Source organism: Mauremys reevesii, linkage group 22 (assembly GCF_016161935.1).
Source record: "Mauremys reevesii isolate NIE-2019 linkage group 22, ASM1616193v1, whole genome shotgun sequence".
Classification (NCBI taxonomy): domain Eukaryota; kingdom Metazoa; phylum Chordata; order Testudines; family Geoemydidae; genus Mauremys; species Mauremys reevesii.
This window is the reverse complement of record NC_052644.1, coordinates 17965364-18035811: the sequence shown is the minus strand read 5'-3', so window position 1 is coordinate 18035811 and position 70448 is coordinate 17965364. Positions and strand designations below refer to the sequence as shown.

Sequence of the window (70448 nt, the reverse complement as noted above, 5' to 3'; positions counted from 1 at the left end):
GAGGGAATAATTTGGGATTCAAAAATAAGGAAAAAGGAACTTGGATTGAAGCTTGCTGGAAGTTCACCCCAATCACCATGGAATTCTTTGGACCTTTGGACTCTGGGTATTGTCGCTCTCTGTTCACATGAGAAGCACCAGGGAAGTGGGAGGGTGAAGAAATAAGCCCTCTAAGAAAGGTCACCAGAGGCTGGTCCCTCGGGGGCTAGAGGCTGCCGGCCCCGCGGTTCTTGTGCCACCAGCACGGCCAGTGATGAGCTGCCAAAATCTTAACAACCGGTTCCCTATAAAAAGTTCTGATTTAAGAGGGGGGAGTGGGGGAGGGGCTGGGGCAGGGGGAGACATATTCGTGGGGCTGGGGGCCCCTGCAGGGCCTGGGGCAAATTACCCCACTTGCCCCCCCCGGCAGCCCTCTCCCCTTACCTACCCTAAGCTCAAAGCAGCAGGATGACTCAGCTGGCCCCGCTGCAGCTGGGGGGATGTGGGGGAAGGGCTGGTGGAGACTCAGCCTCCCAACTGGGAATCCTGGGAGCAACAGGATGGTCCGGCCTGCAGACCGGAGTTCTTTGAACACACCCTGTCCCTTTAACAACCGATTCTCCACGGAGGTCTAATTTTAGCAACCGGTTCTTGGGAACCTGTGGGAACCGGCTCCAGCTCACCACTGAGCACGGCCACAAGGGCCGTTTCTTTCTCAAACCAAGGTTAGGCCACAGGGGAAGCTCGGCCAGGGCTGAGGCGAGGGGTTGGCATAAGGCTCAGTTGCGAGGCCTCCCAGCCACACAGCTCTTGCACCACATTCACCACCGCAAGGGCCATTTATTTCCCAAGCTGCATTTGCGACAGCGGGGGAGCTCGGCCAATGGGGGCGCCCTGTGCCTGGCACGGTGCGGTGCGGGGGGGCAGGTGTCTCACCCAGCCAGGTTAGGCCTTGAACCTCTTTGTCAGGGTGAGCACCCCCCCAGGACAGGCCCCAGCCCTACCCCCAAGTGCCATGAACCACCCTGCCCCATAGTCCCCAGCTGGGGGCCTGACTCCCACCCAGTCTCCCTGGGGTGGGGGCACCGGTTGGGTGCAGATGGGGCACACAGCCCGATGGCTTTCCTGACGAAGCCATCATTGGCAGGGACGGCACCGGGAGCTCCTGGAGAGTGGGGGGCTGGCGGGGAGCCCAGCCAGTATCTTGCTCTCAGCGCGGGGTGCACAGCCAGGACAGGGCTGGGACCAGCCAGCCGGACTCCTGCGTCCCAGGCCTGCACCACCTGCATCCAGCCCAAGCCTTGGACACAGCCAGAGTGAGAGCAACATGGAGCAACAGCCGGGGTGCAATCGCCCCATTCCTCTGGGGAGCCGTCCCAGCCCTGATTCCTCCCGCTGGCCTCTGGGCACCTGGCTCCACAGTAGCTCGAGCACCCTGGGGCCCTGCTGCGGCTGGCCGGGGGAAGGGATTCTCAGGGGTCACAGCTCCCCTCCCGGACCACAGTGGCCCCCATGAGAGTTTATCTGGGCCCATGGAGTGGGGTCCTTCACTAGCTGCGGGGCCCCCAGAAAACTCTTGTGGGGCTCGGGCCCCCAGTGCTTCTTCCACTCTGTGTCTTCAGTGGCAATTCGGTGGCGGGGGGGGGGGTCCTTCCGCCCCGGGATCTATCGCCAAAGTCCCGTGTCTTCGGCAGCAATTTGGCAGTGGGGACACCCCGCCGCCGAAGACCCCAGGCCCCCTGAATCCTCTGGGCGGCCCTGCTCCCCTCCTGGGAAGGGGCGTCCAGGCTGGGAGCCAGGGACCAAGCTGAGGGACTGCGGGGCAGACTGAGCAACACATACACTGCTTGCTCTCCTCCATGCCCCCTACTCTGCCCTCAGCCCCTTGCTCTCCCCCAAACGGCCAGAAATATCTGCCTACCACTCCCGGAGACCCCCTCACCGCGCTGCTCTACCCCCCTTGCCCAGCCCACTGGGGATCCTCGCTCTGCCCTGGTCCCTCCCTCTCACCCGGATCCCAGGTTCTCATTCTCCTGGGGATCCCTTTCCCCCAGAGGAAGGGTGAGGGGCTCAGGAGGGAGGCCCTCACCTGCTCCCCACTCCCTGCCACAGACAAGGCCACCAGCGGCTGGTCCCTCGGGGGTGGAGCCTGCTGGCCCAACGGCTCCTTTTCCAACACCCTGGCCACGAGGGTCGTTTATTTCTCAAGCCACAGTTGCACCAGCAGGGGAAGCTTGGGCTGGGGCCGTTGGCAGCTCGCGGAACTGGACCCAGAGGGGAGCCTCCCACTAACCCAGGCTGGACTATGAGCCCCCTTCCCAGGGCGCCCGCCCGCAGTGCCCAGGCACCAGCACAGCCACCAAGGGGCATGAACTGCCCTGCCCCATAGTCCCCGGGGGCACCACTTGGACACAGAATGGTGGGGGGCAAACAGACGGTCTCCTCAGGAGTATCAGACATTCAGTGGGTCCCTCCCAAGACCGGATGGCTGTGTGACCCCAAACACCCACCCCCAAGCTGTGCCTTCAGTCCGATTGCTATGGAGCCGTCGCTCGCTGGACAGCACTGGGAGCTGCCGAAGGACGGGGAGTGTCTGGGAGCCTGGCCCCAAATGTGATCCAAACTGGTCCTTCCTGTTCTCTTACTCCTCCTGGCATCTACAGCCTGCCCCCATTAACCCTGCGTTAGAACAACAGTGTGCCCCCTTGCGGCCCCATCTCTGTGTGCCGAGCCCCCTTGGCCGGCCCGGTGCTGGAGAGAAGCAGCTCGGTCTTAGCGCAGGCCGTTTCATCGTGCCCCTTAGGGCCAGGTGTGGCACCGTGGGTGAGCCCTGCCTCAGTTTCCCCTCACCTGGGAAGAAGACTTTCCAGTTCCAAACAGCAAAACCCATTTGGATGGGACCATCACAAGCCAAACCTCCATCCCAATGTCCCCAGGAGGCTGAAGGGGGCAGAGAAGCTGCTAGCGTGGGGCTCTCAGGTACATTTCTCTGTCCTGGACCCACCCGAAACCTCCATCAGTCCTGGATCCTAGTGAAACACCAGCTGGTTTGGCAATGGTGGTGCTGAGTTTCTGCCAGTCCCTGAGGGATGCAGGGTGCTTTCCAGAGGGAAAATCTTCCCCTGTTGAGCCCCAGTATTTAACCTACATGTATGTGCCAGGCTCCAATCTAGAACGCCACCCCCGAGTGTGTAACGGCTGCCAGTCTAGAACCCCTGCCCCTCCTGAGTGTGGGCCGGGCCCCTATCTAGATCCCTCAACCTCTGTGCACATGTGGCTCCTATCTAGAACATCTGCCCCACCCAGAGCATGCGCCAGGATCAATTCTAGAACCCACACCCCATCCTGACTCTGCTCTACACTCCAATCTAGCACCCCCTCACTTCTTAGTGACCTCTGTGCTTCAGTCTAGAACCTCTTCCCCGTCCCCGAGCAAGCGTTGAACTCCAGTCTAGAACCCCCACTCCACCCAAGCACACTCTAAGCTCCCCACTAGAACCTCTCCCCACCCTGGATTGACCTTGGAGTGAGGATTCCCAGCTGGAGCAGGTCCACTGACATCAGGGCCTATTGGCACCCTGTTGGCACAGACAGCGGCAACCTGATCTCGCTGAGTGACAGATCGACATGTTCAGCCTCCTGTCCCATCCCCAGCTGTCTGTGTCTGTCCTGACAGGGTGGAAGAGAGCCAGACACATGGACAGAGATGGGGGAGATTTAGGTTGGATATTAGGAAAAACTTTTTCACTAGGAGGGTGGTGAAGCATTGGAATGGGTTACCTAGGGAGATGGTGGAATCTCTTTCTTTAGAGGTTTTTAAGGTGAGGCTTGGCAAAGCCCTGGCTGGGATGATTTAGTTGGGGATTGGTCCTGCTTTGAGCAGGGGTTTGGACTAGATACCTCCTGAGGTCCCTTCCAACTCTGATATTCTATGATTCTATGATCCATAGGCAGGGACGCACCCAGCCAAGTTACATGAATTCTTCCCCCACCCACTCATGAACTAACAACAGAGAGGATCCAGCCAATTCCCCGCAGCTCTCCGTCCTTGGATCCCATGTCTGTACCAACCTGCCCTAGTGAGAAGCCTGGCCAGTTTAAATTGATAACTCAGTCCATTCAGCCCTCGATGTGGAGAGGACATGCACCAGCTTGTGTACACTGAGCAGATTCCCCAAGGTCTTCAACCAAAACGCACTATTTTAGGTAAACTATAAAACAAATTTATTACCTACAGAAAGACAGATGATAAGTGATTGTAAATAGTGGGTGTAGAGATCAAAGTTGGTCACCTAAGAAATAAAACTAATTTGCAGTCTTAGTTCTAAAAACTAAACAGGATTTGAATCTGGCCAAGGAATCTCACCCACCCACTCCTGTAACAAACCCCTAACCTATGTCTCAGCTATTGAAGTCCTCAAATCGTGGCTTAAAGACTTAAAGATGCAGAGAATCCTCCAGCAAGTGACCCTACCCCACACTGCAGAGGAAGGCAAAAAACCCTTTACCACATGTGTTTCCTATTCTGTTACCTCTGTGGTCAACTGTTACAACACCCGCAACAACCAAAAAGAATATATAAAAAAGAATACAAGAACATTAATACTTATAAGGTAATGCAAAGCATAAGTCCACAACAAGTTCCAAAAGCAGATTATAACTATGTACCATTTCCTAACTGTCCGAACTATGTACCACTTCCTAACTGTCAGGGTGGTTAGGCACTGGAATACATTGCCAAGGGAGCTTGTGGAATCTCCATCACTGGAAATTTTTAAGAGCAGGTTAGACATTCCCATACCAGGGATGGTCTAGATGGGGCTGGTCCTGCCATGAGTGCAGGGGACTGGACTAGATGATCTCTCGAGGTCCCTTCCAGTCCTAGGATTCTATGATTCTATTAAATGTGAATGTTCTATCAAGTATATATGTGTCTTATTGCATTAATCATTGTCACATCCTGTCATATGTATGTGACAGGGCACTTATAATCTAGTCATCCCTTGATAATGAGATAACACTGACTCTGTCAAGGGGGGAAATGTAGCCAAGGGTTTTAGTTTGGTTTTCATTTATTGTGTGATGTTATGATTACATTCTATATACTCCTTATATGTTAATCAGAATTTGATTTCTAGAATTAGAAAAGACTAAAATGAAGCAATATTTAAAGGAACTAGGTAATAAGTCAGACAAGCTGAAATGCAAGAAGCCTGTGGGCTAAGGCCTGCCAGATTTTAGCTTAGCTATTTTAGGCTTTGAATACAAAACGTGGTTTATGTTGGTAACCTAAAAAGAACCCGATGCCCTAAAATTCTAAGAAAAGAGGCAGAAACGGGTAATATTGAGAAAGTCAAAGTGGGAAAGTTAAATTTAAAAATGCTGTAACAACAAAATATGCTTATAACCCGTGCCTTAAACCGCAAGACAAAGGCGGGACATCAACCTACCCAGCCTACAGAATTCGGGGTCCCTCATGTCTCCAGGGAACATAGACCGATAAAAAAGAGAGGGACGATGCTGTCATGTACATGTGCCGAATGTAGGTATAGACAGCGTCACAGTATCAAAAAGGGTGCCCAAAGTAGGCAAACTGAGCTTCCTACAGGAAACTCCAGCAGAAACCACTCCCATAGTAACAATCAATCCATGCGAGGGCCGACGGAGTTTGAGAGGGCTGACAGATTCTAATGCCGCCTAGGAGGATGTAATTCTGTCTATAGTTATAATTAGTGCATGGCACATATCTTGATTTTTAATCAGATGTGCTGTAACTTTTATGATTTTATTGCCAACTTTAATAAAACCGCTAAAAGAGAGAGGCTCTTGTAATTGTATGTGTTACTTGCTGATGGTTTCCTGTGTTCCTATGGGCTCCAGATCTAGAACAGAGACAACTCGCTTGAACTTGAGACTGTAGCCACCAGTGCTGAACCCAGGGAAATGTGATTGACGTTAAATAGAATGAAAGGCTCCAGATTTGGTGCTGAAACCCAGGACCATAGAAAACGCAAGAAACCATAAAGAACACGTGGAACCATAGTAAACACAGAAACCCAATAAGAAACCAAGGTTTTAAGAAAAAAAAATATTTATCTAGGTCAAAAGTCATACTGGGAGATGTCCTGCTTTTGCTTATGCCTGCTTGCATTCTATGTTTGTCTGTCTGGTTAATGTTGTAAACATTGAGGTCAGGGGAAGAAAGTAGGAATTGCAATTGTGTAATGGACCCTTGAATTCACGTATGGGTAAAAGCCCCCTACCAGGCGTGGCAGAGTGGGTCGGACACTTCTCCGTCATTTGTCAATAATAAGCAACAAGCACCCCCGCCCCACACACACATCATATTAATTAATAAGCTCCCCAAACTTTAAACTCCTCTGGACTACGCCACTGATGGAGGATCAAGGAAATCTTTGTGGGGTTGCCTTGGTCACTGCCTCTTCCTCTCGGTGTGCTACAGGTGTAAAACACCTGAAGGAGAAGTATCCGACCGAGTGGGTATTCACCCATGAAAGCTCATGCTCCATACGTCTGTTAGTCTATAAGGTGCCAGAGGACTCTTTGCTGCTTTTGAAGGAGAAGTGAGCACCACAAACCCTTCTCAATTTAAAAAATCAAATCAAATCCCTGTAACCATTTTGGGAGCAAGGAAGGGACGCCGGCCACTTTTCCAAAAGAAATAGGGAACAAAATAAGTTACGCACTCAGGCATTTATTGCAACAATTCCAACTCCACAAACGTCCTGGGAGGCCTTTGTGCGAGACGACATTAAAGCCCGTGGGGGAGGGTTAGTTAAAAACTACTGGAGTGCTTGGGGCCCCTAGAGATCCCTGAAATTGATGGTATTTCCTCTTTGAAAAGGAAAAGGCGGGGGGCGGGGAAAGGCTTAAGAGGTGAAAGAAATAGCCCTGGATTGTGTATCTATAGCATGTAATATCCTATGGAAAAGGATTTAAAAGAAAGGTAAAACAACTGAGGAAGGTAAAACAAGCCTTATGCAAAGAGCAGAAGTCTAGTTAGACATTGAAAAAAACAACTCAGTAGGGTAAGGGAGGTCAATCCTGTACTCCTTAATCAAAGGAAGTGTTTGGCAAGAGACTTAAGCTCCAGTAAGCAACACCTGCAAGAGGCTGGTTATAAAATTATGGTGTGAAAAAGAAGCCACGGGGCAGGAACATTTGTTTGGGCAAGAGTAAAAACAGCAGCGCAATTAAAAAAAATATCTTGCAAGCGCATCCACAACGGGGTCGTTTCTTGCAAGAAACTCAGGGAACTGTAGAAGTTGCTGTAAAAGCCTGTAAGGGTGAAATTCTGGATATCAGTATCTCTTAAGAAAGACAAAAGTCTTTGCAATCTAAAAGTCACTTTAATCTCTCTAAGCCAATCAAGTCAGGAGCCATAATAAAAAGAACAAGTGGCATCATTCATTTGAAATCTAACATGCCCATTATAGGCCAAGACACTTTAGAGCCCAAACCAGAGCCTCCACATGCACCCAAGCCAGGCAGGAGTGAGTTTGGTAGCTAACATGAAGCAATGGGAAGGCAAGTCACCGCATACATTTCACAATAGACTTTCAGCCGCTTGGCTCTCTAATGAAATGCCTGGTAAGGAAACAAACCCACAATGTATTAATTTGTTTGTTAACAATTCTTCACCAGCACTTTGGGGTAAAGTAATAATGCATGTTAACCCTGGAAGCACTCTGCCGGGAGAGCTGGACTAATTGTCTAAAGCTTAGAGTTATATTCAAACCCAACCAAGAAATCCCAAGAGAAATCCTCCTCCTATTGCAATTGTTCAAGGAGCCTCTGATAAAGCAGTAGTTAAAGGAAAGGTCCAGACAATAATAGTTAAAAAGAACCATAAGCCCCAAAACTCAGTAAAATGTCCAAAATTACAAGAAGGCCCTGGTAGTGGTCTCACTGCCAAACCTGTGCCAGGGGTATTAATTAATCAGGTACAATTCGCACATATCCCTGCCCTGTTAGATTTGTCTAATTGGCAAATGAGAAAATTCAGTTATTGCGGACACCAAAGTGGGATTTTTCTTCTCAGTAATCCTTGGGTTTTCCACAGGTGCAGGATATAGCTAATTTGGGTTTAAAACTAGACAATAATAATTGAATGAATTGGTTTTGCTTAGTCTGGAAAAGAGAAGACTGAGAGGAGCCATGACAACAGTAAAAGGTTGTTACAAGGAGGAGGGAGAAAAATGATTCCTTAACCTCTGAGGATAGGACAAGAAGCAATGGGCTTAAATTGCAGCAAGGGCGGTTTAGGTTGGACATTAGGAAAACTTTCCTAACTGTCAGGGTGATTAAGCACTGGAATAAATCGCCTCGGGAGGTTGTGGAATCTCCATCACAGGAGGTTTTTAAGAGCAGGTTAAACAAACACCTGTCAGAGATGGTCTAAAGATGGTACTTGGTCCTGCCATGAGTGCAGGGGACTGGATTTGATGACCTCTCGAGGTTCCTTCTAGTTCTATAATTCTATGATTCTGTGTTCTCTATGCTCCTCAAAAAAACCCAAAACCCCAAAAAACAAGTCCACTGGAAATTCTATGGAGGATTACAGAATTGTTTGGTACAGAAATGTCAATTAAAAATAAGGTGAATGTTAAAAAAATCAGAAAGCACATCAATAACGTACTCCAGAAAATAAACCGGTCTCCTGGTGGGGTGTCCGCGCCTGTCCCCCCTCTTTCCCCTCTCTCACTGGACGCCAGGCAGCGCCCGTGCAGTGCCAATGGCGGACACTGCTGCCGGCAGCCCCTGGGAAGAAGCCAGGGAAGGGAGCGGCAGGCCAGGGGGATCTCTCACGTCCACTGCCAACCATTTCCCTGCAGCAGATGGGCCCCTCCCCAACCAGCCCACAGCTCCCTTGCCAGCAAACAGGAGCAGCAGGGCAGGGACCCGTCCACCAGCCAGATAAGGTAACCCAGCCATGAGCGGGACTGCCCCAGCTCCGAGTCTCCCCCCACGCACTCCCCCCTACACACACACCCCAATCCCCTTCCCTGAGCCCTCCGCACCCACAGCCCCCTTCCCTGACTCCTGCACCCCCCACACTCAACCAGCCCCCTGCCCTGAGCCTCCCAGAGCCCCAACCCCCCTGCTCTGACTCCTACACCCCCCCACACACACACCTAGCCCCCTTCCTGGACTGAGCCCTCACCCCCAGCCTCCTCCCCTGACTCTTGCACCCACACCCAGCCCTCTGCCCTGAGCCCCCCAAAGCCCCCAATCCTCTGCTCTGAGCCTCCCCACATCCCCTCCCCCTTCCCTAAGCCCCCACAACCCTCAACCCCCTGCCCTGAGCTCCCCCACACCCACACACAGCCCAGCCCCCTGCACCCCACACTTAGATTTCTAACAGGTACTGTCGTATTGCAACACCCCCACACCGATCCTCTACCCTGAGCCCCCAACTGTGACAGGACAGTACCTGTAAGAAATTTCAGTTATTTTCACCCCTGCCCACAAATAACTTGTAGCTCTCAAAAGGGGCATCAATGAATCTGTAGGTGAAACATGTTGAAGGTAATAACCCCACTATGTGGTCAGCTGGAAAGCTACCAACAAAACTTACTGGCAGTAAATGTAACACAAGGATCATGTCCAGTACAACTAATTGCATGGAAAGCTCCTATGAAGCAAATAGCCTTTGCAGGAAAGAAACAGTATTGTGCAGTACCCAATCAGAAAGAATTCTGTCATGGTCAATGCTGATTTATGGTCACAAATCCAATTTTTTGTTTTAAAAAACAAATCATAGATTATCAGTGTTGGAAGGGACTGCAAGAGGTCATCTAGTCCAAATCCTGCTCAAAGTGGGACTAACCCCCACAGGGCCCCATCAAAGATGGAACTCACAAGCCTGGATTTAGCAGGCCAATGCTCAGACCACTGAGCTATCCCTCATTTTTAGGCCATCAACTGCTATCCAAGGCCTAAAATAGCTCAGCTAAAGCCTTTCAGCAGGCCTCAGCCCACAGTCTTCTCCTGTTTCAGTTTGCCTGACTTATTAGTTTCTCGAAATATTGCTTCATCTTATACTATTATAATCCTATAAATCAATTCTGACGAACATATAAGGAGTCTATAGAATGGAATCATGACATCACACAATAACTAAATACCAAACTAAAGCCATTGGCTACACTCCATAGATGGTCGAGTTCCTCACTGCATAGGCTGGGATTCTCCTTTGCAGCCTGGAACCACCTCCCCTGTTCACCCTCTTTGTTCTCCAGACAGTGCTCCCAGGTGTTGAGTTTTGGGAGGGGCGAGAGGCCAAAAGTCACTTCCCTTCCTTTATAGGCTCTCCCACTTGCTGGAAAGATCTATATAACATGAGTCAAGCCCTGTCCATTGTCTATGGGCTCCCTGTGAGAAGCCTTCATTGGACACACATGATAGCCCTTGGGAGTGTGCATTCCCCTTAATGGACCATCAACACTATCTGGCTTCTCCACTGTTGTACCCGAAAGACTGGTTGTGGGTGTTTCCAACCTCCCAACATCTTCCAGTGACACACACCAACCACAACTTCATAAGTGCCCATACAATGACAGCACATACAATCCACCAGGACATTAATGTTCAACAGATCGAGCCCTTTCGAATGATGCCTCACAAGGCTCACTGTGTACACAACAGAGCCAAATTCTATCACCATGGTAAATATGGGAGTGCCAGTGAACTGCCTTGGAGCACAGAGGGTCACAGCGCCAGACACAGGGACAGAGATGTAAGGCCCCAGGCCTTGCTCATGAGCAGGAGAATAAGGAACTTACCCCCGTCAACCCCCAGCATGAGACAAACCAACCCACCTGGACAGGGCCAATGCTCCAGCCTGGAGTCTGCGCTGGCCGGTGTTCACCACCTCCCATCCCCCACTGCTGTGTACCCTGGCCCTCACCATACCCCATCCCTCACCCCCATCTGCCCTGGTCCTCCCCAGCTCCCATCCCCCACCATGTCTGCTCTGGCCCTTGCCACCTCCCATCCTGGTCCCCCGTCTGCCCCACCCCTCCTGGCTCAGCCCCACAATATTTCCTTTCAAGGCAATATTGAATGAATGAGCTGAGTCCCACCTCCCCTGCCACTGGCCTGGCCACGGGGACAGCAGGAGTGGGCACCGTCCCTCTGCAGCATGGGGCGGGGGGTGGTGGAAAGAATGGGGCTATAAGAAGAGGGGCTGGGAGCTGAGAGCCCATCACTGGGGATCCGGTATGAGCATCTGTCAGTGAGTGACGGCACCTCCTACTCCTGCCCCATGGAAAACATGGTGAGTACCCACTGCCCCTCACCTCCTGCCCCATGGAAACCCTTGTGAGTCCCTCCCACCTCCTCTTGCCCCACGGAAACCCTGGTGAATCCCCACCGCTTCCTCCTGCCCTATGGAATCCCAGGTGAGTCCCCTTTGTTCCCCCGCCCCAGCCCATAAAGCCCCATGGAAGACCTGTCTGCCATTCACACCCCACCCCATCAATCTCCAGGGGGTTATCCCCTGCCCCCTCTCCTGTCGGTAGCACACCAGGGGCTAGCGGATGTGGGTTGCTGGCTCTGGGATGTGCCCAGGCTCAGGGGTGCTGACACTGTGGGGTCCTGTGCAGGTGTCGGGACGGATGCCCAGGGCTGGACTCCTGCTGCTGCCACTTCTCCTCTGCTTCGGGCCAGAGACTGTCGGGACCATCAACCCGGCCGCGCACAAAGAGACTGTGGATCATGTAGATAAGTGAGTGAGACGCCAGTTGGGCATTTCCCATCTGGCTGGGACCCGTCTACCCTCCTCGGGTGGTAAATGAAGGAAAACGGGGGGAAGATGCTTCACTTTTGCCCTGTGTGATTTTCTATGGCATAGGTGGCTCAGTGCATGGCAGAGCTGGGAGGGGTGATTTTGGAGTGCAGGGGGAGCTGGGGTTCGGAGCTGTGAGGGGTGATTCTGGGATGCAGGGAGAGAACTGGAAGAGGGGTACTTCTAGGGGTGCACCGGGCTGGGGTTGTGGGTCTCATTACTATTGTGAAAAACTGGTTTGGAAACTGGAATTCCAATTCCCTCAGAAATTTCTATTTTCTTTTCAGTCCAAATTAGTTACTAAAATTGGAAAACTTCCATGGAATGGGATTTCCAAATTTTGTTTTAGAATTATGTTTTGTTAGATAGAAACATTTGGTTATGGCTTTATTTTATATTTTTACTTATATTATATTACTGTTTATAATATACAGGTGAAATATTATATTACATTATATTATACAGCAGGAAAGTCAAGTTGCTAAAGCTGAAATGGAAATATTTTGATCTTGCTGAAATGAAATATTCAGATATGGTCCAACTGAAATCTGGTTTTAATTTTTCCAAAACAAAATTTGGAAATCCCCAAGAATTACCCCTCTTCCAGTTCCAGGCTCCATCTCCCCCTGAATCCCACAATCACCCTTCCCAGATGCGAGCCCCAGCTCCTTCTACACCCATACACAGGGGAAGCAGACAATGCTCACCACTCCCAATAAGGCAGATGGACTTTTCCTGGGGGCCAGTCAGGGCCAGGTCATCTGGGGCTTTAGCTGCTGTATTGAGGGCTGGCAGCTCTGATCTTCGGCTGTTCCCTGCAGTTAGTCTCCAAAGAACTGTGTTCCTTTTGGACCCCAGTTTATATAGTGAAACTTGAGTTGGGCTTAGCTGTACCTGAACCAATCGTTAACTGAAATGCTACAGAATTGTGTTTTTCTCCAATCCTAGCCCATTACAAAACAATTCTTTACCCAATCATAACCCACCACCTTACTTGATTTAAATCTTGTAAAATTAGTTCTGCAACTGACAGAAACAATCAAAGAACCAGACAGAGACCATCTAGATAAAGAGTCAAGAAGTGGGGGACTATAAAGGCAGGGGTGGCTCTAGTTTTTTTGCCGCCCCAAGCACGGCAGTTAGGCAGCCTTCGGCGGCGTGCCTGTGGGAGGTCCGGTGGTAACGTGGATTTGGCGGCATGCCTGCGGGAGGTACGACAATAAGAGGGTTTCTTGCCAGACTGTTGAATGCTGTCAAATAAAGTTTTCTTTAATGATCTTAAGAACTGGTGATGGTGAGGACTGTTAGCACAGGAATGCTGCCTTAACAGCCCAATCTTACATTTTTTTTTTAAATTTAGAGGGAATATGACTCTTTGCTTCCTGGGCTGCTGCTTATTCCTGAAAAAGGCCTCAGACCTTACAGATTACTGCCCTGTCCTCAGTCAGTTATGAGCCCCCAACCTTCCCCAATTCAGCTGCACAAGGCCACTTCAGGCAGAGGTGGGATGAGAACCCAGCTCTCTAACGTGGTGGAGATAAAGCCTTTCACACTGAATGGGCCATATATAGGTGCCATTGTCAGCCTCCCTTTAATCACAATCACAGTCCCCTCCCAGAACTGGGGGGAGAAATGAGGAGCCCTGATCTCCAGTGTTCTTCAGCTCTCCAGAAAATCGCTGTGTATGCTGGGGCGAACTGTGTGACACGTCCCTCTCTTGGGGTGGCTCCGCATAAAAGCTCCGGCTTGTTCCTGGAGCTCAAGCGGTAACGCTCAGCCCTGTGGGGCTGACGGACCAAAGCTCACACCAGGCTGATGATCCCTGGGGGCACCTGTTGCAGTTTCTTCTAAAAACCGCCCTCCAAGTTTATTTCATTCTCCCAGGGAGCAAACATTCCCTAATCCAGGCTGGAGCCCTGAAAGCCTAGAACCGGCCAGTGAAAGCGCCATGTGTGACCCACCCCAAGTTTGCTGCTCGGGGCTGGGGCAGAGCTGTTCAGAGCCCCCTGTCTTCTCACTGCCCTTTGCTTTGCCTTCGCTCAGGGATGGGTTGGCTGTTGAATACGCCTTCGCCGTCAGCCTGCAGAAAGCCAGTTGTGAGAACCCATCTGGTCTGGAACAGGTGCTGCGCAGGAACAAGCTGCGGGACATGCAGGCGGCCATCAACCCAGAGGGTGTCCTGTACGACCCAGACGAAGGGCCCATTGTGGCTGCCCGGATGCAGCGCCTGGGCAGGGCGGGGGAACACGCCGAGTGGCGCCTGCTCCAGGGCGACCGGAACAGCCCCGTGCAGAAGCTCCTGGCCCGGACCTACAACGAGAGAAGCTGCCTGATCTTCTTCACCGTCCGCTCGCCCTGTGCGGGGACGTGCCTGCTGGTGAAGAGGCCCCACAACATCCTACGGATGGTGAGCGACACCTTCCGCCCCATCGACCACAACTACAAGGCCTTCATCTTCCGGCAGATCTACCATCAGGACCGGGACCTGGATCCTCAAAGCCTGCTGGAGGCCTGGCACCAGCTGCCCAACGTGCCCCTGCTGCGCTGTGACACCAACGGCTGCAGGGACTGCAGAGGGAACGACCCCAGCCCCGACCCCAGCGCCTGCCTGGATGAGATTCGAGCCATGAGGCAGCCACTGCACCCATCTGGCAGGGGGCAGAAGGAAGAGCAGGGGGCAGAGGGGAGAGCAGAGGATGTAGGGGAGAGCAGGAGGCACCTTTGGAGGTTTGGGGAGATGGTGGGTCAGGGGGCACCATTGGAGGGCTGGGGGGACAGCAGGGCAGAGGACGACATTGTAACATTGGGGGGATGGCAGGACATTGCGCATCTTCAGAGGTGTTGGCCCCCTCAGCGACCTAAGTGGCCCCCTCAGAGGCCTTGGCCCCCTCAGCGGCCTAAGTGGCCCCCTCAGCAGCCTTGGCCCCCTCAGCGGCCTAAGTGGCCCCCTCAGAGGCGGGGGTAACGGCGGGGCTGAGGGTGCTGCAGGAGGGTTGGGGGCATGGCAGGCCAGGGGGTGCCATCGGGGGAAAGGGGGATGGAGGGTTAGGACGCTCCATCGGAGGGTTGGGGGGGTTACAGGGCAGGGGACACTGTTGGAGGGTTCGGGGACATGGGAGGATACAGGGGGTGGAGGGGGTGGGATATTTCTTTTTTCAAGGCCTGTGATTTTGCAGAGTCCCCCCATCCTGAATGATTAACACCAATAAAGTGTTGAAGGCTCCTGGGGCCTCGTGTCTCTGTCCCTGTGTCTGTCTCCCTCCTCTCTGTCCGTGCGCCTGGACTTTACACAGCGTGGGAGGCCTCGCAGCCTCCCTGGCAGTGCCCCCTTCATCGGGCCAGGCCTGGCCCCCACGTTTTGCCTGGGGCTCCCCCTGAGCCCAGACCCCTGGCAGAGTCACCCCCTTGGGAGCGAGGCCGGGCAGCCTTTGCCAGACACCCAGCTCGCTATGGATGAACCTGGCCATCGGCTGCCATCTGCTGGGGAGGTGGAGGTAGACTCTTGAAAAACACTCTGGGCAGGCCCCAGTTTGCATGTTTCCTGCCAGCGCCGCACTGGCTGGATCAGACGGGGGGAAGCTCAGCGGGTCCATGAGATTGGCCGGCACGCGCCGCACCACGGGAACTGCTGGGCAACACGCCCTGGCTCCAGCGCTGGGCACACGTCCACCTGCAGTGGGACGTGTAGGTGCCCCGTCACTCCACGGGGACCTGCAGCTCCCCAGCCTGACGGGACGAGGTTCCAGTCAGTGGCTGGAGGCTCTGAGGTGCTGCACTGGAGATGGGGGATGAGAACAGGGGATAGGAGAGCCGGTTAGACAGAAACCTGGGCCTGCCCTGGTTTGGTGAGTCGTACATGCCTGTTCGTTTCATCCGCTTCTTCCCTTGAGCCAGATTCACCTGCTTGTAAACAAGGCCGGGATCCGCTGACAGGGACAGGTGGGTGGTAAAGGCCACGGCTAGGGTCAGGTGCCTGTCGCTAAAGCCCAGTGGTCATGGTACATGTGGTATATGTAGGTACCAATGACATAGGGAAGGACAGGAGAGAGACTCTGGAGGCCAAATTTAGGCTGCTAGGTAAGAGATTGAAGTCCAGGACCTCCATGGGACATTGAGGATCCCACAGCTGTCAAAGTGACCATTTTTTTGGTCTGCCGTGGACTCATGCTAGGCAGAGTGGGTGTGCCTATGCAAACAAGATCCGCCCCCTAAGTTCATTTGAGAACCACTGATGTAATTGAATGGGACTCTTTCATTTGTCTGTTTCTGATCAGACCCTGCCTGTATTTTATCATTTTCCATCCTCTTCTCCTCACAAGGACATAGAGATGCTGTAATAATAGATCCTCCCCTAAGAGATGTTCCAACCACGTGCTCCTCCACACCTGCTGGCTTTCCCCCAGCCCTTACTTTAAAAACTGTCCTAAAGGCATCACAGAAACTGGGTGGAATGAGGATAATCAATGGGACACAGTAAAACCAGGCTACAAAAAAAAAAAATATCGGCAGCACAGAGCAGGTTGTGCTGATGGGGGAGTGGCACTAGATGTGAAAGAATGCATAGAATCAAATGAAGTAAAAGTCAAAAATGAATTAAGATTGGGGTATCCTGGGGAAGGGACTGCAGTTGAGGAGCGGGTCCCAGACAGGGGTCAGAGTCTGCATGGGGATAGAGTTGCTGGGGTAGGGGGCACACACCCTGAGGTGAGTGGGAGGTCTCCAGGCAGGGGACTGAAATTGGGGGGGGGGGTGTCTGAGTGCAAGCCTCTGAGTGCCACTCCCCCTAATCAATTAAAAATATGTTTTTATATTTATCCCCATTATAAATGCTGGCAGCAAAGCGGGGTTTGGAATGGAGGCTGACAGCTCGCAACCCCCCATTTAATAACCTCGTGACCCCCTGAGGGGTCCAGATCCCCAGTTTGAGAACCCCTGAATTACATCATGTAATAGCAGACAGCTAAAAGGAGACACTTTTTTTAAAGTGCTCATATACCAATGCTAGAAGTCTAAATAATAAGATGGGTGAACTAGAAGCAGAGTCAGGATGAGCTCTACCCTGACATCTGGTGGTGAATTATGGCGAGTGTGGAAAAGAACTTAGGGGGCGGATCTTGTTTGCATAGGCACACCCACTCTGCCTAGCATGAGTCCACGGCAGATCAAAAAATGGTCACTTTGACAGCTGTGGGATCCTCAATGTCTCGGTTATGGGGTAGGAGGAATAAAGTGTTGTTACCCTGATTATGTGAATGAAGGACTATGAGCCTGTTTTATGACAGAGGGACTCACAATCAACTAAGTAGCACTCGCCAGACAAGGGGCATGGGTTCCAAAACCCAGTGAATTGAGAATGGCTGGGGGTAAGTGAGTGTGAGAGTTCTTCCTTTCTTCCAGTGTGGAGTAGCAGAGCTAATTTTGATTCTCTTAGAAGTTTAGCTAAGAACTACTACGCTGATTTCCTTTTGTACTAATAGTGCACCAGCCCTGAGGCTCCCCTTACTGTTATGAATCACAAATCACTCAAAGAGCTAAAATTACTGAGCTGAGGTCCCTGAGTGCTGTGTTAACTAGTGGGGGTTCCTGAAGATATATTGTTAAGCAACTAACAGAGTAGTTTGCAGGATGGTTGGAGGGGTTCAGGGGATGGCTGGTGGAGTAGAGTAGCTTGTGGGACGGTTGGAACAGCCCACGGAACAGCAAGTGGAGCAGAGAGGAGCAGTTTGTGGGGATGACTGGAGGAGTGGAGCAGCTAGTGGAGAAGAGCTGTTTGTGGTGAAGGCTGCAGCAGACCTCCACGGAGTGGCGGGGCAGTTGGCCTCGGCCCACGTAAGGTGCCCCTTAACACCCCGTGTGTCCCCCTCCCCCAATTCTGCCCAGGCTGGGGGTGTGTGTGTGTAAAACTCTGCAGATGAACTTTTGAACTCTGGGGCAGCACTGACCAGGGACAGAGACTTTTGGGTTGTTGGACTTTGGGGTGACTTAAGACCCTAAGGGAAAAGGACATTGCCCAACTTACTTGGAGGTGGGTCTTTTGCTCATGGTTTGTGTTATGAATCCTGTTTGTGGTATGTCCCCAATGTAATGCCGCATTGTTTCCCTCCGTCATTAAAAGGATTTTGCTACACTCAGACTCCGTGCTTGCGAGAGGGGAAGTATTGCTTCCTAGAGGCGCCCGGGAGATTGGGGGGGTGTAATTGTTCCAGGTCACTGGGGGGGGGCTCGAGCTGGTTTTGCAAACGGAACCCCTGGATACTGAACCCGGCCCTTATTGCTGCCAACTCAGAGGGGCTGAAGGGTTACAGATATAATAGGCATCACAGAAACTTGGTGGAATGAGGATAATCAATGGGACACAGTAAAACCAGGGTACAAAATATATCGGAAGGACAGAACAGGTCGTGCTGGTGGGGAGTGGCACTAGATGTGAAAGAAAGCGTAGAATCAAATGAAGTAAAAGTCGGAAATGAATCAAACTGTACCATAGACTCTCTATGGATAGAAATTCCATGCTCTAATAATAAGTGTATAGGAGTAGGGCTATATTACCGCCCTCCTGACCAGGACGGTGATAGTGACTGTGAAATGCTCAGGGAGATTAGAGAGGCTGTTAAAATAAAAAACTCAATAATAATAATGGGGGATTTCAATTATCCCCATATTGCCTGGGTACGTGTCACCTCAGGACGGGATGCAGAGAGAAAGTTTCTTGACATCTTAAATGACTGCTTCTTGGAGATGTATTGTCTGGAAAATAGAAAGGCGCATAAACACTGGCAAACGAAGTGTAAAAATACAATTAGGAAGGCCAAAAAAGAATTTGAGTAACAGTTAGCCAAAGACTCAAAAAGTAATAGCAATTTTCTTTTAAGTACATCAGAAGCAGGAAGCTGTCAAATAACCAGTGGGGCCACTGGACGATGGAGGTGCTACAGGAGCACTCAAGGACGATAAGGCCACTGCGGAGAAGCTAAATGAATTCTTTGCATCGATCTTCACGGCTGAGGATGTGAAGGAGAGTCCCAAAACTGAGCCATTCTTTTTGGGTGAGAGATCTGAGGAACTGTCCCAAATTGAGGTTTTGGAACCAATTGATAAATTAAACAGCAATAAGTCACCAGGACCAGGTGGTATTCACCCAAGAGTTCTGAAGGAACTCAACTGTGAAATTTGAGACTGACCAACTATAGTGTGTAACCTATCATTTAAATCAGCTCCTGTATCAGATGACTGAAGGGTAGGTAATGTGACACCAATTTTTGAAAAGGGCTCCAGAGGTGATCCCAGGAATTACAGGCCGGTAAGCCTGACTTCAGTACTGGGCCAACTGGTTGAAACTATAATAAAGAACAATATTGTCAGACATACAGATGAAACTAATTTGTTGAGAAAGAGTCAACATGGTTTTTGTAAAAGCGTAGAATGAAATGAAGTAAATTGAATGGGACGCTTTCATTTGTCTGTTTCTGATCAGACCCTCCCTGTATTTTATCATTTTCCATCCTCTTCACCAATGCTTCACCAATCTACTAGAATTCTTTGTGGGGGGTCAAGAAGCATGTGGACCAAGGGGATCCAGTGGATATAGTGAACTTAGATTTTCAGAAAGCCTTTGACAAGGTCCCTTACCAAAGGCTCTTACACAAAGTAAGCTGCCATGCGATAAGAAGGGAGGTGCTCTCCTGGATTGGTAACTGGTTAAAAGATAGGAAACAAAGGGTAGGTCTAAATGGTCAATTTTCAGAATGGAGAGAGGTAAATAGTGGTGTCCCCCAGAGGTCTGTTCTGGGACCAGTCCTATTCAACATATTCCTAAACAATCTGGAAAAGGGGGTAAAGAGTGAGATGGCAAAATTTGCAGATGATGCAAAATTACGATGATAGTTAAGACCCAGACAAACTTCGAAGGGCTACAAAAGTCTCTCTCAAAGGTGGGATAAAAAATAGGACAGAAAATATCATGTTGCCTCTATATAAATCCATGGTACGCCCACATCTTGAATACTGTTTGCATATGTGGTTGCCCCATCTCAAAAAAGCTATATTGGAATTGGAAAAGGTTCAGAAAATGGCAGCAAAAAGATATGGAACGGCTTCCGTATGAGGAAAGACTAAGAAGACTGGGGCTTTTCAGGTTGGAAGAGAGACGGCTAAGGGGAGATATGATTGAGGTCTATAAAATCATGACTGGTGTGGAGAAAGTAGATAAGGAAGTGTTGTTTACTCCTTCTCATAACACAAGAACTAGGGATCACCAAATGAAATGAATAGGCAGCAGGTTTAAAATAAATCAAAGGAAATATTTCTTCACACAATGCCCAGTGAACCTGTAGAACTCCTTGCCAGAGGATGTTGTGAAGGCCAAGACTATAACAGGCATAAAAACAACCCCCTATATAAATTCATGGAGGACAGGTCCATCAATAGCTATTAGCCAGGATTAGCAGGAATGGTGTCCCTAGTCTCTGTTTGCCAGAAGCTGGGAATGGGCGACGGGGGATGGATCACTTGATGATTCCCTGTTCTGTTCATTCCCTCTGGGGCACCTGGCTCTGGCCACTGTCGGAAGACAGGACACTGGGCTAGATGGACCTTTGGTCTGACCCAGTAGGGCCGTTCTTATGTGCTTATGTCATTTACCTTCCCTACATAAATGTCTGAAAGCTGCAGAGGAGAGCTCTACGTACACAGAAGCAAGGTGGGTGAGGTAACATTTGTATTGACTCAGCTCCTGCTGGTGAGAGAGAAAAGCTATCAAACTGCACAGGTCAGACCTGAAGACGAGCACTGGGTAAACTCCAAAGCGTGTCTCTCTCACCAGCAGAAGCTGATCCAATAAAAGCTGTTCCTGCCCCCACCTCGTCTCTCAGTATCCCGGGATTGACATGGCTACAACATCACTGTATAATACAAGGAGCCGCTGTTACTCTCTGCTTCCCCTGTTCTCCGTTTTGAGGTCTGTGTGTGCACAGGCATCTGCCTCAACCCATTGAGCTGCCCTCAGGTGCCTGAGCTGCACACCCATTAGCTATTGCCCGTGCTCTGTGCGTCACTCCCCCAGCCCTGCGCAGGGACCCTGTATGTGCCCCCCGGATGCTCTCTGCAGCTGTGTTTGTGACAGGCTCAGCCACTTGCAGCAGATCAATAAGTCAGAGCAGAAGTTAGTCCAGAAGAAGGAAAAGCTTCTGAGCGATTCCCCTGTGTGTTCAGTTCTCTTCCCACCCTCCTCCCAGGGGAGAAGTGAGATATGGGTCCTGTGGGGCACAGCCTGGGGCTACCTGGGGGGAAGGCGTTACCTGGGGCTGCCACGCACAGGGCCAGGGTGACTGAGCCCCAGGCCAGGAGCTTCCTGCTGGATGGCATCTCCCTGGCTTGCGCTCTGCCCTTAGGGAGTTGCCAGGTGCGCCACCCCCCAGAGCCACTGGCTAACAAGGGGGTTTCACAGCTACCCGGCTGCACATTGTTTTTCTTCCACGCACCCAGATGCTCGGGGAGAGGCAAATCCTCCTGAGGCTGACATCTGGCCCGGGCCCCTGCCTTTGATCAACTGCCCCGCTCCAGCTGTGCAGCCCAGACTCAGCTGCATGCTCTGATTCTTGTAACTTTGTAGAAGCCGAGCTGGGGAATGTGAGGGGGGGAATGAAGTGGGATGTGCGGGGCGGGGGCTCTGGAGCAGCGCTCAGGTGTGGAGGTTGGTGCAGGGTGGGATCTGTCCCCCTTGGTCAAATTTCACCCCATGGGGCCGTGCTCTGGCACCAGGACCCTTATTCAGCGGAAGGGACCATGCCAGCAGCTCGGTTCTGAAACACCCAGTTCAACGGCTGCAGCTTTGCCCAGGAACAGGGTTTCCAAAACTGCCATTTTTCTACGATCCCTCAGTGAACAAGGGCCCGTCCTCAAAGGGCCCTTTCCTCCGTGTGCTCCAACGTGCTGATGGAGCAGAACCAAAAGGGGGTAGTTGGGCCCTTTCCCCTCCAGTGAAGTGATGGAATTGGGAGAAGGGACATGGAGCCAGCTCAGACCCCCACCCACCTCCCTCCCCTCGCCCCACAATTCCTCTCCATTGCTGCTGCCCCAGACTCCCCCCGGATGGAAAGGGGGGTCAGAGCAGTGCAGGTGTGTGTGAGTCGGGGCCAGGAGGCCAAAGCAGAGCAGTTGGAGATAAGGTGGAGGCTTTAGCTGGACTCCCCCTACCCCCACATCCATGCCCCCCATTTGTGAGACCCCCCAAAAGAGTGCCCCCCCTAACCCCACATCAGTCCCAGCCCTGCTCCTGCATCCTCCCCCAGCTCCTGGACCTGTGGGGCCCAAGGGGACCTCCACCCCTGGGTGGGGCACAGGCTGGGGAGGGCAGAGTGGGCTGGGCAGGCAGAGATGTGACACAAGGAGATGGTGTCAGGGGAGCAAAGGGACTCGCGTGCAGCCAGGGCCTGCTGAGCCCAGGGTGACCCTCCCCAAGGAGGCAGAGGCCGGGGCAGGCGAGAGCTGGGCTGTGGGACCTGGGGGAGCCGAGGGGAGATTTGAAAGAAACCCAAGGAAATGAACTGCCCATAAACTTCGTTAGCCCAGAGTGAAGGGTGCCCGGAGTGGCCTCGTGCCCGTGCAGACTGTTCAGCGCAGAGACACTCAGAGCTCTGCAGGGAATATGGCGCTGAGGGCCACCCGCCCCCACAACACCAGCGCCCCCCACACCAGCGCCCGGCTCTCACAGGGGCTACAGAGCACGCAGGGGAGGGAGCACACATCTCCGTCTAGCACCTTTGCTTTGCCAAGGCAGGGCTTGGGTTTGGAGCAGGCTCAGCGACCAGGAGCTACCTCCAGCTGCCAATACACCCGAGGCTGCCCCATGCAGCCTGGCCCCAACTGGCCCAGCATCCCCCGGGACCTGAGTTAGTTCACGCTGCCCTGGAGGGGGCACGGCCATGCACTGCCAGCCTGTGGACGGTCCTCCTGGCCAGGGGACCTTGCCAGAGACACAAGCGGCACAAGGCAGCATTGGCATGAGTCTTCCAAGGGCTCCCGAGAGGCACAACTCCTCTCTGGCCACCTGCTGAAGCTAACACCCCCCATCCCCGGCCATGTGGCATTGTCCCCACCCGAGCTCAGCAAGGGCAGCTGGAGAGTCGGCTGCTGAGCACTGCAATTCACAGCTGTGCCAGCTTGACCGATAGCACATTTGGAATTCCTCTTCCCTCCATTCACCCTGGTGTTCTGCCCCCACGGCTGAACCGTTCCTGCTGCTGCCTTCTCTGGGCAACATGCCCTTCCCTGCCTCCCACCCCCTTGTGTCTGCCCCCTCGTGCTGGAGGGTGTTGCATTAATGCCAGTGGCGGGAGCAGGCCATGGCTCAGAGCTGGCTCCATGCCTGGGCGCTGGCTGGAATGGAGGCCGCGGGTGGAGATTGAGAGCACGCCAAGCTGGGTTACTTTTCTGGGCTGCCAGGATCAGAGCACAGGCCCAGGAAGGCCAGTGACGTTCTCCCCCAAGTCGCTCTGACACCGTTCAGAGAGTAACCCAGCGCTAGGAGCCAGAGCAGGCTCCCTTTGAAGCCCGAGGCCTCCACTGGGCTAGTGCAGTGCCACTGGGATGCAGCAATTCCATTCTGGCTTTGCAGTGGGCACTGTCACACCCGGGCACTCAGACCCGGGGTCCGATCACCGGGTCAAATCAGCAGTGAAGAGAAACCCAGAGATTCATAGGTCCTAAGGCCAGAAGGGTCCACTGAGATCATCCACTCGGACCTCCTGGATCACACAGGCTGGAGAACGGCCCTGCAGCGATTCCAGAGCAGGGACAGCTGGGATAAGACCCCTGGACCTCTTGTTTAGTAGGGAGAAACCACAACCAACAACGTTGTGCCCACCCCCTTTGAAAGAGCATTCTTGGATCTACATCGCGACACAAGAGACTCAAGAGAAAAAGGGGTCAATGGGCCAGGTCGCCAGCTGGTGTGAATGGATGCGGCTCAGCTGAATCATATACGGTAAATTCCCACACAACGACGCCAACACTAAACAGGGAGATCTTCGCTGCCGTCCTCTACAAACTGGCCCCGAGCTGGTTTGTTTTTGCAGATTATTAACCCCAGAAATGCTAAGGCCTTTAAGTGCAGCAGAGCCCAGTGGGCCAGGTTCTGACCCCAGATTCTGGGCCTTGTTAGGGGTGAATGAGGGAGGCAACCTAGTGACAGAGGATGTGGAAAAAGCTAATGTACTCAATGCTTTTTTTGCCTCTGTCTTCACCAACAAGGTCAGTTCCCAGACTGCTGCACTGGGCAGCACAGTACGGGGAGGAGGTGAACAGTCTTCTGTGGAGAAAGAAGTGGTTCGGGACTATTTAGAGAGACTGGAAGAGCACAAGTTCATGGGTCTGGATGTGCTGCATCCGGGGGTGCTAAAGGAGTTGGCGGATGTGATTGCAGAGCCATTGGCCATTATCTTTGAAAAATCATGGCAATCGGGAGAGGTGACTGGAAAAAAGCGATTGTAGTGGCCAACTTTAAAAAAGGGAAGAAGGAGGATCCGGGGAACTACAGGCCAGTCAGCCTCACCTCAGTCACTGGAAAAATTATGGAGCAGGTCCTCAAGGAATCAATTCTGAAGCACTTAGAGGAGAGGAAAGTGATAGAGGAGAGGAAAGTGTTCAGGAACAGTCAGCATGGATTCACCAAAGGCAAGTCATTCCTGATTAACCTAATTGAGTTCTATGAGAAGATAACTGGGTCTGTGGATGAGGGGAAAGCAGTGGATGTGTTATTCCTTGACGTTAGCAAAGCTTTTGATATGGTCTCCCACAATATTCTTGCCGGCAAGTTAAAGAAGTATGGGCTGGATGAATGGACTATAAGGTGGATAGAAAGCTGGCTAGATCGTCGGGCTCAATGGGTAGTGATCAATGGCTCCATGTCTAGTTGGCAGCTGGTTTCAAGCGGAGTGCCCCAAGGGTCAGTCCTGGGGCTGATTTTGTTGAATATCTTCATTAATGATCTAGAGGATGGCGTGAACTGCACTCTCATCAAGTTTGCAGATGACACTAAACTGGGAAGAGTGGTAGATACACTGGAGGGTAGGGATAGGATACTGAGGGACTTAGACAAATTAGAGGATTGGGCCAAAAGAAACCTGATGAGGTTCAACAGGGAGAAGTGCAGAGTCCTGCACTTAGGACGGAAGAATCCCATTCACTGTTACAGACTAGGGACCGAATGGCTAGGCAGCAGTTCTGCAGACAAGGACCTAAGGGTTACAATGGACGAGAAGCTGGATCTGGATCAACAGTGTGCCCTTGTTGCCAAGAAGGCTAACGGCATTTTGGGCTGTATAAGTAGGGGCATTGCAAGCAGATCCAGGGATGTGATCATTCCCTTCTATTCGACATTGATGAGGCCTCATCTGGAGTACTGTGTCCAGTTTTGGGCCCCGCACTACAAGAAAGAGGTGGAAAAATTGGAAAGAGTGCAGAGGAGGGCAACAAAAATGATTAGGGGGCTAGAGCATATGACTTATGAGGAGAGGCTGAGGGAACTGGGATTGTTTAGTCTGCAGAAGAGAAGAATGAGGGGGGATTTCATAGCTGCTTCTATGAATCCGAAGTCAACCCCAACAGCGGCAGGGTGAGGCTCCGAGCTGCTATGAATTAACCTGGCCTCCTGCTGCCATCTGCTGGTGAACAGGAGGAAGACATGTGACTAATGCAAGCAGCAGACCCTGCTTTGCAGTTGCCCTGCTTGGGGGCCCAAGGGGTCAGGGATGGGGGTTCGGGCCTAGGCCAATGTGGGGGCTCTGTCACCCTGGGCTTCAAGCCATTATTACAGCCTATCCCACTTGCCCCCCGTCAAGCTGTGTGGGGCTGATCCTGCGGCATCTGGGGGTTGACAGAGCCCCCTGGGTGGGCTCCACACAGTCTGTCCCCACCAGAGGGAGGAGGCAGCCATCTTTGTCACCACGGCTCACAAGACCCAGTGCCCCCTCACTGGCACAAAGGGAGGTGATAAAACCCTGAGGAGCTGGGGTAGGGGAGAGGGTTATGGGTCCAGATGTGGGGCTGCTCCCTGAGCCTGGTAGATGCCACCTGAGGGTGTGGCCCTGTTGAGGATGCGGGTCCAGGGTCAGGGCACAGTGAGGTTGGGGTATCCTGGGGAAGAGACTGCAGTTGAGGAGGGGGTCCCAGGCAGGGGTCAGAGTCTGCATGTGGATAGAGTTCCTGGGGCAGGGGGCACACACCCTGAGGTGGGTGGGGGGTCTCCAGGCAGGGGAGTGAAATTGGGGGTGGTCCTGGGGAAGGAAATGCACCTGAGGCAGACTCACAGTTGGGTGGGTGTTCGGGGGCAGGGGACAGCATCGTTTTGGGTGTCTCCAGGCAGTGGGTGCAATGGGGTTGATGCTTTCAGGGCATAGTATGCAGTTGGGGGTCCCTAGGGCAGGAGGGGTGCAGTTGGGTTGGGGGTCCCTGGGGCAGGAGGGGTGCAGCTTGGTTGGGGGTTCTAGGGCAGGGGGTGCCATCGGGGTAGTATCATGAGAAGTTTCCATCCCACTGTGTTCATTACACACATGTGATGAAGTTGCTGATTCTCTGCTGGGCGACCGAGGGCAATAAAGCTCCCAAGGTCCCGGCACCTGGCATCTCTGCCCCGATGCTGGATGCCAGGACATCTTCATCCAGCTCTGCCCAGAAAACCTCTTCCTGGGCTGGCTCCCAAACGGCATCAGTTTGTGCCTGTAAGATAGGAGACCCCGACTCAGCCCCTGGCACGGCAGCTGGGACAGCAGCCGGCCAATCAGCACCTGGCCCAATAGAACAGCTCCTGTTTATGATCCTGAGGTTGAGTGAGACGGGTACGTGCTGTGCGAGACGCCTGTCACTTGTTCCCTGGTTCTGACCCAGGCCAAAGACCGTTCCAGCTGGATTCCTCTGGAGAGGGTACGGTGAGCAGATGTCCTGATTTTATAGATCCAGTTCCGATTTGGGGGTTATTTTCTTATATAGGCATCTATTACCCCCCCTCCCCTGTCCCGATTTTTCATGCTTGCTGTCTGGTCACCCTTGGAGGGGGCCAGGGGCAGGGAGGTCCCTTTGCCCCCACAGAAACGATGAGGGACTTGGGAGGGAGGCCCTCCCGCTCCCCACACCCTGCCACAGACAAGGTCGCTAGGATATAGATATGCAGGCCTGCCTGTAAAGGTCTAGACTTTAGGAACGCAGGTGTATTTTTACCACTTAGCTAGTTACTGAGGTTTAAAAAATAAAATTAAGATCACAGTCTGCCTGTGTCTGGGCCTTCTCTCACTAGGACAGTCTGAGGCTTGGTTCTTAGGCTAAGGTCTTTGGCCAAGCAGCAAAGGCAGCCATAAGCTGGGAAGCGAAGGTCACATCCTCACATCCCAACCCGTCACACTGAAATAAGGTGCTATTGGGCTGTTAGGAATAAATCCTGTCCTGATAGTGCCCATCACCACCAGAGAAAGATGATTCAAGAAACTTTCTTTGATAACATCCTGTCTGGCAAGATATCACTTATCAGTGGTTGTGGTAGTGAAACCCTCATGTCTGTATCTTTTATCTTTATGGCCCCCACTTTTCAATTGTTAATCTGTCTGGTTCTCTAATTGTCTCTGTCTGCTGTATAACTAATTTTGCCAGGTGTAAGTTAATTAAGGTGGTGGGATATAATTGGTTAGAGAATTATGTTACACTATGTTAGGATTGGTTAGATAGATTTCAGTAAAAAGATTGGTTTAGGTATAACTGAGAATATTACTAAATAAACTAGGGGCAAAGAGGGAATAATTTGGGATTCAAAAATAAGGAAAAAGGAACTTGGATTGAAGCTTGCTGGAAGTTCACCCCAATCACCATGGAATTCTTTGCACCTTTGGACTCTGGGTATTGTCGCTCTCTGTTCACATGAGAAGCACCAGGGAAATGGGAGGGTGAAGAAATAAGCCCTCTAAGAAAGGTCACCAGAGGCTGGTCCCTCAGGGGCTGGAGGCTGCCGGCCCCACGGCTCTTGTGCCACCAGCACAGGGCACGGCCACAAGGGCCGTTTCTTTCTCAAACCAAGGTTAGGCAACAGGGGAAGCTCGGCCAGGGCTGAGGCGAGGGGTTGGCGTAAGGCTCAGGAGCGAGGCCCCCCGGCCACACAGCTCTTGCACCACCATCATCACCGCAAGAGCAGTTTATTTCCCAACCTGCATTTGCGACAGCGGGGGAAGGGGGGGAGCTCGGCCAATGGGGGCGCCCTGTGCCTGGCACCGTGCGGTTCGGGGGCGCAGGTGTCTCACCCAGCCAGGTTAGGCCTTGAACCTCTTTGTCAGGGTGAGCACCCCACCAGGACAGGCCCCAGCCCTACCCCCAAGTGCCATGAACCACCCTGCCCCATAGTCCCCAGCTGGGGGCCTGACTCCCACCCAGTCTCCCTGGGGTGGGGGCACCGGTTGGGTACAGATGGGACACACAGCCCGATGGCTTTCCTGATGAAGCCGTCATTGGCAGGGACAGCACCGGGAGCTCCTGGAGAGTGGGGGGCTGGCAGGGAGCCCAGCCAGTATCTTGCTCTCAGTGCGGGGTGAACAGCCAGGACAGGGCTGGGACCGTCCAGCCGGACTCCTGCGTCCCAGGCCTGCACCACCTGCATCCAGCCCAAGCCTTGGGCACAGCCTGAGGGAGAGCAACATGGAGCAACAGCCGGGGGGGAATTGTCCCATCCCTCTGGGGAGCCGTCCCAGCCCTGATTCCTCCCGCTGGCCTCTGGGCACCTGGCTCCACAGCAGCTCGAGCACCCTGGGGCCCTGCTGCGGCTGGCCGGGGGAAGGGATCCTCAGGGATCACAGCTCCCCTCCAGGACCACCTGGGGGGGGGGGTGAGGGGAGGTCAAGTGGGGCAATTTGCCCCAGGCCCCGCAGGGGCACAAACGAGAGTTTTTCAGGGCCCACGGAGTGGGGTCCTTCACTTGCTCCGGGGGCCCCGGAAAACTCTCGTGGGGCTCGGGCCCCCATTGCTTCTTCCACTCTGTGTCTTCAGTGGCAATTTGGTGGCGGGGGGTCTTTCCGCCCCGGGACCCACCGCCAAAGTGCCGGGTCTTCGGCAGCAATTTGGCGGTGGGAGCTGGAGAGAAGCAGCTCGGTCTTAGCGCAGGCCGTTTCATCGTGCCCCTTAGGGCCAGGTGTGGCACTGTGGGTGAGCCCTGCCTCAGTTTCCCCTCACCGGGGAAGAAGACTTTCCAGTTCAAAACAGCAAAACCCGTTTGGATGGGACCATCACAAGCCAAACCTCCATCCCAATGTCCCCAGGAGGCTGAAGGGGGCAGAGAAGCTGCTGGCGTGGGGCTCTCAGGTACATTTCTCTGTCCTGGACCCACCCGAAACCTCCATCAGTCCTGGATCCTAGTGAAACACCAGCTGGTTTGGCATTGGTGGTGCTGCGTTTCTGCCAGTCCCTGAGGGATGCAGGGTGCTTTCCAGAGGGAAAATCTTCCCCTGTTGAGTCCCAGTATGAAACCTACATGTATGTGCCAGGCTCCAATCTAGAACACCACCCCCGAGTGTGTAACGGCTGACAGTCTAGAACCCCTGCCCCTCCTGAGTGTGGGCCGGGCCCCTATCTAGATCCCTCAACCTCTGTGCGCATGTGGCTCCTATCTAGAACATCTGCCCCACCCAGAGCATGCGCCAGGCTCAATTCTAGAACCCACACCCCATCCTGACTCTGCTCTACACTCCAATCTAGCACCCCCTCACTTCTTAGCGACCTCTGTGCTTCAGTCTAGAACCTCTTCCCCGTCCCCGAGCAAGCATTGAACTCCAGTCTAGAACCCCCACTCCACCCAAGCACACTCTAAGCTCCCCACTAGAACCTCTCCCCACCCTGGGGTGACCTTGGCATGAGGATTCCCAGCTGGAGCAGGTCCACTGACATCAGGGCCTATTGGCACCCACTGGGTTCTGCCCGATGTCCCATTTCATTGCACAGTGCGGTTGGCACAGACAGCAGCACCCTGATCTCGCTGAGTGACAGATGGACATGTTCAGCCTCCTGCCCCATCCCCAGCTGTCTGTGTCTGGCCTGACAGGGTGGAAGAGAGCCAGACACATGGACAGAGATGATGGTGCTTGTGAAAGGTTTTCCTGGGGTGTAACCTGGAAGTGAGGTACCGTTGAGCCCTCTGTGCTCCCTCTCACACTGTGCTGCTGTGACAAGCTGCAAATCCCTCCAGGTGCTGCAGTTATACAGCCAAAAATCAGATCAAAATGATTAGAGGGCTGGAGACTTCTGAGGAGAGGCTGAGGGAAGTGGGATTGTTTAGTCTGCAGAAGAGAAGAATGAGGGGGGATTCGATAGCTGCTTTCACCTACCTGAAATTGGGTTCCAAAGAGGATGGATCTAGACTGTTCTCAGTGGTAGTAGATGACAGAACAAGGAATAATGGTCTCAAGTTGCAGTGGGGGAGATTTAGGTTGGATATTAGGAAAAACTTTTTCACTAGGAGGGTGGTGAAGCATTGGAATGAGTTACCTAGGAAGATGGTGGAATCTCTTTCTTTAGAGGTTTTTAAGGTCAGCCTTGGCAAAGCCCTGGCTGGGATGATTTAGTTGGGGATTGGTCCTGCTTTGAGCAGGCGTTTGGACTAGATACCTCCTGAGGTCCCTTCCAACCCTGAGATTCTATGATTCTATGATCCATAGGCAGGGACGCACCCAGCCAAGTTACATGAATTCTTCCCCCACCCACTCATGAACTAATAACAGAGAGGATCCAGCCAATTCCCCGCAGCTCTCCGTCTTTGGATCCCATGTCTGTACCATCCTGCCCTAGTCAGAGGCCTGGCCAGTTTAAATTGATAACCCAGTCCATTCAGCCCTCGATGTGGAGAGGACATGCACCAGCTTGTGCACACTGAGCAGATTCCCCAAGGTCTTCAACCAAAACGCACTATTTTAGGTAAAATATAAAACAGATTTATTAACTACAGAAAGACAGATGATAAGTGATTTTAAATAGTGGGTGTAGAGATCAAAGTTGGTCACCTAAGAAATAAAACTAATTTGCAATCTTAGTTCTAAAAACTAAACAGGATTTGAATCAGGCAGTGTCTCACCCTGCGCAGCCTTTTATTTCTATTTTACATTAATCATGTTTCCCTGAGCTTAGCCATGGTGGCTACAGTATTAAATTCAACAGAGTATTCTCTGTTTGTTCTACATCAGGAGCCCATAGGAAAAACACAGGCCACAGAATCTCACCCACCCACTCCTGTAACAAACCCCTAACCTATGTCTCAGCTATTGAAGTCCTCAAATCGTGGCTTAAAGACTTAAAGATGCAGAGAATCCTCCAGCAAGTGACCCTACCCCACACTGCAGAGGAAGGCAAAAAACCCTTTACCGCATGTGTTTCCTATTCTGTTACCTCTGTGGTCAACTGTTACAACACCCGCAACAACCAAAAAGAATGTAAAAAAAAGAATACAAGAACGTTAATACTTATAAGGTAATGCAAAGCATAAGTCCACAACAAGTTCCAAAAGCTGCTTATAACTATGTACCATTTCCTAACTGTCCGAACTATGTACCACTTCCTAACTGTCAGGGTGGTTAGGCACTGGAATACATTGCCAAGGGAGCTTGTGGAATCTCCATCACTGGAGATTTTTAAGAGCAGGTTAGACATTCCCATACCAGGGATGGTCTAGATGGGGCTGGTCCTGCCATGAGTGCAGGGGACTGGACTAGATGATCTCTCGAGGTCCCTTCCAGTCCTAGGATTCTATGATTCTATTAAATGTGAATGTTCTATCAAGTATATATGTGTCTTATTGCATTAATGTCATATGTATGTGACAGGGCACTTATAATCTAGTCATCCCTTGATAATGAGATAACACTGACTCTGTCAAGGGGGGGAAATGTAGCCAAGGGTTTTACTTTGGTTTTCATTTATTGTGTGATGTTATGATTACATTCTATATACTCCTTATATGTTAATCAGAATTTGATTTCTAGAATTAGAAAAGACTAAAATGAAGCAATATTTAAAGGAACTAGGTAATAAGTCAGACAAGCTGAAATGCAAGAAGCCTGTGGGCTAAGGCCTGCAAGATTTTCGCTTAGCTATTTTAGGCTTTGAATACAAAACGTGGTGTATGTTGATAACCTAAAAAGAACCCGATGCCCTAAAATTCTAAGAAAAGAGGCAGAAACGGGTAATATTGAGACAGTCAAAGTGGGAAAGTTAAATTTAAATCATAAAAATGCTGTAACAACAAAATATGCTTATAACCCGTGCCTTAAACCGCAAGACAAAGGCGGGACATCAGCATACCCAGCCTACAGAATTCGGGGTCCCTCATGTCTCCAGGGAACATAGACTGATAAAAAAGAGAGGGACGATGCTGTCATGTACATGTGCCGAATGTAGGTATAGACAGCGTCACAGTATCAAAAAGGGTGCCCAAAGTAGGCAAACTGAGCTTCCTACAGGAAACTCCAGCAGGAACCACTCCCATAGTAACAATCAATCCATGCGAGGGCCGACGGAGTTTGAGAGGGCTGACAGAATCTAATGCCGCCTAGGAGGATGTAATTCTGTCTATAGTTATAATTAGTGCATGGCACTTATCTTGATTTTTAATTAGATGTGCTGTAACTTTTATGATTTTATTGCCAACTTTAATAAAACCGCTAAAAGAGAGAGGCTTTTGTAATTGTATGTGTTACTTGCTGATGGTTTCCTGTGTTCCTATGGGCTCCAGATCTAGAACAGAGACAACTCGCTTGAACTTGAGACTGTAGCCACCAGAGCTGAACCCAGGGAAATGTGATTGAGGTTAAATAGAATGAAAGGCTCCAGATTTGGTGCTGAAACCCAGGACCATAGAAAACGCAAGAAACCATAAAGAACAGGTGGAACCATAGTAAACACAGAAACCCAATATGAAACCAAGGTTTTAAGAAAAAAAATATATCTAGGTCAAAAGTCATACTGGGAGATGTCCTGCTTTTGCTTATGCCTGCTTGCACTCTATGTTTGTCTGTCTGGTTAATGTTGTAAACATTGAGGTCAGGGGAAGAAAATAGGAATTGCAATTGTGTAATGGACCCTTGAATTCACGTATGGGTACAAGCCCCCTACCAGGCGTGGCAGAGTGGGTCGGACACTTCTCCGTCATTTGTCAATAATAAGCAACAAGCACCCCCGCCCCACACATCATATTAATTAATAAGCTCCCCAAACTTTAAACTCCTCTGGACTATGCCACTGATGGAGGATCAAGGAAATCTTTGTGGGGTTGCCTTGGTCACTGCCCCTTCCTCTCGGTGTGCTCCAGCTGTAAAACACCTGAAGGAGAAGCATCCGACCAAGTGGGTATTCACCCATGAAAGCTCATGCTCCATATGTCTGTTAGTCTATAAGGTGCCAGAGGACTCTTTGCTGCTTTTGAAGGAGAAGTAAGCACCACAAACCCTTCTCAATTTAAAAAATCAAATCAAATCCCTGTAAACATTTTGGGAGCAAGGAAGGGATGCCGGCCAGTTTTCCAAAAGAAATAGGGAACAAAATAAGTTACGCAGTCAGGCATTTATTTAACAATTCCAACTCCACAAATGTCCTGGGAGGCCTTTGTGCGAGACGACATTAAAGCCCGTGGGGGAGGGTTAGTTAAAAACTACTGGAGTGCTTGGGGCCCCTAGAGATCCCTGAAATTGATGGTATTTCCTCTTTGAAAAGGAAAAGGCGGGGGCGGGGAAAGGCTTAAGAGGTGAAAGAAATAGCCCTGGATTGTGTATCTATAGCATGTAATATCCTATGGAAAAGGATTTAAAAGAAAGGTAAAACAACTGCAGAAGGTAAAACAAGCCTTATGCAAAGAGCAGAAGTCTAGTTAGACATTGAAAAAAACAACTCAGTAGGGTAAGGGAGGTCAATCCTGTACTCCTTAATCAAAGGAAGAGTTTGGCAAGAGACTTAAGCTCCAGTAAGTAACACCTGCAAGAGGCTGGTTATAAAATTATGGTGTGAAAAAGAAGCTACGGGGCCATGGGTGGCAAGTTTGTAAAAATTTTGGTGGGGCCCAGAACCTGCCCCAACTCCGCCCCCAACTCCGCCCCCACCTGCCTAAGGCTCTGGGAGGGGGCTCGGTGGGGGAGGTCTGGGGTGCAGATCCTGGGCTGGGGATTAGGGTGCAGGAAGGGTGCTGGGTGCAGGCTCTGGTCTGGGGCAGGGGGTGGGTGTGCAGGAGGAGGTGAAGGGTGCAGGCTTTGGGATGGAGTTTGGGGTTGGGAAGGGGTGTGTGGGAAGGGGGAGGGAGTTTGGGGATAGGAGGGAGTGCAGGGTGAGGACTGTGGGGCTGAGGATGAGGGGTACATGATGCAGGAGGGGGCTCAGGGCTAGGGAAGAGGGTTGGGCTGTGGGTGAGGGCTGTGGATGAGGGGTTCATGATGTGGGGGCGCTCAGGGCTGGGGCAGAGGATTAGGGTGCGGGGGGATGAGGGGTTCATGATGTGGGGGCACTCAGGGCTGGGGCAGAGGATTAGGGTGTGGGGGGATGAGGGCTCTGGCTGGGGCTGAGGATTAGGGTGCAGGGGGATGAGGGCTCTGGCTGGGGCTGAGGATTAGGGTGCAGGGGATGAGGGGTTCATGATGTGGGGGTGCTCAGGGCTGGGGCTGAGGATTAGGGTGCGGGGGGAATGAGGGCTCTGGCTGGGGCTGAGGGTTTGGGGTTGGAGAGGCTCAGGGTAAGGGCAGTCTGCCTTGCCAGTACAGGCGGAGAGCAGGCACTAGGACCCTGCGGCAGCAGACAGCAAATCTGCTGGGAGCCCTCCGGGCAGCAGCGCGCTGCGTTCTGTCAGGCAGGGACGCAACACAACGCGGCGGAGGGGGGGGAACACGCGGAGGGGGGGTGGCAGGCGGGGGCTGGGACCTGCTCCAGGCAGGGTCGCGGCGGCGGGGGGAGACCTGCGGTGGCTGGGGCCGATCCAGGCAGGACCGGGGGGCGGGGGGTGGGCGGGAAGAGACCCAGCTCCAACTATTGCTGGAGCAGGGCGTCCAGCCCTGAATATTGGTGGGGCCCGAGCCCCACACAAATATATAACCTGCCGCCCATGCACAGGGCAGGAACATTTGTTTGGGCAAGAGTAAAAACAGCAGCGCAATTTAAAAAAATATCTTGCAAGCCCATCCACAACGGGGTCGTTTCTTGCAAGAAACTCAGGGAACTGTAGAAGTTGCTGTAAAAGCCTGTAAGGGTGAAATTCTGGATATCAGTATCTCTTAAGAAAGACAAAAGTCTTTGCAATCTAAAAGTCACTTTAATCTCTCTAAGCCAATCAAGTCAGGAGCCATAATAAAAAGAACAAGTGGCATCATTCATTTGAAATCTAACATGCCCATTGTAGCCCAAGACACTTTAGAGCCCAAACCAGAGCCTCCACATGCACCCAAGTGAGGCAGGAGTGACTTTGGTAGCTAACATGAAGCAATGGGAAGGCAAGTCACCGCATACATTCCACAATAGACTTTCAGCTGCTTGGCTCTCTAATGAAATGCCTGGTAAGGAAACAAACCCACAATGTATTAATTTGTTTGTTAACAATTCTTCACCAGCACTTTGGGGTAAAGTAATAATGTATGTTAACCCTGGAAGCACTCTGCCGGGAGAGCTGGACTAATTGTCTAAAGCTTAGAGTTATATTCAAACCCAACCAAGAAATCCCAAGAGAAATCCTCCTCCTATTGCAATTGTTCAAGGAGCCTCTGATAAAGCAGTAGTTAAAGGAAAGGTCCAGACAATAATAGTTAAAAAGAACCATAAGCCCCAAAACTCAGTAAAATGTCCAAAATTACAAGAAGGCCCTGGTAGTGGTCTCACTGCCAAACCTGTGCCAGGGGTATTAATTAATCAGGTACAATTCACACATATCCCTGCTGTGTTATATTTGTCTAATTGGCAAATGAGAAAATTCAGTTATTGCAGACACCAAAGTGGCATCTTTCTTCTCAGTAATCCTTGGGGATAAGATTACCACTTATCAACCACAGGTGCAGGATATAGCTAATTTGGGTTTAAAACTAGACAATAATAATTGAATGAATTGGTTTTGCTTAGTCTGGAAAAGAGAAGACTGAGAGGAGCCATGACAACAGTAAAAGGTTGTTACAAGGAGGAGGGAGAAAAATGATTCCTTAACCTCTGAGGATAGGACAAGAAGCAATGGGCTTAAACTGCAGCAAGGGCGGTTTAAGTTGGACATTAGGAAAACTTTCCTAACTGTCAGGGTGATTAAGCACTGGAATAAATCGCCTCGGGAGGTTGTGGAATCTCCATCACTAGACATTTTTAAGAGCAGGTTAAACAAACACCTGTCAGGGATGGTCTAAAGATGGTACTTGGTCCTGCCATGAGTGCAGGGGACTGGATTTGATGACCTCTCGAGGTCCCTTCTAGTTCTATGATTCTATGATTCTGTGTTCCCTATGCTCCTCAAAAAAACCCAAAACCCCAAAAAACAAGTCCACTGGAAATTCTATGGAGGATTACAGAATTGTTTGGTACAGAAATGTCAATTAAAAATAAGGTGAATGTTAAAAAAATCAGAAAGCACATCAATTATGTACTCCTGAAAATTAACCGGGCTCCTGGTGGGGTGTCCGCGCCTGTCCCCCCTCTTTCCCCTCTCTCACTGGACGCCAGGCAGCGCCCGTGCAGTGCCAATGGCGGACACTGCTGCCGGCAGCCCCTGGGAAGAAGCCAGGGAAGGGAGCGGCAGGCCAGGGGGGTCTCTCACGTCCACTGCCAACCATTTCCCTGCAGCAGATGGGCCCCTCCCCAACCAGCCCACAGCTCCCTTGCCAGCAAACAGGAGCAGCAGGGCAGGGACCCGTCCACCAGCCAGATAAGGTAACCCAGCCATGAGCGGGACTGCCCCAGCTCCGAGTCTCCCCCCACGCACTCCCCCCTACACACACACCCCAATCCCCTTTCCTGAGCCCTCCGCACCCACAGCCCCCTTCCCTGACTCCTGCACCCCCCCCCCACAACCAGCCCCCTGCCCTGAGCCTCCCACAGCCCCCAAACCCCTTGCTCTGACTCCTACACCCCCCCACACACCTAGCCCCCTTCCCGGACTGAGCCCTCACCCCCAGCCTCCTCCCCTGATTCTTGCACTCACACACAGCCCACTGCCCTGAGCCCCCACAACCCTCAACCCCCTGCCCTGAGCTCCCCCACACCCACACACAGCCCAGCCCCCTGCACCTCACACTTAAATTTCTAACAGGTACTGTCGTATTGCAACACCCCCACCCCGATCCTCTGCCCTGAGCCCCCCACTGTGACAGGACAGTACCTGTAAGAAATTTCAGTTATTTTCACCCCTGCCCACAAATAACTTGTTGCTCTCAAAAGGGGCATCAATGAATCTGTAGGTGAAATATGTTGAAGGTAATAACCCCACTATGTGGTCAGCTGGAAAGCTACCAACAAAACTTGCTGGCAGTAAATGTAACACAAGTATCATGTCCAGTACAACTAATTGAATGGAAAGCTCCTAGGAAGCAAATAGCCTTTGCAGGAAAGAAACAGTATTGTGCAGTACCCAATCAGAAAGAATTCTGTCATGGTCAATGCTGATTTATGGTCACAAATCAAATTTTTTGTTTTAAAAACAAATAATAGATTATCAGTGTTGGAAGGGACTGCAAGAGGTCATCTAGTCCAAACCCTGCTCAAAGTGGGACTAACCCCCACAGGGCCCCATCAAAGATGGAACTCACAAGCCTGGATTTAGCAGGCCAATGCTCAGACCACTGAGCTATCCCTCATTTTCAGGTAACTATCTGCTATCCAAGGCTTAAAATAGCTAAGCTAAAGCCTTTCAGCAGGCCTCAGCCCACAGTCTTCTCCTGTTTCAGTTTGCCTGACTTATTAGTTTCTCAAAATATTGCTTCATCTTATACTATTATAATCCTATAAATCAATTCTGACGAACATATAAGGAGTCTATAGAATGGAATCATGACATCACACAATAACTAAATACCAAACTAAAGCCATTGGCTACACTCCATAGATGGTCGAGTTCCTCACTGGATAGGCTGGGATTGTCCTTTGCAGCCTGGAACCACCTCCCCTGTTCACCCTCTTTGTTCTCCAGACAGTGCTCCCAGGTGTTGAGTTTTGGGAGGGGCGAGAGGCCAAAAGTCACTTCCCTTCCTTTATAGGCTCTCCCACTTGCTGGAAAGATCTATATAACATGAGTCAAGCCCTGTCCATTGTCTATGGGCTCCCTGTGAGAAGCCTTCATTGGACACACATGATAGTCCTTGGGAGCGTGCATTCCCCTTAATGGGCCATCAACACTATCTGGCTTCTCCAATGTTGTACCTGAAAGACTGGTTGTGGGTGTTTCCAACCTCCCAACATCTTCCAGTGACACATACCAACCACAACTTCATAAGTGCCCATACAATGACAGCACATACAATCCACCAGGACATTAATGTTCAACAGATCGAGCCCTTTCGAATGATGCCTCACAAGGCTCACTGTGTACACAACAGAGCCGAATTCTATCACCATGGTAAATATGGGGGTGCCAGGGAACTGCCTTGGAGCACAGAGGGTCACAGCGCCAGACACAGGGACAGAGATGTGAGGCCCCAGGCCTTGCTCATAAGGAGGAGAATCAGGAACTTCCCCCCGTCGAACCCCAGCATGAGACAAACCAACCCACCTGGACAGGGCCAATGCTCCAGCCTGGAGTCTGCGCTGGCCAGTGTTCACCACCTCCCATCCCACACTGCTGTGTGCCCTGGCCCTCACCATACCCCATCCCTCACCCCCATCTGCCCTGGCCCTCCCCAGCTCCCAGCCCCCACCATGTCTGCTCTGGCCCTTGCCACCTCCCATCCTGGTCCCCCGTCTGCCCCACCCCTCCTGGCTCAGCCCCACAATATTTCCTTTCAAGGCAATATTGAATGAATTAGCTGAGTCCCACCTCCCCTGCCACTGGCCTGGTCACGGGGACAGAAGGAGTGGGCACCGTCCCTCTGCAGCATGGGCGGGGGTGGAAAGAATGGGGCTATAAGAAGAGGGGCTGGGAGCTGAGAGCCCATCACTGGGGATCCGGTATGAGCATCTGTCAGTGAGTGACGGCACCTCCTACTCCTGGCCCATGGAAACCATGGTGAGTACCCGCTGCCCCTCACCTCCTGCCCCATGGAAACCCTTGTGAGTCCCTCCCACCTCCTCTTGCCCCATGGAAAGCCTGGTGAATCGCCACTGCTTCCTCCTGCCCCATGGAAACCCTGGTGAGTACCCGCTGCACCTCACTTCCTGCCCCATGGAAACCCTGGTGAATCCCCACCACTTCCTCCTGCCCTATGGAATCCCAGGTGAGTCCCCTTTGTTCCCCCGCCCCGGCCCATAAAGCCCCAGGGAAGACCTGTCTGCCATTCACACCCCACCCCATCAATCTCCAGGGGGTTATCCCCTGCCCCCTCTCCTGTCGGTAGCACACCAGGGGCTAGCGGATGTGGATTGGTGGCTCTGGGTTGTGCCCAGGCTCAGGGGTGCTTACACTGTGGGGTCCTGTGCAGGTGTCGGGACGGATGCCCAGGGCTGGACTCCTGCTGCTGCCCCTTCTCCTCTGCTTCGGGCCAGAGACTGTCGGGAGCATCAACCCGTCCGCGCTCAGAGAGACTGTGGATCATGTAGATAAGTGAGTGAGATGCCAGTGGGGCATTTCCCATCTGGCTGGGACCCGTCTGCCCTCCTCGGGTGGTAAATGAAGGAAAACGGGGGGAAGATGCTTCACGTTTGCCCTTTGTGATTTTCTATGGCATAGGTGGCTGAGTGCATGGCAGAGCTGGGAGGGGTGATTTTGGGGTGCAGGGGGAGTTGGGACTCGGAGCTGGGAGGGGTGATTATGGGATGCAGGGAGAGATTCAGCCTGGAACTGGAAGAGGGGTAATTCTGGGGATGCACCGGGCTGGGGTTGTGGGTCTCATTACTATTGTGCAAAACTGGTTGGAAGCTGGAATTCCAATTCCCTCAGAAATGTCTATTTTCTTTTCAGTCCAAATTAGTTACTAAAATTTGAAAACTTCCAAGGAATGGGATTTCCAAATTTTGTTTTAGAATTATGTTTTGTTAGATAGAAACATTTGGTTATGACTTTATTTTATATTTTTACTTATATTATATTACTGTTTATAATATACAGGTGAAATATTTATATTACATTATATTATACAGCAGGAAAGTCAAGTTGCTAAAGCTGAAATGGAAATATTTTGATCTTGCTGAAATGAAATATTCAGATATGGTAAAACTGAAATCTGTTTTTAATTTTTCCAAAACAAAATTTGGAAATCCCCAAGAATTACCCCTCTTCCAGTTCCAAGCTCCATCTCCCCCTGAATCCCACAATCACCCTTCCCAGATGCGAGCCCCAGCTCCTTCTGCACCCATACACAGGGGAAGCAGACAATGCTCACCACTCCCAATAAGGCAGATGGACTTTTCCTGGGGGCCAGTCAGGGCCAGGTCATCTGGGGCTCTATCTGCTGTATTGAGGGCTGGCAGGGTGCTGAGGGCTGGCAGCTCTGATCTTCGCCTGTTCCCTGCAGTTAGTCTCCAAAGAACTGCGTTCCTTTTGGACCCCAGTTTATATAGTGAAACTTGAGTTGGGCTTAGCTGTACCTGAACCAATCATTAACTGAAATGCTACAGAATTGTGTTTTTCTCCAATCCTAGCCCATTACAAAACAATTCTTTACCCAATCATAACCCGCCACCTTACTTGATTTAAATCTTGTAAAATTAGTTCTGCAACTGACAGAAACAATCAAAGAACCAGACAGAGACTATCTAGATAAAGAGTAGAGAAGTGGGGGACTATAAAGGCAGGTGTGGCTATAGTTTTTTTGCCGCCCCAAGCACGGCAGTCAGGCAGACTTCGGCGGCGCGCCTGTGGGAGGTCCGGTGGTAACGTGGATTTGGCGGCATGCCTGCGGGAGTTACGACAATAAGTGGGTTTCTTGCCAGACTGTTGAATGCTGTCAAATAAAGTTTTCTTTAATGATCTTAAGATCAGGTGATGGTGGGTACTGTTAGCACAGGAATGCTGCCTTAACAGCCCAATCTTACTTTTTTTTTTTAAATTTAGAGGTAATATGACTCTTTGCTTCCTGGGCTGCTGCTTATTCCTGAAAAAGGCCTCAGACCTTACAGATTACTGCCCTGTCCTCAGTCAGTTATGAACCCCCAACCTTCCCCAATTCAGCTGCTCAAGGCCATTTCAGGCAGAGGTGGGATGAGAACCCAGCTCTCTAACGTGGCAGACATAAAGCCTTTCACACTGAATGGGCCATATATAGGTGCCATTGTCAGCCTCCCTTTAATCACAATCACAGTCCCCTCCCAGAACTGGGGGGAGAAATGAGGAGCCCTGATCTCCAGTGTTCTTCAGCTCTCCAGAAAATCGCTGTGTATGCTGGGGCGAACTGTGTGTCCCGTCCCTCTCTTGGGGTGGCTCCGCATAAAAGCTCCAGCTTGTTCCTGGAGCTCAAGCGGTAACGCTCAGCCCTGTGGGGCTGACGGACCAAAGCTCACACCAGGCTGATGATCCCTGGGGGCACCTGTTGCAGTTTCTTCTAAAAACCGCACTCCAAGTTTATTTCATTCTCCCAGGGAGCAAACATTCCCTAATCCAGGCTGGAGCCCTGAGAGCCTAGAACTGGCCAGTGACGGCGCCATGTGTGACCCACCCCAAGTTTGCCGCTCGGGGCTGGGGCAGAGCTGTTCAGAGCCCCCTGTCTTCTCACTGCCCTTTGCTTTGCCTTCGCTCAGGGATGGGTTGGCTGTTGAATACGCCTTCGCCGTCAGCCTGCAGAAAGCCAGTTGTGAGAACCCATCTGGTCTGGAACAGGTGCTGCGCAGGAACAAGCTACGGGACATGCAGGTGGCCATCAACCCAGAGGGTGTCCTGTACGACCCAGATGAAGGGCCCATTGTGGCTGCCCGGATGCAGCGCCTGGGCAGGGCGGGGGAACATGCCGAGTGGCGCCTGCTCCAGGGCGACCGGAACAGCCCCGTGCAGAAGCTCCTGGCCCGGACCTACAACGAGAGAAGCTGCCTGATCTTCTTCACCGTCCGCTCGCCCTGTGCGGGGACGTGCCTGCTGGTGAAGAGGCCCCACAACATCCTACAGATGGTGAGCGACACCTTCCACCCCATCGACCACAACTACAAGACCTTCATCTTCCGGCAGATCTACCGTCAGGACCGGGACCTAGATCCTCAAAGCCTGCTGGAGGCCTGGCACCAGCTGCCCAACGTGCCCCTGCTGCGCTGTGACAACAACGGCTGCAGGGACTGCAGAGGGAACGACCCCAAAACCGACCCCAACACCTGCCTGAATGAGATTCGAGCCATGAGGCAGCCGCTGCACCCATCTGGCAGGGGGCAGAAGGAAGAGCAGGGGGCAGAGGGGAGAGCAGAGGATGTAGGGGAGAGCAGGGGGCACCTTTGGAGGTTTGGGGAGATGGTGGGTCAGGGGGCACCATTGGAGGGCTGGGGGGACAGCAGGGCAGAGGGCGACATCGTAACATTGGGGGGATGGCAGGACATTGCGCGTCTTCAGAGGCGTTGGCACCCTCAGCAGCCTAAGTGGCCCCCTCAGAGGCCTTGGCCCCCTCAGCGGCCTAAGTGGCCCCCTCAGAGGCCTTGGCGCCCTCAGCAGCCTAGGTGGCCCCCTCAGAGGCGCGGGTAATGGCAGGGCTGAGGGTGCTGCAGGAGGGTTGGGGGCATGGCAGGCCAGGGGTTGCCATCGGGGGAAAGGGTGATGGAGGGTTAGGACGCTCCATCGGAGGGTTTGGGGGGTTACAGGGCAGGGGACACTGTTGGAGGTTCGGGACATGGGAGGATACAGGGGGTGGAGGGGGTGGGATATTTCTTTTTTCAAGGCCTGTGATTTTGCAGAGTCCCCCCATCCTGAATGATTAACACCAATAAAGTGTTGAAGGCTCCTGGGGCCTCGTGTCTCTGTCCCTGTGTCTGTCTCCCTCCTCTCTGTCCGTGCGCCTCGACTTTACACAGCGTGGGAGGCCTCGCAGCCTCCCTTGCAGTGCCCCCTTCATCGGGCCAGGCCTGGCCCCCACGTTTTGCCTGGGGCTCCCCCTGAGCCCAGACCCCTGGCAGAGTCACCCCCTTGGGAGCGAGGCCGGGCAGCCTTTGCCAGACACCCAGCTCGCTATGGATGAACCTGGCCATCGGCTGCCATCTACTGGTGAGGTGGAGGTAGACTCTTGAAAAACACTCTGGGCAGGCCCCAGTTTGCATGTTTCCTGCCAGCCCTGCACTGGCTGGATCAGATGGGGGGAAGCTCAGCGGGGGCTGAGAGGGGTCAGGGCAGATCTGCCCTGTGTGCTCTGGGCGGGTCCATGAGATTGGCCGGCACGCGCCGCACCACGGGAACTGCTGGGCAACGCGCCCTGGCTCCAGCGCTGGGCACACGTCCACCTGCAGTGGGACGTGTAGGTGCACCGTCACTCCACGGGGACCTGCAGCTCCTCGGCCTGATGGGACAAGGTTCCAGTCAGTGGCTGGAGGCTCTGAGGTGCTGTGCTGGGGATGGGGGACGAGAACAGGGGATAGGAGAGCCGGTTAGACAGAAACCTGGGCCTGCCCTGGTTTGGTGAGTCGTACATGCCTGTTCGTTTCATCTGCTTCTCCCCTTGAGCCAGATTCATCTGCTTGTTAACAAGGCCGGGATCCGCTGACGGGGACAGGTGGGTGGTAAAGGCCACGGCTAGGATCAGGTGCCTGTCGCTAAAGCCCAGTGGTCATGGTACATGTGGTACATGTAGGTACCAATGACGTAGGGAAGGCCAGGAGAGAGACCCTGGAGGCCAAATTTAGGCTGCTAGGTAAGATATTGAAGTCCAGGACCTCCATGGGACATTGAGGATCCCACAGCTGTCAAAGTGACCATTTTTTGGTCTGCCATGGACTCATGCTAGGCAGAGTGGGTGTGCCTATGCAAACAAGATCCGCCCCCTAAGCTTATTTGAGAACCACTGATGTAATTGAATGGGACTCTTTCATTTGTCTGTTTCTGATCAGACCCTGCCTGTATTTATCATTTTCCATCCTCTTCTCCTCACAAGGACATAGAGATGCTGTAATAATAGATCCTCCCCTAAGAGATGTTCCAACCACGTGCTCCTCCACACCTGCTGGCTTTCCCCCAGCCCTTAGTTTAAAAACTGTCCTAAAGGCATCACAGAAACTCGGTGGAATGAGGATAATCAATGGGACACAGCAGTAAAACCAGGGTACAAAAGAAAAAAAAAATATCGGCAGCACAGAACAGGTCGTGCTGATGGGGGAGTGGCACTAGATGTGAAAGAATGCGTAGAATCAAATGAAGTAAAAGTCAAAAATGAATTAAGATTGGGGTATCCTGGGGAAGGGACTGCAGTTGAGGAGCGGGTCCCAGGCAGGGGTCAGAGTCTGCATGGGGATAGAGTTGCTGGGGCAGGGGGCACACACCCTGAGGTGAGTGGGAGGTCTCCAGGCAGGGGACTGAAACTGGTGGGGGTGGTCTGAGTGCAAGCCTCTGAGTGCCACTCCCCCTAATCAATTAAAAATATGTTTTTATATTTATCCCCATTATAAATGCTGGCAGCAAAGCGGGGTTTGGAATGGAGGCTGACAGCTCGCAACCCCCCATTTAATAACCTCGTGACCCCCTGAGGGGTCCAGATCCCCAGTTTGAGAACCCCTGAATTACATCATGTAATAGCAGACAGCTAAAAGGAGACAATTTTTTTAAAGTGCTCATATACCAATGCTAGAAGTCTAAATAATAAGATGGGTGAACTAGAGCACCTCATATTAAATGAGCATATTGATATGTAAGCAGAGTCAGGATGAGCTCTACCCTGACATCTGGTGGTGAATTATGGCTAGTGTGGAAAAGAACTTAGGGGGCGGATCTTGTTTGCATAGGCACACCCACTCTGCCTAGCATGAGTCCACGGCAGATCAAAAAATGGTCACTTTGACAGCTGTGGGATCCTCAATGTCTCGGTTATGGGGTAGGAGGAATAAAGTGTTGTTACCCTGATTATGTGAATGAAGGAGTATGAGCCTGTTTTATGACAGAGGGAGTCACAATCAACTATGTAGCACTTGCCAGACAAGGGGCATGGGTTCCAAAACCCAGTGAATTAAGAGTTGTTGGGGGATAAGTGTGTATGAGATGCCTTTCTTCCAGTTTTGAGTAGTAGCACTAATTTTGATTCTCTTAGGAGCTGCTGAGCTGATTTTCTTTTGTGCCAATGGTGCACCAGCACTAAGTTTCCCCTTACTACTAAGAATCTGAAATCACTCAAAGAACTAAAATTACTGAGCTGCTGTCACTGAGTGCTCTGTTAACTAGTGCGGGTGCCTAAAAATATATTGTTAAGCAACTAGCAGAGTAGTTTACAGGACGGTTGGAGTGGTTCATGGGATGGCTGGTGGAGTAGAGCAGCTTGTGGGAGGGTTGGAGCAGCCCACAGAGCAGAGAGGAGCAGTTTGTGGGGACGACTGGAGGAGCGGAGCAGCTAGTGGAGAAGAGCTGTTTGTGGTGAAGGCTGCAGCAGACCTCCACGGAGTGGCGGGGCAGTTGGCCTCGGCCCACGTAAGGTGCCCCTTAACACCCCATGTGTCCCCCTCCCCCAATTCTGCCCAGGCTGGGGGGGGGGTGTGTGTGTAAAACTCTGCAGATGAACTTTTGAACTCTGGGGCAGCACTGACCAGGGACAGAGACTTTTGGGTTGTTGGACTTTGGGGTGACTTAAGACCCTAAGGGAAAAGGACATTGCCCAACTTACTTGGAGGTGGGTCTTTTGCTCATGGTTTGTGTTATGAATCCTGTTTGTGGTATGTCCCCAATGTAATGCCGCATTGTTTCCCTCCGTCATTAAAAGGATTTTGCTACACTCAGACTCCGTGCTTGCGAGAGGGGAAGTATTGCTTCCTGGGGGCTTGGGGGGGGAGTAATTGTTCCAAGTCACTGGGTGGGGGCTCGAGCTGGTTTTGCATCGCGTTATTGAAACGGAACCCCTGGATACTGAACCCGGCCCTTGTTGCTGCCAACTCAGAGGGGCTGAAGGGTTACAGATATAATAGGCATCACAGAAACTTGGTGGAATGAGGATAATCAATGGGACACAGTAAAACCAGGGTACAAAATATATCGGAAGGACAGAACAGGTCGTGCTGGTGGGGAGTGGCACTAGATGTTAAAGAAAGCGTAGAATCAAATGTAGTAAAAGTCGGAAATGAATCAAACTGTACCATAGACTCTCTATGGATAGAAATTCCATGCTCTAATAATAAGTGTATAGGAGCAGGGCTATATTACCGCCCTCCTGACCAGGGTGGTGATAGTGACTGTGAAATGCTCAGGGAGATTAGAGAGGCTGTTAAAATAAAAAACTCAATAATAATAATGGGGGATTTCAATTATCCCCATATTGCCTGGGTACGTGTCACCTCAGGATGGGATGCAGAGAGAAAGTTTCTTGACATCTAAAATGACTGCTTCTTGGAGATGTATTGTCTGGAAAATAGAAAGGCGCATAAACACTGGCAAACGAAGTGTAAAAATACAATTAGGAAGGCCAAAAGAGAATTTGAGTAACAGTTAACCAAAGACTCAAAAAGTAATAGCAATTTTCTTTTAAGTACATCAGAAGCAGGAAGCTGTCAAATAACCAGTGGGGCCACTGGACGATGGAGGTGCTACAGGAGCACTCAAGGACGATAAGGCCACTGCGGAGAAGCTAAATGAATTCTTTGCATCGATCTTCACGGCTGAGGATGTGAAGGAGAGTCCCAAAACTGAGCCATTCTTTGTGGGTGACAGATCTGAGGAACAGTCCCAAATTGAGGTTTTGGAACCAATTGATAAATTAAACAGCAATAAGTCACCAGGACCAGATGGTATTCACCCAAGAGTTCTGAAGGAACTCAACTGTGAAATTTGAGACTGACCAACTATAGTGTGTAACCTATCATTTAAATCAGCTCCTGTATCAGATGACTGAAGGGTAGGTAATGTGACACCAATTTTTGAAAAGGGCTCCAGAGGTGATCCCAGCAATTACAGGCTGGTAAGCCTGACTTCAGTACCGGGCCAACTCGTTGAAACTATAATAAAGAACAATATTGTCAGACATATAGATGAAACTAATTTGTTGAGAAAGAGTCAACATGGTGTTTGTAAAAGCGTAGAATCAAATGAAGTAAATTGAATGGGACGCTTTCATTTGTCTGTTTCTGATCAGACCCTCCCTGTATTTTATCATTTTCCATCCTCTTCACCAATGCTTCACCAATCTACTATAATTCTTTGTGGGGGGTCAAGAAGCATATGGGCCAAGGGGATCCAGTGGATATAGTGAACTTAGATTTTCAGAAAGCCTTTGACAAGGTCCCTCACCAAAGGCTCTTACACAAAGTAAGCTGCCACGCGATAAGAAGGGAGGTGCTCTCCTGGATTGGTAACTGGTTAAAAGATAGGAAACAAAGGGTAGGTCTAAATGGTCAATTTTCAGAATGGAGAGAGGTAAATAGTGGTGTCCCCCAGAGGTCTGTTCTGGGACCAGTCCTATTCAACATATTCCTAAACGATCTGGAAAAGGGGGTAAAGAGTGAGATGGCAAAATTTGCAGATGATGGTGTGGAGAAAGTAGATAAGGAAGTGTTGTTTACTCCTTCTCATAACACAAGAACTAGGGATCACCAAATGAAATGAATAGGCAGCAGGTTTAAAATAAATCAAAGGAAATATTTCTTCACACAACGCACAGTGAACCTGTAGAACTCCTTGCCAGAGGATGTTGTGAAGGCCAAGACTATAACAGGCATAAAAACAACCCCCTATATAAATTCATGGAGGACAGGTCCATCAATAGCTATTAACCAGGATGAGCAGGAACGGTGTCCCTAGTCTCTGTTTGCCAGAAGCTGGGAATGGGCGACGGGGGATGGATCACTTGATGATTCCCTGTTCTGTTCATTCCCTCTGGGGCACCTGGCACTGGCCACTGTCGGAAGACAGGACACTGGGCTGGACGGACCTTTGGTCTGACCCAGTAGGGCCGTTCTTATGTTCTTATGTCATTTACCTTCCCTACGTAAATGTCTTAAAGCTGCAGAGGAGAGCTCTACGTACACAGAAGCAAGGTGGGTGAGGTAACATTTGTATTGACCCAGCTCCTGCTGGTGAGAGAGAAAAGCTATCAAACTGCACAGGTCAGACCTGAAGACGAGCGCTGGGTAAACTCCAAAGCGTGTCTCTCTCACCAGCAGAAGCTGATCCAATAAAAGCTGTTCCTGCCCCCACCTCGTCTCTCAGTATCCCGGGATTGACATGGCTACAACATCACTGTATAATACAAGGAGCCGCTGTTACTCTCTGCTTCCCCTGTTCTCCGTTTTGAGGTCTGTGTGTGCACAGGCAGCTGCCTCACCCATTGGGCTGCCCTCAGGTGCCTGAGCTGCACACCCATTAGCTATTGCCTGTGCTCTGTGCGTCACTCCCCCAGCCCTGCGCAGGGACCCTGTATCTGCCCCCCGGATGCTCTCTGCAGCTGTGTTTGTGACAGGCTCAGCCACTTGCAGCAGATCAATAAGTCAGAGCAGAAGTTAGTCCAGAAGAAGGAAAAGCTTCTGAGTGATTCCCCTGTGTGTTCAGTTCTCCCCCACCCCCCGCCCAGCGGAGAAGTGAGATATGGGTCCTGGGGGGCACAGCCTGGGGCTACCTGGGGGGAAGGCGTTACCTGGGGCTGCCACGCACAGGGCCAGGGTGACTGAGCCCCAGGCCAGGAGCTTCCTGCTGGATGGCATCTCCCTGGCTTGCGCTCTCCCCTTAGGGAGTTGCCAGGTGCGCCACCCCCCAGAGCCACTGGCTAACAAGGGGGTTTCACAGCTACCCGGCTGCACATTGTTTTTCTTCCACGCACCCAGATGCTCGGGGAGAGGCAAATCCTCCTGAGGCTGACATCTGGCCCGGGCCCCTGCCTTTGATCAACTGCCCCGCTCCAGCTGTGCAGCCCAGACTCAGCCGCATGCTCTGATTCTTGTAACTTTGTAGAAGCCGAGCTGGGGAATGTGAGGGGGGGAATGAAGTGGGATGTGCGGGGCGGGGGCTCTGGAGCAGCGCTCAGGTGTGGAGGTTGGTGCAGGGTGGGATCTGTCCCCCTTGGTCAAACTTCACCCCATGGGGCCGTGCTCTGGCACCAGGACCCTTATTCAGCGGAAGGGACCATGCCAGTAGCTCGGTTCTGAAACACCCAGTTCAACGGCTGCAGCTTTGCCCAGGAACAGGGTTTCCAAAACTGCCATTTTTCTACGATCCCTCAGTGAACAAGGGCCCGTCCTCAAAGGGCCCTTTGCTCCATGTGCTCCAACGTGCTGATGGAGCAGAGCCAAAAGGGGGTAGCTGGGCCCTTTCCCTTCCAGTGAAGTGATGGTATTGGGAGAAGGAACATGGAGCCAGCTCAGACCCCCATCTCCCTCCCTCCCATCGCCCCACAATTCCTACCTATTGCTGCTGCCCCAGGCTCCCCCCGGTTGGAAAGGGGGGTCAGAACAGTGCAGGTGTGTGTGAGTCGGGGCCAGGAGGCCAAAGCAGAGCAGCTGGAGATAAGGGGGAGGCTTTAGCTGGCTCCACCCACCCCCACATCCATGCCCCCCATTTGTGAGCCCCCCAAAAGAGTGCCCCCCCAACCCCACATCAGTCCCAGCCCTGCTCCTGCATCCTCCCCCAGCTCCTGGACCTGTGGGGCCCAAGGGGACCTCCACCCCTGGGTGGGGCACAGGCTGGGGAGGGCAGAGTGGGCTGGGCAGGCAGAGATGGGACACAAAAAGATGGTGTCAGGGGAGCAAAGGGACTCGCGTGCAACCAGGGCCTGCTGAGCCCGGGGTGACCCTCCCCAAGGAGGCAGAGGCCGGGGCAGGCGAGAGCTGGGCTGTGGGACCTGGGGGAGCCGAGGGGAGATTTGAAAGAAACCCAAGGAAATGAGCTGCCCATAAACTTCGTTAGCCCAGAGTGAAGGGTTCCCAGAGTGGCCTCGTGCCCGTGCAGACTGTTCAGCGCAGAGACACTCAGAGCTCTGCAGGGAATACGGCGCTGAGGGCCACCCACCCCCACAACACCAGCGCCCCCCACACCAGCGCCCGGCTCTCACAGGGGCTACAGAGCACGCAGGGGAGGGAGCACACGGCTCCGTCTAGCACCTTTGCTTTGCCAAGGCAGGGCTTGGGTTTGGAGCAGGCTCAGCGACCAGGAGCTACCTCCAGCTGCCAATACACCCGAGGCTGCCCCATGCAGCCTGGCCCCAACTGGCCCAGCATCTCCCGGGACCTGAGTTAGTTCACGCTGCCCTGGAGGGGGCACGGCCATGCACTGCCAGCCTGTGGACGGTCCTCCTGGCCAGGGGACCTTGCCAGAGACACAAGCAGCACAAGGCAGCATTGGAATGAGGCTTCCTGGGGCTCCCGAGAGGCACAACTCCTCTCTTGCCACCTGCTGAAGCTAACACCTCCTACCCCCGGCCATGTGGCATGGCCCCCACCCGAGCTCAGCAAGGGCAGCTGGAGAGTCGGCTGCTGAGCACTGCAATTCACAGCTGTGCCAGCTTGACCGATAGCACATTTGGAATTCCTCTTCCCTCCATTCACCCTGGTGCCCTGCCCCCACGGCTGAACCGTTCATGCTGCTGCCTTCTCTGGGCAACATGCCCTTCCCTGCCTCCCACCCCCTTGTGTCTGCCCCCTCGTGCTGGCGGGTGTTGCATTAATGCCAATGGCGGGAGCAGGCCATGGCTCAGAGCTGGCTCCATGCCTGGTCGCTGGCTGGAATGGAGGCTGCAGCAGAGATTGAGAGCACGCCAAGCTGGGTTACTTTTCTGGGCTGCCAGGATCAGAGCACAGGCCCAGAAAGGCCTGTGACGTTCTCCCCCAAGTCGCTCTGAAAGCGTTCAGAGAGTAACCCAGCGCTAGGAGCCAGAGCAGGCTCCCTTTGAAGCCTGAGGCCTCCCCTGGGCTAGTGCAGTGCCACTGGGATGCAGCAACTCCATTCTGGCTTTGCAGTGGGCACTGTCACACCCGGGCACTCAGACTTGGGTGCCAATCACCGGGTCAGTTCAGCAGTGAAGAGAAACCCAGAGATTCATAGGTCCCAAGGCCAGAAGGGTCCACTGAGATCATCCACTCGGACCTCCTGGATCACACATGCTGGAGAACGGCCCCACAGCGATTCCTAGAGCAGAGCTGGTAGAAAAACATCCAATCTCGATTTAAAAATGGCCAGTGATGGAGAATCCACCATGACCCTCAGCAGAGTGTTCCAATGGTTAATTACCCACCCCCTCTGTTAGACAAAAAAACACTTAGAGCAGGGATTGCTGGGATATGACCCCTGGGCCTCTTGTTTAGTAGGGAGAAACCACAACCAACAACGCTGTGCCCACCCCCTTTGAAAGAGCATTCTTGGATCTACATTGCGAAACAAGAGACTCAAGAGAAAAAGGGGTCAATGGGCCAGGTCGCCAGCTGGTGTGAATGGATGTGGCTCAGCTGAATCGTATACGGTAAATTCCCACACAACGATGCCAGCACTAAACGGGGAGATCTTTGCTGCTGTCCTCTACAAAGTGGCCCCGAGCTGGTTTGTTTTTGCAGATTATTCACCCCAGAAATGCTGAGACCTTTAAGTGCAGCGGGGCCCAGGGGGCCAAGTTCTGACCCCAGATTCTGGGCCTTGTTAGGGGTGAGTGAGGGAGGCAACCTAGTGACAGAGGATGTGGAAAAAGCTAATGTACTCAATGCTTTTTTTGAATCTGTCTTCACAAACAAGGTCAGTTCCCAGATTGCTGCACTGGGCAGCACAGTACGGGGAGGAGGTGACCAGCCCTCTGTGGAGAAAGAAGTGGTTCGGGACTATTTAGAAAGACTGGAAGAGCACAAGTTCATGGGTCTGGATGTGCTGCATCCGGGGGTGCTAAAGGAGTTGGCGGATGTGATTGCAGAGCCATTGGCCATTATATTTGAAAACTCATGGCGATCGGTGGAGGTCCTGGATGACTGGAAAAAAGCTAATGTAGTGGCCATCTTTAAAAATGGGAAGAAGGAGGATCCGGGGAACTACAGGCCAGTCAGCCTCACTGGAAAAATCATTGATTGCTCAAGGAATCAATTCTGAAGCACTTAGAGGAGAGGAAAGTGATAGAGGAGAGGAAAGTGATCAGGAACAGTCAGCATGGATACACCAAAGGCAAGTCATGCCTGACTAACCTAATTGACTTCTATGAGGAGATAACTGGGTCTGTGGATGAGGGGAAAGCAGTGGATGTGTTATTCCTTGACGTTAGCAAAGCTTTTGATACGGTCTCCCACAGTATTCTTGCCAGCAAGTTAAAGAAGTATGGGCTGGATGAATGGACTATAAGGTGGATAGAAAGCTGGCTAGATCGTCGGGCTCAACGGGTAGTGATCAATGGCTCCATGTCTAGTTGGCAGCTGGTTTCAAGCGGAGTGCCCCAAAGGTCAGTCCTGGGGCCGGTTTTGTTCAATATCTTCATTAATGATCTAGAGGATGGCGTGAACTGCACTCTCATCAAGTTTGCAGATGACATTAAACTGGGAGGAGTGGTAGATACACTGGAGGGTAGGGATAGGATACAGAGGGACTTAGACAAATTAGAGGATTGGGCAAAAAGAAACCTGATGAGGTTCAACAAGGACAAATGCAGAGTCCTGCACTTCGGACGGAAGAATCCCATTCACTGTTACAGACTAGGGACCGAATGGCTAGGCAGCAGTTCTGCAGACAAGGACCTAAGGATTACAGTGGACAAGAAGCTGGATCTGGGTCAACAGTGTGCCCTTGTTGCCAAGAAGGCTAATGGCATTTTGGGCTGTATAAGTAGGGACATTGCCAGCAGATTGAGAGACGTGATCATTCCCCTCTATTTGACATTGGTGAGACCTCATCTGGAGTACGGTGTCCAGTTTTGGGCCCCCCACTACAAGAAAGATGTGGAAAAATTGGAAAGAGTGCAGAGGAGGGCAACAAAAATGATTAGGAGGCTAGAACACATGACTTATGAGGAGAGGCTGAGAGAACTGGGATTGTTTAGTCTGCAGAAGAGAAGAATGAGGGGGGATTTGATAGCTGCCTTCAACTACCTGAAAGGGAGTTCCAAGGAGGATGGATCTAGACTGTTCTCAGTGGTAGAAGATGACAGAACAAGGAGTAATGGTCTGAAGTTGCAGAGGGGGAGGTTTAGGTTGGATATTAGGAAAAAAAATTTCAGTAGGAGGGTGGTAAAGCTGTGGAATGAGTTACCTAGGGAAATGGTGCAATCTCCTTCCTTAGTGGTTTTTAAGATCAGGCTTGACAGAGCCCTGGCTGGGATGATTTAGGGGATTGGTCCTGCTTTGAGCAGGGGGCTGGACTAGGTGACCTCCTGAGGTCCCTTCCATCACTGATGTTCTATGATTCTATGAATCCGAAGTCAACCCCAACAGCGGCAGGGTGAGGCTCCGAGCTTCTCTGAAATAACCTGGCCACCTGCTGCCATCTGCTGGTGAACAGGAGGAAGACATGTGACTAATGCAAGGAGCAGACCCTGCTTTGCAGTTGCCCTGCCTGGGGGCCCAAGGGGTCAGGGATGGGGGCTCAGGCTGAGGCCAATGTGGGGGCTTTGTCACCCTGGGCTTCAAGCCATTATTATAATCTATCCCCTTTGTCCCCCATCAAGCTGCGTGGGGCTGATCCTGCGGCATCTGGGGGTTGACGGAGCCCCCTGCGTGGGCTCCACACGGTCTGTCCCCACCAGAGGGAGGAGGCAGCCATCTTTGTCACCATGGCTCACAAGACCCAGTGCCCCCTCACTGGTGCAAAGGGAGGTGATAAAACCCTGAGGAGCTGGGGTAGGGGAGAGGGTTATGGGTCCGGATGTGGGGCTGCTCCCTGCGCCTGGTGGATGCCACCTGAGGGTATGGCCCTGTTGAGGATGCGGGTCCAGGGTCAAGGCACAGTGAGGTTGGGGTATCCTGGGGAAGGGACTGCAGTTGAGGAGGGGTTCCTAGGCAGGGGTCAGAGTCTGCATAGGGATAGAGATCCTGGGGCAGGGGGCACACACCCTGAGGTGGGTGGGGGGTCTCCAGGCAGGGGAGTGAAATTGGGGAGAGTCCTGCGGAAGGAGATGCACCTGAGGCAGACTCATAGTTGGGTGGGTGTTTGGGGGTAGGGGACAGCATTGTTTTGGGTGTCTCCAGGCAGCAGGTGCAATGGGGTTGATGCTTTCAGGGCAGAGTGTGCAGTTGGGGGTCCCTAGGGCAGGAGGCGTGCAGTTGGGTTGGGGGTCCCTGGGGCAGGAGCGGTGCAGTTGGGTTGGGGGTCCTAGGGTAGGAGGGGTTCAGTTGGGTTGGGGGTCCTAGGGCAGGAGGGGTGCAGTTGGGTTGGGGATTCCCTGGGGTAGGAGGGGTTCAGATGGGTTGGAGGTCATAGGACAGGGAGTGCCATCGGGGTAGTATCATGAGAAGTTTCCATCCCACTGTGTTCATTACACACATGTGATGAAGTTGCTGATTCTCTGCTGGGCGACTGAGGCCAATAAAGCTCCCAAGGTCCCGGCACCTGGCATCTCTGCCCCGATGTTAGATGCCAGGACATCTTCATCCAGCTCTGCCCAGAAAACCTCTTCCTGGGCTGGCTCCCAAACGGCATCAGTTTGTGCCTGTAGCACAGGAGACCCCGACTCAGCCCCTGGCACGGCAGCTGGGACAGCAGCCGGCCAATCAGCACCTGGCCCAATAGAGAAGCTCCTGTTTATGATCCTGGGGTTGAGTCAGACAGGTACGTGCTGTGCGAGACGCCCTTCACTTGTTCCCTGGTTCTGACCCAGGCCAAAGACCGTTCCAGCTGGATTCCTCTGGATGGGGTAGGGTGAGCAGATGTCCTGTTTTTATGAGGACAGTCCCTATTTTGGGGTACTTTTCTTATATAGGCATCTATAACCCCGCCGCTCCCTGTCCCGATTTTTCATACTTGCTGTCTGGTCACCCTAGGAGGGGGCCAGGGGCAGGGAGGTCCCTTTGCCCCCACAGAAACGATGAGGGACTTGGGAGGGAGGCCCTCCCGCTCCCCACATCCTGCCACACACAAGGTCGCTAGGATATAGATAGGCAGGCCTGCCTGTAAAGGTCTAGACTTTAGGAACGCAGGTGTATTTTTACCACTTAGCTAGTTACTGAGGTATAAAACAAAGAATCAAAATCACAGTCTGCCTGTGTCTGGGCCTTCTCTCACTAGGACAGTCTGAGGCTTGGTTCTTAGGCTAAGGCCTTTGGCCAAGCAGCAAAGGCAGCCATAAGCTGGGAAGCGAAGGTCACATCCTCACATCCCAACCCGTCACACTGAAATAAGGTGCTATTGGCCTGTTAGGAATAAATCCTGTCCTGATAGTGCCCATCAGCACCAGAGAAAGATGATTCAAGAAAACGTACTTTGATAACATCCTGTCTGGCAAGATATCACTTATCAGTGGTTATGGTTGTGAAACCCTCATGTCTGTATCTTTTATCTTTATGGCCCCCACTTTTCAATTGTTAATCTGTCTGGTTCTCTAATTGTCTCTGTCTGCTGTATAACTAATTTTGCGACGTGTAAGTTAATTAAGGTGGTGGGATATAATTGGTTAGAGAATTATGTTACAATATGTTAGGATTGGTTAGATAGATTACAGTAAAACGATTGGTTTAGGTATAACTGAGAATATTACTATATAAACTAGGGGCAAAGAGGGAATAATTTGGGATTCAAAAATAAGGAAAAAGGAACTTGGATTGAAGCTTGCTGGAAGTTCACCCCAATCACCATGGAATTATTTGCACCTTTGGACACTGGGTATTGTAGCTCTCTGTTCACATGAGAAGGACCAGGGAAGTGGGAGGGTGAAAAAATAAGCCCTCTAAGAAAGGTCACCAGAGGCTGGTCCCTCAGGGGCTGGAGGCTGCCGGTCCCGCGGCTCTTGTGCCACCAGCACGGCCAGTGATGAGCTGCCAAAATCTTAACAACCGGTTCCCTATAAAAAGTTCTGATTTAAAAGGGGGGAGTGGGGGAGGGGCCGGGGCAGGGGGAGACATAGTCATGGGGCTGGGGGCCCCTGCATGGCCTGGGGCAAATTACCCCACTTGCCACCCCCGGCAGCACTAGAGCTTGCAGCCCCCTCCCTCCTTACCTACCCTAAGCTCAAAGCAACAGGATGCCTACGGCTGGCCCCACTGCAGCTGGGGGGAAGTGGGGGAAGGGCTGGTGGAGACTCAGCCTCCCAACTGGGAATCCTGGGAGCAACAGGATGGTCCGGCCTGCAGACTGGAGTTCTTTGAACACTCCCTGGCCCTTTAACAGCCGGTTCTCCACGGAGGTCTAATTTTTGCAACCGGTTCTTGGGAACCTGTGGGAACCAGCTCCAGCTCACCACTGAGCCCGGCCACAAGGGCCGTTTCTTTCTCAAACCAAGGTCAGGCCACAGGGGAAGCTCGGCCAGGGCTGAGGCGAGGGGGTTGGCGTAAGGCTCAGTTGCGAGGCCTCCCGGCCACACAGCTCTTGCACCACCATCACCACCGCAAGGGCCGTTTATTTCCCAAGCTGCATTTGTGACAGTGAGGGAGCCCTGTGCCTGGCACGGTGCGGTGCGGGGGGGCAGGTGTCTCACCCAGCCAGGTTAGGTCTTGGACCTCTTTGTCAGGGCGAGCACCACACCAGGACAGGCCCCAGCCCTACCCCCAAGTGCCATGAACCACCCTGCCCCAAAGTCCCCAGCTGGGACCCTGACTCCCACCCAGTCTCCCTGGGGTGGGGGCACCGGTTGGGTGCAGATGGGACACACAGCCCGATGGCTTTCCTGACGAAGCCGTCATTGGCATGGACGGCACCGGGAGCTCCTGGAGAGTGATTGGCTGGCAGGGAGCCCAGCCAGTATCTTGCTCTCAGCACAGGGTGCACAGCCAGGACAGGGCTGGGACCGTCCAGCCGGACTCCTGCGTCCCAGGCCTGCACCACCTGCATCCAGCCCAAGCCTTGGGCACAGCCAGAGGGAGAGCAACATGGAGCAACAGCAAGGGGGGAATTGTCCCATCCCTCTGGGGAGCCGTCCCGGCCCTGATTCCTCCCGCTGGCCTCTGGGCACCTGGCTCCACAGGAGCTCAAGCACCCTGGGGCCCTGCTCCGGCTGGCTGGGGGAAGGGATCGTCAGGGGTCACAGCTCTCCTCCAGGGCCACCCGGGGGGGCGCCGGAGGGGAGGGGAAGTGGGGCAATTTGCCCCAGGCCCCACAGGGGGCCCCATGAGAGTTTTTCAGGGCCCCTGGAGTGGGGTATTTCACTTGCTCCGGGGGCCCCGGAAAACTTTCATGGGGCTCAGGCCCCCAGAGCTTCTTCCACTCCGTGTCTTTGGTGGCGGAGGGTCCTTACCATAGAATATCAGGGTTGGAAGGGACCTCAGGAGGTCATCTAATCCAACCCCCTGCTCAAAGCAGGACCAATCCCCAAACAGAGTTTTACCCCCACTCCCTAAGTGGCCCCCTCAAGGATTGAACTCACAACCCTGGGTTTAGCAGGCCAGTGCTCAAACCACTGAGCTATTCCTCCCTCCCCCGGCACTGTGCCGCTGAAGTGCCCTGAAGACCCGAGGTGGGGGGTCCTTCCACCCCGGGACCCACCGCCAAAGTGCCGGGTCTTCGGCAGCAATTTGGCGGTGGGGGCACCTCGCCGCTGAAGACCCCAGGCCCCCTGAATCCTCTGGGCGGCCCTGCTCCCTTCCTGGGAAGGGGCGTCCAGGCTGGGAGCCAGGGACCAAGCTGAGGGACTGTGGGGCAGACTGAGCAACACCCACACTGCCTGCTCTCCTCCATGCCCCCTACTCTGCCCCCAGCCCCCTGCTCTCCCCCAAACTGCCAGAAATACCTACTCTGCATCCCCCCCGGCCTCCCAGAGACCCCATCACCACGATGCTCTACCCACCTTGCCCAGCCTGCCGGGGATCCTCGCTCTGCCCTGGTCCCTCCCTCTCACCTGGATCCCAGGTTCTCATTCTCCTGGGGATCCCTTTCCCCCAGAGGAAGGGTGAGGGCTCAGGAGGGAGGCCCTCGCCTGCTCCCCACTCCCTGCCACAGACAAGGCCACCAGCGGCTGGTCCCTCAGGGGTGGAGCCTGCTGGCCCAACGGCTCCTTTTCCAACACCCTGGGGCCGTTGGCAGCTCGGGGAGCTGGACCCAGAGGGGAGCCTCCCACTAACCCAGGTTGGACTATGGACCCCCTTCCCAAGGCGCCCGCCCGCAGTGCCCAGGCACCAGCACAGCCACCAAGGGGCATGAACTGCCCTGCCCCATAGTCCCCAGGGGCACCACTTGGGCACAGAAGGGGTGGGCAGACAGACGGTCTCCTCAGGAGTATTAGACATTCAGTGAGTCCCTCCCAAGACCGGATGGCCGTGTGACCCCAAACACCCACCCCCCAGCTGTGCCTTCAGTCCTATTGCTATGGAGCCGTTGCTCGCTGGACAGCACTGGGAGCTGCCGAAGGACAGGGGGTGTCTGGGAGCCTGGTCCCAAATGTGATCCAAGCTGGCCCTTCCTGTTCTCTTACCCCTCCTGGCATGTACAGCCTGCCCCCATTAACCCTGCGTTAGAACAATAGTGTGCCCCTTTGGGGCCCCATCCCTGTGTGCTGAGCCCCCTTGGCCAGCCCAGTGCTGGAGAGAAGCAGCTCGGTCTTAGCGCAGGCCGTTTCATCGTGCCCCTTAGGGCCAGGTGTGGCACTGTGGGTGAGCCCTGCCTCAGTTTCCCCTCACCTGGGAAGAAGACTCTCTGGTTCCAAACAGCAAAACCCGTTTGGACGGGACTATCACAAGCCAAACCTCCATCCCAATGTCCCCAGGAGGCTGAAGGGGGCAGAGATGCTGCTGGCGTGGGGCTCTCAGGTACATTTCTCTGTCCCGGACCCACCCCTAACCTCCATCAGTCCTGGATCCTAGTGAAACACCAGCTGGTTTGGCAATGGTGGTGCTGCGTTTCTGCCTGTCCCTGAGGGGTGCAGGGTGCTTTCCAGAGGGAAAAATCTTCCCCTGTTGAGCCCCTGTATGAAACCTACATGTATGTGCCAGGCTCCAATCAAGAACGCCACCCCCGATTGTGTAACGGCTGACAGTCTAGAACCCCTGCCCCTCCTGAGTGTGGGCCGGGCCCCTATCTAGATCCCTCAACCTATGTGTGCATGGGGCTCCTATTTAGAAAATCTGCCCTACCCAGAGCATGCACCTGGCTCAATTCTAGAACCCACACCCCATCCTGACTCTGCTCTACACTCCAATCTAGCACCCCCTCACTTCTTAGTGACCTCTGTGCATCAGTCTAGGGGTTATCCCCTGCCCGAGCAAGCGTTGAACTCCAGTCTAGAACCCCCACTCCACCCAAGCACACTCTAAGCTCCCCACTAGAACCTCTCCCCACCCTGGATTGACCTTGGAGTGAGGATTCCCAGCTGGAGCAGGTCCACTGACATCAGGGCCTATTGGCACCCTGTTGGCACAGACAGCGGCAACCTGATCTCGCTGAGTGACAGATCGACATGTTCAGCCTCCTGTCCCATCCCCAGCTGTCTGTGTCTGTCCTGACAGGGTGGAAGAGAGCCAGACACATGGACAGAGATGCTGGTGCTTGAAAAGTTTTTTGGGGTGGTGTAACCTGGAAGTGAGGTACCCCCTCCCCCTCTGCTCTCTCTCACACTGTGACAAGCTGCAAAAGCTGCAATCCCTCAGGTGCTGCAGTTATACAGCCAAAAACCAGATCAAATGATTAGGGGGCTTCTGAGGAGGAGGAGAGGAAGTGGGATTGTTTAGTCTGCAGAAAGAGAAGATTGAGGGATTCGATAGCTACTTTCCACCTACCTGATTGGGTTCCAAGAGGATGGATCTGGACTGTTCTCAGTGTCTCAGAGAGAACACAGGAGAATAATGGTCTCAAGTTTCAGGGGAGATTTAGGTTGGATATTAGGAAAAACTTTTTCACTAGGAGGGTGGTGAAGCATTGGAATGAGTTACCTAGGGAGATGGTGGAATCTCTTTCTTTAGAGGTTTTTAAGGTGAGGCTTGGCAAAGCCCTGGCTGGGATGATTTAGTTGGGGATTGGTCCTGCTTTGAGCAGGGGTTTGGACTAGATACCTCCTGAGGTCCCTTCCAACTCTGATATTCTATGATTCTATGATCCATAGGCAGGGACGCACCCAGCCAAGTTACATGAATTCTTCCCCCACCCACTCATGAACTAATAACAGAGAGGATCCAGCCAATTCCCCGCAGCTCTCCGTCCTTGGATCCCATGTCTGTACCATCCTGCCCTAGTCAGAGGCCTGGCCAGTTTAAATTGATAACCCAGTCCATTCTGCCCTCGATGTGGAGAGGACATGCACCAGCTTGTGTACACTGAGCAGATTCTCCAAGGTCTTCAACCAAAACGCACTATTTTAGGTAAAATATAAAACAGATTTATTAACTACAGAAAGACAGATGATAAGTGATTGTAAATAGTGGGTGTAGAGATCAAAGTTGGTCACCTAAGAAATAAAACTAATTTGCAGTCTTAGTTCTAAAAACTAAACAGGATTTGAATCTGGCCAAGGAATCTCACCCACCCACTCCTGTAACAAACCCCTAACCTATGTCTCAGCTATTGAAGTCCTCAAATCGTGGCTTAAAGACTTAAAGATGCAGAGAATCCTCCGGCAAGTGACCCTACCCCACACTGCAGAGGAAGGCAAAAAACCCTTTACCGCATGTGTTTCCTATTCTGTTACCTCTGTGGTCAACTGTTACAACACCCGCAACAACCAAAAAGAATATAAAAAAAAAGGATACAAGAACGTTAATACTTATAAGGTAATGCAAAGCATAAGTCCACAACAAGTTCCAAAAGCAGCTTATAACTATGTACCATTTCCTAACTGTCCGAACTATGTACCACTTCCTAACTGTCAGGGTGGTTAGGCACTGGAATACATTGCCAAGGGAGCTTGTGGAATCTCCATCACTGGAGATTTTTAAGAGCAGGTTAGACATTCCCATACCAGGGATGGTCTAGATGGGGCTGGTCCTGCCATGAGTGCAGGGGACTGGACTAGATGATCTCTCGAGGTCCCTTCCCGTCCTAGGATTCTATGATTCTATTAAACGTGAATGTTCTATCAAGTATATATGTGTCTTATTGCATTAATCATTGTCACATGCTGTCATATGTATGTGACAGGGCACTTATAATCTAGTCATCCCTTGACAATGAGATAACACTGACTCTGTCAAGGGGGGGAAATGTAGCCAAGGGTTTTAGTTTGGTTTTCATTTATTGTGTGATGTTATGATTACATTCTATATACTCTTTATATGTTAATCAGAATTTGATTTATAGAATTAGAAAAGACTAAAATGAAGCAATATTTAAAGGAACTAGGTAATAAGTCAGACAAGCTGAAATGCAAGAAGCCTGTGGGCTAAGGCCTGCAAGATTTTAGCTTAGCTATTTTAGGCTTTGAATACAAAAGATGGTGTATGTTGGTAACCTAAAAAGAACCCGATGCCCTAAAATCCTAAGAAAAGAGGCAGAAACGGGTAATATTGAGACAGTCAAAGTGGGATTGTTAAATTTAAATAATAAAAATGCTGTAACAACAAAATATGCTTATAACCCGTGCCTTAAACCGCAAGACAAAGGCGGGACATCAACCTACCCAGCCTACAGAATTCGGGGTCCCTCATGTCTCCAGGGAACATAGACTGATAAGAAAGAGAGGAACGATGCTGTCATGTACATGTGCCGAATGTAGGTATAGACAGCGTCACAGTATCAAAAAGGGTGCCCAAAGTAGGCAAACTGAGCTTCCTACAGGAAACTCCAGCAGGACCCACTCCCATAGTAACAATCAATCCATGCGAGGGCCGACGGAGTTTGAGAGGGCTGACAGATTCTAATGCCGCCTAGGAGGATGTAATTCTGTCTATAGTTATAATTAGTGCATGGCACATATCTTGATTTTTAATTAGATGTGCTGTAACTTTTATGATTTTATTGCCAACTTTAATAAAACCACTAAAAGAGAGAGGCTCTTGTAATTGTATGTGTTACTTGCTGATGGTTTCCTGTGTTCCTATGGGCTCCAGATCTAGAACAGAGACAACTCGCTTGAACTTGAGACTGTAGCCACCAGAGCTGAACCCAGGGAAATGTGATTGAGGTTAAATAGAATGAAAGGCTCCAGATTTGGTGCTGAAACCCAGGACCATAGAAAACGCAAGAAACCATAAAGAACATGTGGAACCATAGTAAACACAGAAACCCAATAAGAAACCAAGGTTTTAAGGAAAAAAAATATATCTAGGTCAAAAGTCATACTGGGAGACGTCCTGCTTTTGCTTATGCCTGCTTGCACTCTATGTTTGTCTGTCTGGTTAATGTTGTAAACATTGAGGTCAGGGGAAGAAAATAGGAATTGCAATTGTGTAATGGACCCTTGAATTCACGTATGGGTAAAAGCCCCCTACCAGGCATGGCAGAGTGGGTCGGACACTTCTCCGTCATTTGTCAATAATAAGCAACAAGCCACCCCACCCCCCTCCCACATCATATTAATTAATAAGCTCCCCAAACTTTAAACTCTTCTGGACTACGCCACTGATGGAGGATCAAGGAAATCTTTGTGGAGTTGCCTTGGTCACTGCTCCTTCCTCTCGGTGTGCTCCAGCTGTAAAACACCTGAAGGAGAAGCATCTGACCAAGTGGGTATTCACCCTTGAAAGCTCATGCTCCATACGTCTGTTAGTCTATAAGGTGCCAGAGGACTCTTTGCTGCTTTTGAAGGAGAAGTAAGCACCACAAACCCTTCTCAATTTAAAAAATCAAATCAAATCCCTGTAAACATTTTGGGAGCAAGGAAGGGACGCCGGCCACTTTTCCAAAAGAAATAGGGAACAAAATAAGTTACGCACTCAGGCATTTATTGCAACAATTCCAACTCCACAAACGTCCTGGGAGGCCTTTGTGCGAGATGACATTAAAGCCCGTGGGGGAGGGTTAGTTAAAAACTACTGGAGTGCTTGGGGGCCCTAGAGATCCCTGTAATTGATGGTATTTCCTCTTTAAAAAGGAAAAGGCGGGGGCGGGGAAAGGCTTAAGAGGTGAAAGAAATAGCCCTGGATTGTGTATCTATAGCATGTAATATCCTATGGAAAAGGATTTAAAAGAAAGGTAAAACAACTGCAGAAGGTAAAACAAGCCTTATGCAAAGAGCAGAAGTCTAGTTAGACATTGAAAAAAACAACTCAGTAGGGTAAGGGAGGTCAATCCTGTCCTCCTTAATCAAAGGAAGAGTTTGGCAAGAGACTTAAGCTACAGTAAGTAACACCTGCAAGAGGCTGGTTATAAAATTATGGTGTGAAAAAGAAGCCACGGGGCAGGAACATTTGTTTGGGCAAGAGTAAAAACAGCAGCGCAATTAAAAAAAATATCTTGCAAGCCCATCCACAACGGGGTCGTTTCTTGCAAGAAACTCAGGGAACTGTAGAAGTTGCTGTAAAAGCCTGTAAGGGTGAAATTCTGGATATCAGTATCTCTTAAGAAAGACAAAAGTCTCTGCAATCCAAAAGTCACTTTAATCTCTCTAAGCCAATCAAGTCAGGAACCATAATAAAAAGAACAAGTGGCATCATTCATTTGAAATCTAACATGCCCATTGTAGCCCAAGACACTTTAGAGCCCAAACCAGAGCCTCCACATGCACCCAAGCCAGGCAGGAGTGACTTTGGTAGCTAACATGAAGCAATGGGAAGGCAAGTCACAGCATACATTTCACAATAGACTTTCAGCCGCTTGGCTCTCTAATGAAATGCCTGGTAAGGAAACAAACCCACAATGTATTAATTTGTTTGTTAACAATTCTTCACCAGCACTTTGGGGTAAAGTAATAATGTATGTTAACCCTGGAAGCACTCTGCTGGGAGAGCTGGACTAATTGTCTAAAGCTTAGAGTTATATTCAAACCCAACCAAGAAATCCCAAGAGAAATCGGCCTCCTGTTGCAATTGTTCAAGGAGCCTCTGATAAAGCAGTAGTTAAAGTAAAGGTCCAGACAATAATAGTTAAAAAGAACCATAAGCCCCAAAACTCAGCAAACTGTCCAATATTGCAAGAAGGCCCTGGTAGTGGTCTCACTGCCAAACCTGTGCCAGGGTATTAATTAATCAGATACAATTCACACATATCCCTGCTCTGTTATATTTGTCTAATTGGCAAATGAGAAAATTCAGTTATTGCCGACACCAAAGTGGCATCTTTCTTCTCAGTAATCCTTGGGGATAAGATTACCCCTTATCAACCACAGGTGCAGGATATAGCTAATTTGGGTTTAAAACTAGACAATAATAATTGAATGAATTGGTTTTGCTTAGTCTGGAAAAGAGAAGACTGAGAGGAGCCATGACAACAGTAAAAGGTTGTTACAAGGAGGAGGGAGAAAAATGATTCCTTAACCTCTGAGGATAGGACAAGAAGCAATGGGCTTAAATTGCAGCAAGGGCGGTTTAGGTTGGACATTAGGAAAACTTTCCTAACTGTCAGGGTGATTAAGCACTGGAATAAATCGCCTCGGGAGGTTGTGGAATCTCCATCACTAGACATTTTTAAGAGCAGGTTAAACAAACACCTGTCAGGGATGGTCTAAAGATGGTACTTGGTCCTGCCATGAGTGCAGGGGACTGCATTTGATGACCTCTCGAGGTCCCTTCTAGTTCTATGATTCTATGATTCTGTGTTCTCTATGCGTCTCAAAAAAACCCAAAACCCCAAAAAACAAGTCCACTGGTAATTCTATGGAGGATTACAGAATTGTTTGGTACAGAAATGTCAATTAAAAATAAGGTGAATGTTAAAAAAATCAGAAAGCACATCAATTACATTCTCCCAAAAATAAACCGGTCTCCTGGTGGGGTGTCTGCGCCTGTCCCCCCTCTTTCCCCTCCCAGGTGTTGAGTTGTGGGGGGGCGAGAGACCAAAAGTCCCTTCCCTTCCTTTATACGCTCTCCCAGCTTGCTGGAAAGATCTTTTGTTATGACATGAGTCAAGCCCTGTTCATTGTCTATTGGCTCCCTGAGAAGCCTTCATAGGACACACATGATAGTTCTTGGGAGTGTACATTCCCCTTAATGGGCCATCAGCACTATCTGCCTTCTCCACTGTTGTACCTGAAAGACTGGTTGTGGGTGTTTCCAACCTCCCAACATCTTCCAGTGACACACACCAACCACAACTTCATAAGTGCCCATACAATGACAGCACATACAATCCACCAGGACATTCATGTTCAACAGATCGAGCCCTTTCGAATGATGCCTCACAAGGCTCACTGTGTACACAACAGAGCCTAATTCTATCACCATGGTAAATATGGGGGTGCCAGTGAACTGCCTTGGAGCACAGAGGGTCACAGCGCCAGACACAGGGACAGAGATGTGAGGCCCCAGGCCTTGCTCATGAGGAGGAGACCCCCAGCATGAGACAAACCAACCCACCTGGACAGGGCCAATGCTCCAGCCTGGAGTCTGCGCTGGCCGGTGTTCACCACCTCCCATCCCCCACTGCTGTGTGCCCTGGCCCTCACCATACCCCATCCCTCACCCCCATCTGCCCTGGTCCTCCCCAGCTCCCAGCCCCCACCATGTCTGCTCTGGCCCTTGCCACCTCCCATCCTGGTCCCCCATCTGCCCCACCCCTCCTGGCTCAGCCCCACAATATTTCCTTTCAAGGCAATATTGAATGAATTAGCTGAGTCCCACCTCCCCTGCCACTGGCCTGGTCACGGGGACAGCAGGAGTGGGCACCGTCCCTCTGCAGCATGGGGGGGGGGTGGAAAGAATGGGGCTATAAGAAGAGGGGCTGGGAGCTGAGAGCCCATCACTGGGGATCCGGTATGAGCATCTGTCAGTGAGTGACGGCACCTCCTACTCCTGCCCCATGGAAACCATGGTGAGTACCCGCTGCCCCTCACCTCCTGCCCCATGGAAACCCTTGTGAGTCCCTCCCACCTCCTCTTGCCCCACGGAAACCCTGGTGAATCCCCACCGCTTCCTCCTGCCCCATGGAAACCCTGGTGAATCCCCACCGCTTCCTCCTGCCCTATGGAATCCCAGGTGAGTCCCCTTTGTTCCCCCGCCCCGCCCCATAAAGCCCCATGGAAGACCTGTCTGCCATTCACACCCCACCCCATCAATCTCCAGGGGGTTATCCCCTGCCCTCTCTCCTGTCGGTAGCACACCAGGGGCTAGCGGATGTGGGTTGGTGGCTCTGGGTTGTGCCCATGCTCAGGGGTGCTGACAATGTGGGGTCCTGTGCAGGTGTCGGGACGGATGCCCAGGGCTGGACTCCTGCTGCTGCCACTTCTCCTCTGCTTCGGGCCAGAGACTGTCGGGAGCATCAACCCGGCCGCGCTCAGAGAGACTGTGGATCATGTAGATAAGTGAGTGAGATGCCAGTGGGGCATTTCCCATCTGGCTGGGACCCGTCTGCCCTCCTCGGGTGGTAAATGAAGGAAAACGGGGGGAAGATGCTTCACCTTTGCCCGGTGTGATTTTCTATGGCATAGGTGGCTCAGTGCATGGCAGAGCTGGGAGGGGTGATTTTGGGGTGCAGGGGGAGCTGGGGCTCGGAGCTGGGAGGGGTGATTCTGGGATGCAGGGAGAGAACTGGAAGAGGGGTACTTCTAGGGGTGCACCGGGCTGGGGTTGTGGGTCTCATTACTATTGTGAAAAACTGGTTGGAAACTGGAATTCCAATTCCCTCAGAAATTTCTATTTTCTTTTCAGTCCAAATTAGTTACTAAAATTTGAAAACTTCCATGGAATGGGATTTCCAAATTTTGTTTTAGAATTATGTTTTGTTAGATAGAAACATTTGGTTATGACTTTATTTTATATTTTTACTTATATTATATTACTGTTTATAATATACAGGTGAAATATTATATTACATTATATTATACAGCAGGAAAGTCAAGTTGCTAAAGCTGAAATGGAAATATTTTGATCTTGCTGAAATGAAATATTCAGATATGGTCAAACTGAAATCTGGTTTTAATTTTTCCAAAACAAAATTTGGAAATCCCCAAGAATTACCCCTCTTCCAGTTCCAGGCTCCATCTCCCGCTGAATCCCACAATCACCCTTCCCAGATGCGAGCCCCAGCTCCTTCTGCACCCATACACAGGGGAAGCAGACAATGCTCACCACTCCCAATAAGGCAGATGGACTTTTCCTGGGGGCCAGTCAGGGCCAGGTCATCTGGGGCTCTAGCTGCTGCATTGAGGGCTGGCAGGGTGCTGAGGGCTGGCAGCGCTGATCTTCAGCTGTTCCCTGCAGTTAGTCTCCAAAGAACTGCGTTCCTTTTGGACCCCAGTTTATATAGTGAAACTTGAGTTGGGCTTAGCTGTACCTGAACCAATCGTTAACTGAAATGCTACAGAATTGTGTTTTTCGCCAATCCTAGCCCATTAGAAAACAATTCTTTACCCAATCATAACCTGCCACCTTACTTGATTTAAATCTTGTAAAATTAGTTCTGCAACTGACAGAAACAATCAAAGAACCAGACAGAGACCATCTAGATAAAGAGTAGAGAAGTGGGGGACTATAAAGGCAGGGGTGGCTCTAGTTTTTTTGCCGTCCCAAGCACGGCAGTCAGGCAGCCTTCGGCGGCGCGCCTGTGGGAGGTCCGGTGGTAACGTGGATTTGGCAGCATGCCTGCGGGAGGTACGACAATAAGTGGGTTTCTTGCCAGACTGTTGAATGCTGTCAAATAAAGTTTTCTTTAATGATCTTAAGATCTGGTGATGGTGGGGACTGTTAGCACAGGAATGCTGCCTTAACAGCCCAATCTTACATATTTTTTTTTAAATTTAGAGGGAATGTGACTCTTTGCTTCCTGGGCTGCTGCTTATTCCTGAAAAAGGCCTCAGACCTTACAGATTACTGCCCTGTCCTCACTCAGTTATGAGCCCCCAACCTTCCCCAATTCAGCTGCACAAGGCCACTTCAGGCAGAGGTGGGATGAGAACCCAGCTCTCTAACGTGGCAGACATAAAGCCTTTCACACTGAATGTGCCATATATAGGCAATGTTGTCAGCCTCCCTTTAATCACAATCACAGTCCCCTCCCAGAACTGGGGGGAGAAATGAGGAGCCCTGATCTCCAGTGTTCTTCAGCTCTCCAGAAAATCGCTGTGTATGCTGGGGCGAACTGTGTGTCACGTCCCTCTCTTGGGGTGGCTCCGCATAAAAGCTCCGGCTTGTTCCTGGAGCTCAAGCGGTAACGCTCAGCCCTGTGGGGCTGACGGACCAAAGCTCACACCAGGCTGATGATCCCTGGGGGCACCTGTTGCAGTTTCTTCTAAAAACCGCCCTCCAAGTTTATTTCATTCTCCCAGGGAGCAAACGTCCCTTGATCCAGGCTGGAGCACTGAGAGCCTAGAACCGGCCAGTGACGGCGCCATGTGTGACCCACCCCAAGTTTGCCGCTCGGGGCTGGGGCAGAGCTGTTCAGAGCCCCCTGTCTTCTCACTACCCTTTGCTTTGCCTTCGCTCAGGGATGGGTTGGCTGTTGAATACGCCTTCGCCATCAGCCTGCAGAAAGCCAGTTGTGAGAACCCATCTGGTCTGGAACAGGTGCTGCGCAGGAACAAGCTGCGGGACATGCAGGCGGCCATTAACTCAGAGGGTGTCCTGTACGACCCAGACGAAGGGCCCATTGTGGCTGCCCGGATGCAGCGCCTGGGCAGGGCGGGGGAACACACCAAATGGCGCCTGCTCCAGGGCGACCGGAACAGCCCCGTGCAGAAGCTCCTGGCCCGGACCTACAACGAGAGAAGCTGCCTGATCTTCTTCACCGTCCGCTCGCCCTGTGCGGGGACGTGCCTGCTGGTGAAGAGTCCCCACAACATCCTACGGATGGTGAGCGACACCTTCCGCCCCATCGACCACAACTACAAGGCCTTCATCTTCCAGCAGATCTACCGTCAGGACCGGAACCTGGATCCCCAAAGCCTGCTGGAGGCCTGGCACCAGCTGCCCGACGTGCCCCTGCTGCGCTGTGACACCAACGGCTGCAGGGACTGCAGAGGGAACGACCCCAAAACCGACCCCAACACCTGCCTGGATGAGATTCGAGCCATGAGGCAGCCGCTGCACCCATCTGGCAGAGGGCAGAAGGAAGAGCAGGGGGCAGAGGGGAGAGCAGAGGATGTAGGGGAGAGCAGGGAGCACCTTTGGAGGTTTGGGGAGATGGTGGGTCAGGGGGCACCATTGGAGGGCTGGGGGGACAGCAGGGCAGAGGACGAAATCATAACATTGGGGGGATGGCAGGACATTGCGCGTCTTCAGAGGCGTTGGCACCCTCAGCAGCCTAAGTGGCCCCCTCAGAGGCCATGGCCCCCTCAGCGGCCCCCTCAGCAGCCTTGGCCCCCTCAGCGGCCTAAGTGGCCCCCTCAGAGGCCTTGGCCCCCTCAGAGGCCCCCTCAGCAGCCTTGGCCCCCTCAGCGGCCTAAGTGGCCCCCTCAGAGGCGGGGGTAACGGCAGGGCTGAGGGTGCTGCAGGAGGGTTGGGGGCATGGCAGGCCAGGGGGTGCCATCGGGGGAAAGGGGGATGGAGGGTTAGGACGCTCCATCGGAGGGTTGGGGGGGTTACAGGGCAGGGGACACTGTTGGAGGGTTCGGGGACATGGGAGGATACAGGGGGTGGAGGGGGTGGGATATTTCTTTTTTCAAGGCCTGTGATTTTGCAGAGTCCCCCCATCCTGAATGATTAACACCAATAAAGTGTTGAAGGCTCCTGGGGCCTCGTGTCTCTGTCCCTGTGTCTGTCTCCCTCCTCTCTGTCCGTGCGCCTCGACTTTACACAGTGTGGGAGGCCTCACAGCCTCCCTTGCAGTGCCCCCTTCATCGGGCCAGGCCTGGCCCCCACGTTTTGCCTGGGGCTCCCCCTGAGCCCAGACCCCTGGCAGAGTCACCCCCTTGGGAGCGAGGCCGGGCAGCCTTTGCCAGACACCCAGCTCGCTATGGATGAACCTGGCCATCGGCTGCCATCTACTGGTGAGGTGGAGGTAGACTCTTGAAAAACACTCTGGGCAGGCCCCAGTTTGCATGTTTCCTGCCAGCGCTGCACTGGCTGGATCAGACGGGGGGAAGCTCAGCGGGGGCTGAGAGGGGTCAGGGCAGATCTGTCCTGTGTGCTCTGGGCGGGTCCATGAGATTGGCCGGCACGCGCGGCACCACGGGAATTGCTGGGCAACACGCCCTGGCTCCAGCGCTGGGCACACGTCCACCTGCAGTGGGACGTGTAGGTGCCCCGTCACTCCACGGGGACCTGCAGCTCCCCGGCCTGATGGGACGAGGTTCCAGTCAGTGGCTGGAGGCTCTGAGGTGCTGCGCTGGGGATGGGGGACGAGAACAGGGGATAGGAGAGCCGGTTAGACAGAAACCTGGGCCTGCCCTGGTTTGGTGAGTCGTACATGCCT

General features: G+C 52.1%; 2 protein-coding genes across 5 annotated transcripts in view; both read left to right on the top strand.

Annotated features, from left to right (window-relative positions):
* LOC120388163 overlaps positions 1 to 14790 on the top strand; it is a 24582-nt gene extending 9792 nt beyond the window's left edge. Inside the window, exons 1-3 of one of the 3 annotated variants that reach the window (XM_039509793.1) lie at positions 11155 to 11278; positions 11607 to 11728; positions 13832 to 14775. In XM_039509793.1, coding sequence (XP_039365727.1) covers positions 11267 to 11278; positions 11607 to 11728; positions 13832 to 14753 — 1056 coding nt within the window. In that variant the 5' untranslated portion in view covers positions 11155 to 11266 and the 3' untranslated portion in view covers positions 14754 to 14775. Of the gene's footprint in view, positions 1 to 11154; positions 11279 to 11606; positions 11729 to 13831 lie in introns of those variants that run through there. The other 2 variants (XM_039509792.1, XM_039509794.1) reach the window with 2 other exon arrangements.
* Positions 14791 to 38689: 23899 nt separating this feature from the next.
* LOC120388162 lies at positions 38690 to 69577 on the top strand. 2 transcript variants are annotated; one of them, XM_039509791.1, is made up of 4 exons: positions 38690 to 38966; positions 39379 to 39500; positions 41633 to 42466; positions 69358 to 69577. In XM_039509791.1, the coding sequence occupies exons 1-4, from the start codon at positions 38955 to 38957 to the stop codon at positions 69503 to 69505; spliced, it is 1116 nt and encodes a 371-aa protein (XP_039365725.1). In that variant the 5' UTR covers positions 38690 to 38954; the 3' UTR covers positions 69506 to 69577. The 2 variants fall into 2 exon arrangements, with proteins under 2 accessions (XP_039365725.1, XP_039365724.1); XM_039509790.1 differs by lacking the exons at positions 38690 to 38966; positions 39379 to 39500; positions 41633 to 42466 and adding exons at positions 65796 to 65912; positions 66281 to 66402 and having other exon boundaries at positions 68524 to 69569.
* Positions 69578 to 70448: the final 871 nt, after the last annotated feature.

What these genes read in the sequence shown, in the direction of transcription:
- LOC120388162 (XM_039509791.1), top strand. An exon ending in ACTGTGGATCATGTAGATAA is followed by an intron (nt 39,501 to 41,632) that starts GTGAGTGAGATG and finishes GCCTTCGCTCAG; the next exon opens with GGATGGGTTGGCTGTTGAAT. An exon ending in CCTAAGTGGCCCCCTCAGAG is followed by an intron (nt 42,467 to 69,357) that starts GCCTTGGCCCCC and finishes GCCCCCTCAGAG; the next exon opens with GCCATGGCCCCCTCAGCGGC.